Below are 61,102 nucleotides of genomic sequence, written 5' to 3'. Positions count from 1 at the left end.
CTACAGCTCAGAAAAAAATACATCTGTTTATAATGATGGAGAAAGGTGTCATTGGAAACAACTGCATAGATTTTATAGTTTCACAGATATATATACTCAGGGACCAAACTGTCTTCAACTCTTCATCTCTATTTTTCAAAATTAGACCAGTTGTATAACTTTCATTTTGAAAAGGAATTTTTGTTTAGAAAAGCAGTCAAATACAAAATACTTTCCACTTCCAGGACCATCCTTATTTGCAATACAAGTATCATGGGACTAAAAGGAACAAATTGTGTATAATTGTTTCTCCTTTGAAAAGAACCAAAGACATAAGCACATCATGTAACTATTACAAATTTAAAGAGTATTCTCATGATACACTCTAGCCTCTGTTATATAGCTGTTTTACTTGGCAAATCTTCAGCCTTGCTCTGTAAATTTCTAAATAAACCTTCTCTGCTCCAACCTTCTGAAAAAAATCTAAATTGGATAGGTACTGTATTTTGTACAGTTTTTTTAAACAAGACCCTGTACCTAATTTCTTCTTTAGTCCAGAATAATAATATAATACAGATGGCAAGAATTACTCAATTCAGAACACAAGAACAACACAAGAAAACAATTGAAATGTTGTGAGTAAACTTGGAAACCTAAAATCTGTGTACAATATGTATAATGTATATAAATTGAGTCAGAATAATGTTTATTTCTTGTTTTTAATTTGTATCTATACATTTCATATTATAATATTAATATAATGTTCTTGCACACTGAAGGCATGATGATGCATCTGCACTACTGGACCTAGGAGCACTTTCCACTTGCCTGTTTCAGGTGCAAGCCTCAGTGCTACATAGGTTAAATAACAAAAATTACAGCCATTGTTTTTCTTCCAGTCCTCTCTTTTTTTGTTCCAATGCAAATAAACCACTTCTGCGGGCTCTGAAATGGATCAGCACCATACTAATAGATCATTTAGGTACAACCATGAAGAAGGTACTCAAAACAAATCACTGATTCATAGACATTTTACAGCTTCCACTTCAGCTCATGTTAATGATCACGGATCATTAACCCCTTGGAGCCAGTCCTCATTGGCTTTTGTTTGATTATTACTTACAACTGAAGTAATTTCACAATGAAAAATCTGGTTTTTGTTCCTTAAACGTTTCAAATGCTCATAGTGAGAGAAGAAGTATTTTCAGCTTTTTGCCCCCTGTTAAAAGTAGGGAATATCCTCCTAAAGAATTAAAATGGACTGGAAAGGAGATACAGGCCATGAAGAGAACATGGTCTTAAAAAGGGGAAAGGCAGACAGGCAAGCTGGCTTTCTTTAGAAAGCTCTCAAAGTCCTGCCACGGCTACTGAAGTCCACAGGACTCAAGCACCACTTGATGAATGCTACCACGGGCCAGCGCTTCCTCTTGAAAATTGCAACCAAACAACACATGTACTATATCCAAGTGTTTTCACTTTTGCAAGGTAGAAAGAGCTTCCTGGTAACTTCCACCCTTTGATGATGGTTGGGGCACTAGACCCTTCTCTTTCCATGCGGCAGGGCCAGCATCAGGAGGTTTTGCCTCCTGCTAGGCAGCCAGTCCCTGGCTATCGTCCAGGGAAGCAACTTGGCAGATACAAGAGACCAATGGCATTACTTCTTGTGTTGCACCCCATGGGAAATAATACAGATCCCATGGTGAAATTCATTTAGGAATTAACACCCCTTTGCAATCAGCAGAATAATTAACTTTCAGATTTGAGGGGGGAAGGGTGTTTTCAAATGCAAACATGTTACTGCATCAGTTAGGTCACAGTATAAAGCTACTTAGATATGATTAAAAACTTCAATTTACAAACACAAAAGTCTTCTTGTAATCATGAAATTATGATAACTTGGAATACTCCAACTAGTAGTCTTTCCTAATTGTCCCGTTTCAAATGAGTGTGGCAGATCACCTTCCGTTATTAGAAGGCAAAAAACTGGAGCATTTTTCTAGTGAGCTTGTTCATGTAATTTTAAAAATCTTCATTGAATTTTGAGACATGATAAACAATACAAACAGCTGATGTGCATATTTGGAGATTTCATTAACAGCATTAAAAACAGTTATTTTGTAAAGCCCTGCGCAGACTTTCCTGCCTGTCATTGGGTAGGGAACTCTAGACACTGCTTTGCTTTTTTTTTGTTGAGCTCTTGCTGCTGCAGTATGTCCCTACATCATTGTAATCGGAAGCAATTCATGCATTAGTTCCCTTTCTCTGGCATGACTTTACAGATTTACTAACTGCTCATTATAGGTCACCATTAATCCCACACAGTCGCACGACCAGAAATGCTATGTTGTTTTATGAAATAAATGCACTCACAGTTACTGTGACAACACTGTTAAACAATGGAGCTGCTTCCAGTGTGATTAGCAAGAGTGAGTGAGGTGTCTGTAGTGACAGTAACCTCAGCAGACACCTCCCTTCAAGGTAACAGGGTCAGCACCTGGAGCTTCTTTCACATGCAAGCACACTTCCAAACACAGCTCTGCATATCTCATGGTCTTGCTCAAAGGTAATCAAGCTCCAGAGCTACTTGCAGAACGCCACACAATGCAAAGACGGCAAGGCTGAAAATTTCAAAGACCAAGCAGATAATCTGTTCTGCCTTCCCCACCAGCCCAATCTTCATAAGTGATCCACATCTCAATCTTAATCTTAAATCATCCATCAAAGAAATTCATACTGTGCTACCTAATCCATGACTAAAGCCCAGGTAGGACCCTGGCCTTTCTCACCTCAGCAGTGATGATACTGTGGGAGCTGTCAATGAGCAGCATCTTCTGGGACTGTTGCTGGAAAACTTCCCATGCTCAAAGCTTGCAGAACCTAGGTTGTAAAAATATTGGCAGGATGGGATTAATATGTTAGCACATGCAAGGAGACTTCACCTTCTGCCATGAACTTCAGAATACTTTTCGTGCTTGCTTTGAGTTAGTGGTCAGAATCAACAATCCATGTAAATGAACAATGAATCTGAGCTTGGCAATGACTGAAAAATCACTGGTAAGTGTCTGTATAAACAATCACATTGTTTTGAAAAGACTATTTGGAATGCAATGTAAATTAATATATTACTTGAACTTCACTTTGCCTTGTCATTTTTTGAACAGCAGTATTAGCAAGAGAACAGCTCATTTCTAAAACAAGCAAGACTCATTTACTCCTCCAGCACACTGGGCAAATGATAAAGCTTTAAGGTTTAAATACAATCCATAAAATTAATGGGCTTTGTAATTTTATATTTAAATCTTGTTTAAATGTGAAATAAAAGCATATATTTCCCTATGAAAGAAGGCTGGTAGGTATTTGGTATTGGAGTTCCTTGTTAAGACTCCCAGTTTTCATAGGTTTCAGTGGCTCCTGAAGGAAGAAAATCATTCTTGCATAAAGGAATGCACCACTTAAAGCTTTAGGAAGAGCTTTAACAGTCCATACAGCTTAGTGAAATCCATTAGTTTGAGTTAATTTTAACTAAAATGATAAGTAACTCAGTAATAATGATTTGGCGAAAAAATATGTTTTATGTGTGTGTTGTTTTGGGGGTTTTTTTTACAGTTTATTAGGGAAAAAGAGAACAAGAAGGTTGAAACATAAAATACTGAAATAATAATGAATAAAATACTGAAAACTCCCATTTAAATTCCAGATTCGGTTTCAATACATTTACTACCTTTTACTGTGCTCAGATCTGTACTGCAGCATCTTTCAGATTTGCCACCTCTGACACTTGAGTAAATCACTGTAAAAATACTTTGTTTTTTATACTCTTATTGCTGCAGTAATACCTGCATAGGTCACAGTGCCAAGAGCAATTCCTACCACAGATTTGTTCTCTTTGGCTGAGCAAAAGCAGCTTTGTCCAGGGATTTTACTACCTCTAGATGCTGATTACAGATCAGCACTGGCTTCATATATTTACCAAGATATCAGAAGTGTTCTGTTGAACTGAAATTGATGAAAAACATACACAGACATCAGCATGATCTGCACTACACAATTAAGGTTTTTTCTGGATTTTAATTAGCAAGACTATGGTTTCCATTGGAGGTTAGCAAATTCCTGATAATATGCATGTAAAAACGTGAAAGTAATTAAAAAGAGACAAAAATAGCTATATAAAGGCTTCTGGGACTGAAACTGATTATGCAAGCTAAATTTAGAAAAAATATTTTATTATACAATGAATATTACTTAGGGTCAGTGGAAGGATACGTCAGCCTTCTTTGGGTAAGAAAGGAGGAACAGTTAAAATGAAATCTGAGTTAGTCATTATGAATGAGGCCTCTGTCCTGGCTTTGATCAAACAGGTAACTGAATTATTTTAGTCAGGTTTTTCTCCCTCCACTCTCTGAAGATACAAAGCAGCTCCTCAGCTACGGAAGAGAAGTGTCATTGCTGTCTTGGATTTTGGGTCACTTCTATGATGCAGGACACTTTAGACTTGTTGGGTTCACCTGCATCCTATGTCCCCCTTTCATACTCAGGGTCATCCTGCTGTTTTACCGCAACCTTTAAATCCTATTTTCTAATCCAAACCCAGCATTTTTTTACTTCATTTTTTAGAATCTTATTTGAAATAATCCAGTGCCTGTTTGTTACAGTGTCTTACTTTGTATGCCACTTGTAACTACGAAATCCCAGAATCCCAGAATGGGTCAGGTTGGAAGGCACCACAGTTGGTCACCTGGTTCAACCTCCCTACTCAAGCAGGGTCATCCCAGAGCACGGGGCACGGGATTGTGTCCACATGGTTCCTGCATACCTCTGGTGAGGGAGACTCCACAAGCTCTCTGGGCAATCTGTTCCAGTGCCCGGTCACCTGCACACTAAAGAAGTTCTGCCTCATATCCAGGTGGAACTTCCAGTGCATCAGTTTGTGCCATTGCCTCGTGTCCCATTTCCCGGCCCCACTGAGCAGAGCCCGGCTCCATCCCCTGACACCTCCCTTCAGACACGGACGGACATTGCTGAGGTTCCCTCTCAGTCGCGTCTCCCCGAGCCTGAACGGGCCCAGCTCCCTCAGCCTTTCCTCCAAAGAGAGGTGCCCCAGTCCCTCACCCACCATCGCTGACCTCAGCTGGACAATAAAATAATTACACGATCATTTTTGTAAAATAACTACACTTACTGTGTGTTACACAGCAGCTCCCAGGGAGTGGGAACTACTCAGGCCTCGTTTCACTCCCCCCCGCTGGTATCAAAGCTCACTGAGGGACCATGAGCTTATCAGGAGCCAGTGCTTAAGGCCGACGTCAAGTAAGACTCCCGGTGGTGTTGTTTACTTATCCCCGGCTTCCTTCACAGCTGGAGCATTTTGTCCCCTCTCAAGAGGGGCTACAGTCGAGATCCCCCGAGCGCCCTCACACTCGCACCGGAACCAAGGCGCGCGAACCCCGAAAACCGAGTCAGCCGCGTGTGCTACGCAATGGAGAGCGGGCTGGAGCCTCGGGGGAGCCGCCGCACGGCGCCTGCTCCGTGGGCGGCCGCGGGAGCGCAGGGCCGGGACCGCCGTCCCTCCCCCGCGGGACTACAGCTCCCGGCGTGCCTCGCGCCGTTCCCATGGCCACGGGCAGCCGGGCCCGCGCCCCGCACCGCGATGCCCAAGGCCAGGTACCGGGAGCCCTGCCCGGGCTGGAAACCGGGGGTCGCTCCCGCTGCTCTGGGGGAAGGGGCCAGCGGCCGGGGAGGATAGCCAGGAAGAGGGAGGGAGGGAGGGGAGGGTTTAAAACCGGCTGTTCCGGCCTCTGCCCCTAAATCGAGCGGGGCCGAGGTCAGGTGGGGCACTCTTGGCCCTTGTCCGGTTGCTTCCGTAAGGGACCCCACGTAAACGGGGTCTGCAGGTGACCGCGGGCGAACCTGAGCACGGGCAGCCCCCGCAGCAGCTTCCCGGCACACCCAGCGGGGATCCGGAGCTCTCCCGACCCCTCCGAGCCGTGCCCGGCTGCTCCTGTAAGCCTGACACGCCACACGAGCTTTTAAAGGTGTCTCAGTACCGCAATGGGCTTCCCGGCGGATAGGTGGAGTGACCGTCCCGGAGGTGTTCCAAGGAAAGCCTGGACGTGGCACTCGGGCCGGTGGTGCTCGGTTCACAGGTTGGACTAGGTAATCTCAGCGGTCTTTTCCAACCTAATTGATTATGTGATTTTGCGATTAAATGTACTCCAAGCAAAGCCTCCCGCTGCACAGCTGGTACGTGCTCAGTGTGTGCCACAAGTGGCTGCTGGGGTTATTGAGGAATGTCACTTTAGGTGGTTTGGTTAGAAGTATTTCGACAAACAGAGAGCAGGTGATGTGAAATAATAATAACAATAATCTACACCAAAATAACCTTCTTTTAGATGCTTCCAGGAATTAGGGCCTTAGGTGTGTGTTTTCTCTAATTATTCTCTTCTTTGTTTTCTTCCAACTAGTGATACTTTATGGGATCTTGCTATAGCTGAAGTGGAGAAGAGAGAAAATCCTGATGATGATGATGATGATGTCAAGCCAGGGGAAGTTTGGGAAAGATCAGTATTATTTATGGGAAACAAAACTGGGGTAATTGAAATACTGTACAATTCTACACTTTTCAAACATAATTTGTGTCCGGGAAAACATCTTGTATTTTCAGATGTTAAGGTTCACTTAATTAGAAAGACATAATATCTCATGATCTCATTATACAGAGGTCTAATTGATCACTAATGTCTGTTTTAAGTACAGTGTTCCCATTATTATATTTATCATTGTCTATTAGTTTATAATTATAATAATGGTAGCATAACTTGCTTCTTATTGCAAATTGGACTCAAGTTTCCACTCTAAGGCTGCAAACAGTTACATGCAATTGCAGTTTTCTGGTGCTTTATTATTGGAATGTTAAATGAATTTGACTTAGTGGTACGACTTTACACTGTAAGAACAGTACAGTAGAGTTCCTCTTTGTTTTTAATTTCCAGGGAAAGACCACTATCATACTGAGATGCCTTGAAAGGTATGTGTTAAATATTTTAAAGCACTTTTCAGCTGTAGATTAAAAAAAAGGCCTACTGTGTGATAATTCATAACACATGTATGCAGATGTGTTCTATGACTGGTTGATCACTTAGGAATGAACTTATTTCCCTTCATTATAACCCCTCAGGGTGACCCTTTCAGTCTTTCTCCAGTGTTAGCTGAAATGACTCACTTGGGCTGATGTTGCTGCTTCTCCTGTCTTTAGTACCTGACACCTCCTGTCTAAAACTGTCTTCTCTGTACTGCTGCTTCTAAGCCAAATTCTGAACTGACTGATAAATACAATTTAGTAATTGTAGAATTAACTTCCTTTCTTTAGAGGATCTTGACAAAATTCATTACTTTTCCTCTAGGGAAGAGTCTCCAAAGCCAACATTAGCCTTAGAATATACTTTTGGAAGAAGGGCAAGGAGACACAATACAGTGAGTATAAAGTATGATTTACCATATCTTTATATATACACACACACCTAAAAATAACATAAAGAAACTCTTTTGCAGCCTAAAGATGTAGCTCATTTTTGGGAACTAGGTGGTGGAACTTCTTTAGTAGAACTCATCCGCATACCAATCACTAGCCACAACATAAGGTAAGTATAAATATTACAATTCCAGAGTTAATTTGAGCTTTCCTTCAAATATTAGTAATCTCTAGACTTTTTTTTTTTTTTTTTTTTGTGGAAACTTCTTTTGAAGTGTAAGAGCATTTACGGGGTTTTGCTAAGAATCACTGTAATACCATGATGCTTTGCTTTGGTCTTCCTTTTCACACTTCTCTCCTAAATAAACAACTTGTAAGTAATCTCAACAAAACATGGAGTAAGTAGGTTCACCTTAAGGAGATACAACAAGAAATGAAGAAAAAGAGAAGACATAATATCTTCATGCTCAGTGAAGAGCAAAAAAACAGACTTGGGGACATATGAAAAATGAAATCTTGCTCCCTACTTCTGTGCACACATAGATGTTCTTTCTATAACAGAAATTTTAGGGTGAAAAACAAGGCCAAAAAATTCTGACCAAAAAAACCTTTGAATTTTTGGGAAATGACCTTTTAATGAGTAAGTCATTTCCCAACAGAGAGATGACGTTTCCTGGAGGGACTAGAGCTACTGAAATTATTTGAAAATAAAAAGAAGCAGAAATTTTGATCAAATTAAGAGAATGTAGTGAGAAAAATCCCTTAAAGTCATGGATAGCATAAGAAGAAGATATGCATGAAAAGTTGCATGAAGAAATATAAAGGTATTTGGAGGTGCTTTTTATGGCTTTTTTTTGGTTAAGAAAGATGGGAGTTGAAAAGGGAGAAAAGGATCAAAAGATAAGTTTTATATTATGATGTATTGCTTTACTTCACTGATATTGAGCTTTAACTTCTGTGGGGAGGAAAAAGGAGGGATATAATTTTTATCAGGTACATTTGCTCCTGTTTTGACTAATGAAATAATGTCATTTGCTGAGAGACTAAGAGGGAATAAAAGTAAAAGACTTCTGGCATGTGAAGCTCTTTGTCTCTAGAACAGCTTGGGAGAGAAAAAATTAAGTATAATTTTTCAGCCTCTGACTAAATTAAATTAATTGAGCTCTACCTCCATCAGCCTTTCCTTCCTTTTTTTTACTAATAGGGGATTTTCTGATGTGAAGAATCTTAAGATTCTTTGCTGGGATAGCAATGTTCTGTAAGAACAATTCACTTCTGTTCACAAGGCAATATTTTAAGATGCCAGTAAAAATTCTACTGTTTCAACAAATGTTAAGTGCATTTTGCTGGTTTTCTCATTATTGTAGTCAAGCAATTTGGTTATTTAAAAGTTCCATAAACTATATCTAGTTTCATCAAGAGACTCTTCACTGGATTTTTCTTCACCACAGCATTTTAAAATGAAATGGAACACTCAGTTTGTTTCGCCACTTTTGTAATGCCACTCGGTCTGGAATCCTCTTTTTCAAGTCAGGCTGGAAGGGGATAGAATAATGGCATCCATTCAGATTGCTGCATCTGCGATGATCTCTGCAGTTGCACTTAAACGCAGCTGGTGTTTTGGGAGGCAGGGCTTTAGAAAGAGGACTTCAGATGTAAAACATCTCTCATCAACAAATCCACCTTTAAAAGTCTAGTAGTAGCTAAGGATGTCATGAGTACTCTTTCATCTTTCAGAAGACTTCTCTCATGTACCCATTCAAGGTTCCAGCAAACTGTCACAGTCCATGACACTGAATATTGTTGTTAACCAGGTTTTCTTCAATTCACATTAGAAAAAAATAATCCAAGTAGGAAACTTTCCCAGGTGTACAGGGAATACAGGTAATATTTAGTAAAGATCCTAGCCACTGGCTAACACTGCTTGGTCTGGGGTTGTTGTCTTATGAGATGGCAGGGATACATAAGAGCAGAAATCCTCAGTCATACAGGAAGGAGCTACAGGGCTGAGGATATCTGCATATTTTACTGTTTGAAGAGAGTGCCCAAAAACAATGCTTGATTGAAAGTTGCCAAAATAATAGTTCTGAACAAGAGACAAGGGAAGGGTTTCTTCAGAGTACAGAATATCCCTAAAAGCCATCTTGCTTTGCTGTCACATTTAATTCTATCTTAGCAGTTAGATGTTCACATTTGCACTATAGGCGTGGTTTTGTATGAAAATGCTGAATGCCTCGTGCACTAAATATGTGACCAATAATGCCTATTTAATAGGTCATTTGCTGTAGTTCTGGTATTGGATCTCTCCAAACCAAATGAACTCTGGACTACTATGGAGAGCCTTCTGCAGGTCACCAGGAACCACGTGAACAGAATTTTAACCAAACTAGAAAAGACAAACCCTGAAGTAGCTGCTGAAATTAAACAGAGAATGTGGAACAATCTGCAAAGGGATCACCCTGTAAGTTACTTCTAATATTTTCTCCAGATGTCACAGGCCTTTATACAGTTAAAGATAATGCTTTTGAAAATCATAAACAACTCTTTTAGATTTTTATGCATGACTGAAAATCCATTTGATGTAGATGAACCTGTTCACTGGAAAATTATAGCAATTTAATAAAAATTCAATAAGAGCAGAAACAAGGAAAGAAGGTTTCTTATATCTTTTTGTTAGATATCTAATGTGATTGTTATGGCATGTTACACCAATCAAAAGAAATAGTTTTAGAGTAGCAGTTTGCTTTTTTTTCCCCCCTCATCTTTTTAAAATGAGGATGAAAACTAGAATGTACAAAAGTCATCTAGCAAGAGACTAACTGAAGGTACAAATTTAAGCAAAGAATATAGTTATAACAGCCATCAACATGACTATATACTTTGCATTTATTTAAATGTCTATCACAAACTCAATGCCTTTTGATAATCTGACAACTAATTAAATTATAAAGTTTCAGAAATGTTAACATCAGTCCTTTAAACATAATTGCTAACTAAATCTCTGGAAAAGCTAAACTAGATTATGCGCAATAGAAATGAAAAGTCATTGTGCATTAAACCTCTGCAAATGTTGTGTGTATATAATGCATAAATAAGTACTCAATTCAAGGACCTCGTATGTAAATCTAGTTACTGTAACTTCTGTAAAATTCTTCAATACAGCAAGTGCTTGTAGAGCTCAGAAATTTAAAAGTAACTCAAAGTATAGGAGAAAACAACATGTGCAGCACTCTGTAGATTTAGTGTTGGGCGTTTGGTATGGGGATTGTTTTGGTTTTCACTTCTAGAGAAGGTAATTCACAAAAAGATAACATCTACATGCACACTTGGCAGTAAATTATGACCACAGTGTCTAGTTTCATATAGGGGTTTACGTACCAGAAAATTGCAAGCTTATTGCAATCAAAAAAAATGCTATTAATTGTTAAGAAAACTTGTTATTCTTGCACTGTAGGAAACACAATTATACCTTCTGAACTAAAATTTCTGTTTAGCTTCCATTATCAAAGACATCAATAATGCAGATAAAATATTATATTACTGCTTGGTTCTCTTCTTACTTTCATCACTGTTCAAATAAAAATTGTGTCAATTTATTAGAAGAAGATACTATCTTATATAGTAAAATTTAATGCCAGTTTATGGAGATCGTTACATGCCTTTCAATGGCTAAACATATTTTTATCATAAACAGGAATCAATTAAATGCTTATATTTTTAAGGATTAAGATCTACTTCATAGGCCTGGCTAAAGAATTATTTGCTATGATGATAAAACATATCAGTTGCAGACCTTGTTTAAAAAGGCTGGATGCATATAAAGTACTCCATAGTCAAAAATAAATTCTACAGTCCAAACATGAATAGGGTTCAATATGCTAGTTTTAAGGTTTCTGATGTTATCCCAAATTTTCCTCCTAGTTATGAACTGCAAACGGGTTTTTTCAGTTTTATATTCTATATACTCATTCTTAAGTTGTGCTAGTTTTGCTTAAAGCTTTTGCTTTGACAGTGTATGAGTGAAGCCATTATTTCTCCTCTCCAGGTAGAGGATTTTCAGTATGTGCAGCTTCTGTCAACATCCTGTCATTTAACCTGTCTGTGAAGTACCTGGGGTTAGGAGGGAGCAGTTGAACCCACCTCTGCTAGAACACATCTTCCTTGCACTGCTACAGACAAAGCAGCCTGAATAAATAATTGCTTGAACATACAAGAGGATTATCTCTTTTCATATGGACTACAGCAAACCCTTCCAGACCACCTGAGAATTCTTGTAACTCACTTATTAAAATTTTTATCCCACATTAGCTATTTAGCACTTCAGTCTGCAGTCTCAGACCTGTTTTCCTCCATTGATACTGATTCACATTTTCAAGATTGTTGGTTGATGTTTCCTCTTTGTGCTAATATCAAACATTTGAAATTCACATTCAGTATTGTTTAAGTGTGGAAAACATGATGTGAAGAGGACAAATGCATGACACAAGCTGATCATTCCACTTATTTTTCTTGAGATTGTTCTGTATTCTTTTGGATTTTATCCAGGGAAGGTGAATGTGTCAAAAAGCCAGTTCCACTAATCCAGCCTGGCAGGTGTTCTGTGAATACATGAGGTTTTCCCTCTCTTCCTTTCCCATCTAATAATGTAATATATAGTGTAAAAGCCCTTTTATGCTACTAAGTGTTCTGACTGCTCAGAGGGATTATTTCCTGACCCTTTAGGAAGAAATGGTAAAATGGTAGAATATAATATGGATATTGCAATGAAGTTGATTCTTCTACCTTAAGGTTTGGAAAGCCTTGTTTTCTGTGAATTAATTTTCAGTTGCTTTAACAGTTGCAATCTTCTACAGTTTGTTTACAGAGCTTAACTGTCCTACATCTTTTTAACAGGACTATGCATTAGTTGACCCTTTTCCAATACCCTTGGCGATAATTGGAAGCAAATATGATATTTTTAATGTAAGTAAAACTTAAGTACATTTTTAATAATTAAAGTATTCCCAGCAAATATTCTGTATACTAAAACTCACTAATATAATAGTAATCTTTTGCACTAAAGTGTGGACAGCCAATCTTCTACCACAAAAAAAAAAAAAATCTTTCCATACAATGCATTAAGGAAGGCCTACTGTCATTCCTTCACAAAACACCCCCAAATTGATGATTTTTGAGATGTACTTCAAAAATGTTGAGACACAAGTTGCTGCAGACCAAAAAGGGAAGTCAGAAAACACCATGTGGATGATTTCCTTTTATAATGAGAGAAATCCCACTCCACATGTCCCTTGTGACAGCAGCTGTACATTTATAGCAGTGAAAGAGGGGTGTATCTCAAGTCAGCTGATCAGATTTTTTTGGTAGTTGTGGCAGCTTCAGTCTGGAACTTCTTGTACAGTACTTTCTAAGTTTCTAGAGACAAGTGGGTAATTGCATCTTTTATGGAGGGGAGGAAAGAAATGTCATAGTACTTCTGGATTTTCTCCCAGGACATAAAAAACCCAAACAAACACACACTGCATTTGATCACGAGAAATTAGGGCAGTATGTTTGATTTTTAGCAGTCATGCTGGCAGCCTGTGCTTCTCTGGGTGGCTACACAGAGCACTTGATAGCTGGGTGACTCTCTGACTTACTGAATTCTTTATTAATCAGGGACTTGCCTTCTCTCATACTGAAGCTTTATGCTGGGCCATGACCCCCTAAAATGACTCTCATGTAATAAGGGCAAAATGGCAGCATGATTCCTTTAGGGGTCTATGGATTAACTCCTGCAGGCATCACTGGGATTTTTTAAGTTTTCATCCGTTTTATCCAGGGAAGGCCATCTGTATGATCTTAGATTAAACAGACATAGATGGAAAGGTATTTTGATACGCCTTTCAAATCTTGCAGGTTTTAAAACTTAAACAGCATATACCCAAAGATTTACTTAAATATTTTCACAAGAAGAAAAAAAATCCTTATTCTTCCAGTAGGTAGCATTTCTACCGGTAAAAATTTAAAACAGTATCAAATAAATAAATTGAAAATTAAATGTGCATTTTCAATTGAAAAACTTTTCCTGGACTAACATACTGCCAGCTCCATCTATAAAAAAGAAACAAAGAGAAATTGTGACATGTCTTTTCAGAGTAGGCTGTTACTGATTCTGTCTTAAGATATAATTATGCTGACAGCTGAAAGCCTTATATACTGTAGCTTAAGTGCATTGCAGTTTATATAAAAAAATAAAAAGTTCTAACTGTAGTATTTTGGGTTTTGTTTCTTACAACTCTGTTCCACTATCAACTTTTTCAGGAGTTTGACTCTGAAATGAGGAAAATAATAAGCAAGACACTTCGATTTGTTTCACATTATTATGGAGCATCATTAGTGGTGTGTATATTCACTTTCTATTTAAGGATAGAGAAGATGAACAATATTTCTGCGACAAAACAGTATTTTTAAAAATAGTACTGTAGAACTCCTAGAGAAAATGGGATTTCATGGGGTTTACAGTAGACTTCTTCATGAGGTTATCTACTGAAGAAGTCACTGTACTGGCAGTGGATGGATGGACATGCCTTGTGAACAAACAAACTACACAGTTCCCCAGTTGCCACTGTCAGCAAAAATGAAATTAAAATAGTTACCTGTTAGCCAACTTAGTTCCTTCATTGTGTGTACTGCATTTTGGGCGATTTTTTTTTTTTTTTTTGGTACCAGAAAGGAGAATGGGCAAAAGGGATTGCTGTAGATTGATGGAGAACTGGCCCTTTTGGTAGAAGCATGAATTTACATGAAGTGTCTCAGCTTTTGTAGAGTTAAAAACAAGGGCTCATTTTCACAGTAGTTCATGTATATAGTATATATATTATATATACAGTAGATATGTATAGAGATTACTACACTTAGGGTGTTGAAGAAGGACAGGAGCTTCCTTACAGAAGTGGGTGGAAAGATGCCAACCAGAGGACAATGAAGTATTTATTTTAGTTTGTCAGATCATCCTCAGAGTAAAGACAGAAACATGCATGCTGAGAGTCACAGTCCAAAAACACTGCCTCTTGGGCTCACTATGTGTCAGAGGATGGGTCTAATTGTATCAACCATCCGTTACTTAATAAATAATATCTAATAGTAGCTTAGTGATTATCAAAACAACTTATATTTACTTTGAATACTTACAATCCCAGCATGTCCTTTTGCATCCAAGTAAAGCTTTTTCACTGACACATGAATTTGTCTTTTGTTAACTGAGACTACAACTGTTTTGGTTGGGGTTTTTATAGTATTTAAGCATTATTGTAATTAAAAATTAAAATTAGAACATAAAGTTCTTTGTCTGCTAAATCCTGACTGTCATTGAAATGAGAGGGAGAAACTTAATATCCCACAGCAGGCATCTGACTTCTTTCTCAAAGACGTGAATCTCTCAGGATACAAAAGCCCTTAGACACAAAGATGCATGTTGTTTGAGAATATATTCTAAGAACTGCTTTCTGATAAGTCTGTACCATTCTGCCACTTTGAAGCTGTTTTTATGACAATTATATAGTTTATTAATTACATTTCTAAATGTTTATGGTATTCTGGATAATTTTAAATGTAATTCAAAATCTTAACTCATTCGTCTTGGGCAAAAGATTTTTGTCTCACAATCTGCATATTTCAAAAGTTTTGAATCACAATTTTTAAAATTATTCTTTAATCTTTATTGATGCTACTTTTTAATCTTTCTTGATCAATATATTCAGTAACAAATATGTTAATGCTTTTGAAAGGGAATGTGAGATTTTTATTCTTGTCAATTCAGTGAACATATACCAAATTTACTGGGGTCAGGTATTAATTAGCAATTAATTAGCTCTGTCGTCTTTGTAGATGGCAAAATGCAATATATCTATGATGGAAGTTCATAATACATATTTTGTTTTCTGATTCATCTAGTTTACCAGTAAATCTGAGGCTCTCTTGCTGAAAGCCCGTGCTCTTATTAATCACTTGGCATTTGGCTACGATAAAAGGTAACATTATTGTTCAACTATTAAATGTCTTGCTCAGAGCCTAAAGTTACTTAATATTTTAATCATAAAAACTTTTTTTTTTCTTAAATATTATATCTGAAAGATTTTTGTTCATGGACTTGGACTCCTGTGATTCAGCTGCCTATCTGTGCTAAGAACAGCGATTGACTAACTCCTTAGTTTTGATCCTCAAATGGATGAATGAAAAACGTGGTTACCAGTGGAATTGAGTACTATTTTATTTACATGTATTTATATGTAAATCCCACTAAGTTTCTAGTCTTGGCTAGAATAATGTTGTTTTTTGTTGATTGCTAAATGCTCACTTGATACATATTCTTTTGTTCTGTTTAGCAAGTCTGTATCAGTGGATCCCAGCAAACCTCTCTTTATACCAGCAGGCCTGGATTCCATGAGCCAAATAGGTTAGAACATTTCCTGTTCATTGTTTGTTGCTTAATTCTTGAAAACAAGAAAAACATTTTCAGCAAATAGATAAATTACAGCACATCAGTATCAGTTTTAAAAGATTATTGAAGGAAATAGCTTACAGATTTTTAAATCACGATTCTGTATATTAGCAAGAATTATTTGTGCAGGTTTGTTAGGTAGCTTGATAAAGTTTCTGGACTATGTAAAATAGTAAAGTACCAATTATCATAGATCTGAAAGAAAATAAAATATACAAAACCTCTCAGCCCATTTCATGGTAGAAGATCAATGTTTTTTTCAAACTTGTTGCAACTTGTCAGTGTAGAAGGTAAAATACTAAATTAGATGGATCATTATGCAAAATTACTCCGTGATCTATGTTGTTATGACAACACACTTGTCTTATGTGTGTTGTGATTCTCAGGACCACCACCTGCCTCTGACAGTGATCTTGGAAAGATGCATGCCAACACACCTTTGGAACTATGGAAGAAAGTATTTGAGAAAACATTTCCTCCCAAGGTAGGGATGTATATGACATGCACACAGCTGCTTTTCTCGCAGAATAGCAGCAATATCCCTGCTCCTCTTTGTCTTTCAAGTCCACTGACTGGAATTTCAGTCTCACTTAACAGTTCTCTTTAATACATTTTTAAAAGATAAAGACTTGTATGCAGTAGTACTTCTACATCTTCAGTTACCTTCCTACATTTAGAAATTATGAAAGATGCTGTTCTCAGTATAGAATGCCACAAGATGATAAAGACTAAACTTGGAAATTATACAGAAGTATTATTTTTCATGTTAGTTTTCCTCATAGTCTTTAAAAACACAATAAACCAATGTTTCCTCCTGCACGCACCCCTCCAAGTACCCCCTGAACTCCCCCTGAAACAGCTGGAGAAAACACTTCTCATCTTGCAAGCTCCATCGCTGTTCATCAGTGTAGCAGTCTATTTAAAGAATTACACATTTGCCAAATAGATTCACAGTCTTTTGTTTTGGATCCACAGTAGGCTTTAAACTTTGAAGCTATTTTTATGCATTGTAAACTTCTTTTTCCATTGCCTCACCTAAGAAATGGAATTCTGCTTTATTTTATTCCATCACTGGTATTATTGCCTTCTTGCTGCTTTCCATTTGATATGATTAAAGAGAAATGTGCAGGACAATATTTTAAAAAACCCTCCTCATTTTATAGTTTTTCTTAATATCAGTGTATTTGCTTCTTTGGAATTCAAGTTACAGTTCACTCAAGGCTAGGAAATGAAAATTCAGATATTTGCCAAAGATAGCATTCAGATTCTCAGCTATTGAAGTAATGCTTCTGATAACAAGAACTGAATTCTAGTCATGAGTATTAAATAGTGTAGCAAGGGCAACCTCAACTGTGCCCTAACATCATGGACCAGAAACGATATTTTCATTTTGATCCTCAAGAGTAATAACCAACCACCAGATAAGAGTATTTTCTGTCCTTTAGAATCTAGCTGCATTTTCTTCATTTTACTGATAGAATACCTTTTTTTTTTAAACTAATCTGTCCTGTAGTACAAAATTGTTCCATAAATGCAAGTTTTTAGTATGTTTGTATTAAAAGCAAATACTTTCACTTCTATAATGTGGCTTTTTCTTATTAAAAGAAGATAAATTCTATCATGTGGGGTTTTGTCTTTTCTCCTTTTAGAGTTTCTGTGATTTACAAGATACCAAGGACCCTGCACAGGACAGTCAATATGCTGAGTATGAAGTTGATGTCATGAGAGCTCAGAAAAACCAGGTACACCGTAATTCTCCAAATGCTGTTCAGAGTCAGGTATTCCAGAACCACCAGCACTACTGAACTAATAGCATATACTCATACCACCCCTTCTTGCCCTCAAATAATTTCAGCTTTAGAATTCAGTTTAGTAGTTGATTGTGAGTTTTCTTTCCCATTGTTAAGATACTAAGCCAGTAGACCATTGTTGGATCTCAAAGTTTTAGCTCTGAGTTTCTTTAGAAATTAGTAATTAAATTTTGCCTCAAACTGTTCTCTAGAATTAACTCACTAAAACAAACATGTGATGCTTTCTTGACAATAATTTCCTTATTTCTTCTGTACTCTTATTTGAGTGTTGACTAACAGAAAGCATAGGAAGCAGTATCAAGGTTGGTGATGGGGACTGTTGACTTCTCTCTTTCTCCTTCAAAACTTATTTAAACTGGAAAGATACTGAGATGATAACATTTCTGACTTGAATTTGAAGGCTGTGGACACTTTAACAGAGTGAATGGAATTGTTCCACAGAGTGATTATATGTGGCATTACCCCTGAATTCCAGACAAGTCCTTTAATGGGGAAAGGGTCTTCTGTTTTTTCCTGTGAATTTTGAAGTGTTTCTGCTTTTCTCTAGATTAGTGAGGAATTAATTTTATCAAAAAATTGTGTGGCAAACTAGATGAAGGTTAAAGGATTGCCTTACAGCCGGCAGTACATAACATCAGCTGAGTAGCAGCTGTATATAAACTGTATATATGAAAACTGTATATAACAGTTTTCATCAGTATCCTAGGTATGGGTCTGTTAAAATCAAACCAAGATTTTTACAAAGAATAAAGCAATTTCAAAAATCCCCTGCAGCCTTTGAACTTGCACATTACCTGCAATATCCTATTAATGTAGATATCAGTTCTGAATTTCTGTCACATCAAGAACAATCTTAGAAATCATTAAAATTTGAAAAGCACGCTGCTTTTGGAATTTATAATAGAAACATACTCAGTATAGCTACATATCTCAAAATAACTATATAGTGTACTAGGTTTGTTATTTTTACATAATAATGTGTTACAAAAGAAGATACTGGCATGTATTGATTAAATCATACAGGAAATTATTAATTTTCTGGTTTTAAACAAAAGAGACAGGCTTTTAAAATCTTAATCTGTTCAAGGGCATTGAAAACCATTATAGTTTCTTTTTGTTGGACTCCTACAAGTAATTTGAAAATTAAAGAGAAAATTACTTTTGTTATCTGCAGTTATTTCCCAAGTTTCTATCACAAAGTTTAATTTTTACAAGATTATTTGCACATTATTAAAATGTTTTATACCAGGAATTTGAAATACATCAAGCTAGAAAGACACATCTAAAAGTAAAGAACTCTGTAGTTGCCATGTTGCTTGAAGTGTCCTTCTGTTTTCCAGTGGAAAGGAGCACAAAAAATCGTATTTTTAATGCAATTTTTTGAATTCATCATGTGTCAGACATTCTTTATCGAGTCTCATGGTATCTGTTGCGTAAGGAGGACCAGTATATTAAGATGGTCAATATGCAACGTGTTGCTAATGAAATCATGGGACCTAATGCAAAATTAAAAGTATCATGTGATTAATGTTTTCATGTTATCATTTTTCCCGGTTACTTTCGGTTAATTAATGTTACTTTGGACTCCAGGTAATACCCTATTTGCTTATTTATCTAAAGATAAGCTTTAGAAGAAAAATAAGCACAAAACCAGCAAGGGAAGCAAAACACAGTCCCTGTCACTGTATCTGATAGAAGAACCAGCAACTGACTGACTCAGTCTTGGTCAGGACTGCTCGATAATATTGTAATGGATTTAGAGATAACTGTGGCAATACAAAGTTTAAACAAATAATTTCCAACTTTGTAATTTTGATTGAAGGATTTGACTGCATTTTAGCAGAGTAGAAGATTGAATTCTAATTCTTGAGTATAAACTAAAAAAACAGTTAACAAAAAACAACAAAGTCCCTGAACTGACTCTGAGGTACTGTCAGCCAGCATTTATATGAGAAGCTGTTTGGTTGTAGGAGTTTAGAGTCCAGCTCATCAGCATTCTGACATCACTGTTTTCTTTTAGACCAGATTATCCTGCCTCCTTAATATTTTCAGAGTTAACTATAAGATGTACCACTTTCTTTCTAAACATTTTCCTCTGGAAAGCTCTCTAAAGCTGTCTTTTCTTCACTGTGCCTTTCTTCAAAATGGAGCACATTTCTCTTTCTCAACTGTGTCTTTTCAGAATTCTTTCCTTAATTCTTGCCCCACAGACATACACATAGCACAGGTTTATATCAAATAGTGCTGTTGGAATTGTTTACTGCTTTTCATTCATTGTAGTTAAGCTCTGAAAGAGAATACAGCACCAGGGATCCTTTTGAAATTTGTATTTCTAATGTAATTCTTAACTAGCAAATTTTCTCTAGGAATTACTGGGATTTTGTGGTTTCTGCAGGGCTTTCAAGATTAAAAAAAAAAAAATCATTCTGCATAATTATTAGGCCTTAAATGTCCAGGTTTTGGTTAATTCTTCAGACATAAACCACATGGCAAACTTGTCATTCTCTGTCCATTCCCTGTTAGCTTTTTGGCTTTTGATGCCTTCAGATCACCTTCATTTTGATTTTGGTACATACATTACTTTAAAAAAATCTCACTCTTATTCAAGTTGTATTTCTGATTAGAGCTACATATATATATACACCTGCATCTGTGAGCACCTATGGGGAGCATGAAAGTCTAGTTGTTTAGTTCCCTCTAAACGTTTGTGGCAGTGAGAGCCTGGCACACGGGTTCTCTTTCCTTTAGAATGCTCTTGGCCACAGATGCAAGTACTCTAAGGTGACTTTCTGAAGCTTTTTGTTTCCTATTATGCCTTCACTGCTAATATTCAAAATAGGTGCTTGGACCTCTTGATCTGGACATTTGACTGCAGCTTCATTCATTGATGCAATAGATAAAGCTCAACCTTGAGCTCAAAGAACTGGAGAGCCACCAATTCAGGTGCTTCAGAAGTCATACAGTGCCAAAGTTCACAGTGACTGGTCCTTGTCACATAGAGCTATTACTTCAGGGATTGGTGCCAGTTCTAGCTGAAGCCTCATGCCATGATGTAAAGTCAGAAAAGTAGATGCCTGGTGCCATTTGGTGTCAGCTAACAAGTCATGGAAGCAGACCTTAACAGACAAGAGACTGGTAAGACTTTAGAAAGTCATAAACACAAGAAGATTCTACATCTCACAAGGATGAACAGTTGCATTTCACCTAAAATTACAGCAGCCTAATCGACCATGGCACTCACAACCAAATGTCACCTCCATGTCAGATCTGCATCTGACATGGGGATTGTGTTGGCCAACAGACTGAGAGCCATATTTTTTCAGCATACTTTGCTGACGTGAACATATTGCTGAACTTCAGGAGACCATTTCAGTCTCGTTGCACGAAACAGAAGATTTCATCCTGTGCCATGAACCCTTGGTCACACCAGTGTTACTGGGAAGAGAAATGTAACAGGCCCCTACCTTAACCTGCATAACAGAGCAGTACCACCTTTCCTTTTCTCCACAGGAGAACATGTGCTAGTCTTCATAAGGGTAAAAGTTATTTAGGATATTTACTCAGCTGCCAAGAACAAGCTTTCTTGTTTTTCACATGAAAGCACGTCCAAATGGGTAAAAAAGATTGCGTTTTTAAACTAAAATAAAGAGCATTATTGGAGCACTGTTATTTAATTTTCTACTAAAGTTTGTGTGTTTAAGACTTTTAATTAGTGTTTCAGTACGTGGTTGCTTTCACCATGTTCCAGATTGAGGGGCACTTCCCGTAAGAAACTGCATGAAAAGCAAAGTTGAAGCCATATCAGTAACTCAGAACAGAGGAAATGCAACAATTAAAGCTTTTCCTGCAATCTTCATTTTTCCTTCTTGTTTGTAGACATTGTAGTATTGTCTTTAATTACATGATCATATACTATTTTGCTGCTGCCTCAATTCAATTGTTCATTATTTCTTTTCATCATCCTTATTCTTTATGTACCTTATTTTTCAACCTGCCATTCAGACACTTCAATGAACACAAAAGTATTAATTTTTTTTTTTCTCTGAGAGTGTGTGGTAATGTTATCTTATCTGAGTGCCTCACAAACATCAGTTAAGTCTTTCTTCCCAATCCCTTTATGAGATTAGGTATGATCTTCCACATTTGACAGATGAAGAATTTACAGAAACACAGAAGCATTAAGGTTTAAAAAAAAATTTAAGCCCACTTTATGCCAATGTTGAGACATCTGTGATAAGTTGCTAGCACTAATTATGTCTAAAGTATTCAGAGCATGCTGAAAGCACATTTAAATTGCAGTTATTTTTTCTTTGTATATCTGATCTCTGCCCCCTACACTTGCACTCACAAAACAAGTGTAGCATAATGCTAGCATGAAGACTTTGATGTACTTTGAGATATATTCTTTTGTAGGATCTTTTTTCACTTTGGAGAGATGATCTCTCAGCAGTCTATTCTAGAATTCTGCTCATGTTTGCAGTAGAAAACAAACAGCAATGGGCCCTCTTTCAAGAGGGTGTCTGGAGTGATCTGTAAGTAGTGTTTGAAACAATTTTGCATTACATTTCTGAGTTACAGGGATGCATTTTACTTTCTGTTTTGCATAGAATCTAGGTAAGTGTACTTTGCTAACAACATTTTCCCTCCTGAATCACTGACATTTGTTAAAAGATTTTTTTTCCTAAATATCCTCCCATTTAATACATTTTTCTTTTTTTTTTTTTTTTTTGTAATTTCTCACTGTTTAAATGTTAGACTTATTTAGATGCACATCCAAAATAAATACTTATATTTTTTTTTCTGTACCTTCTTTACATAGTGGAGTATCTATACAGCTTTAATATATGCTGCGACTTGACAGTTTATATGTTTGCATTATTTTAAATTGCCTTTACACTGAATTGCCTCCTAGGCTAGCTAAACTTACAGCAAAATTAGTTCTGCTAAATTATCTGCCTCTTTCTTGAAAGAGTTTAGTCACATGATAAATCTCCAAGGGTAATTATTTAGCCAACAACTGTAGACATGACCCCCAAACAGTATTGTCATTATTTGTAAAACCTGGCCATCAAATTTTACCCCTTCCTGAAGCCTTTGAGAAAGTTTTTAAATGAAATTACTTAGCATAAAGCAGGTTCCATGTGCTCCTTAAAATATCAGAGTATTCTTTCTATTCCTAACTGTTGGCAAGTTTCCAACAGTTCAGTAAGTTCCAAGATCATAATTTATATTAATAATGAGGGAGTGAAAATACTGAATAAAGACCAGCTTAGAGATAGTTCAACAGTATTGGAGTTGTAGCTAATAATGCAACTTACTTTAGCCTAGACACAGTATGTTCTGTGTCAGTCACCCATGGAGTTACTTAACCCTACCAGTACACTCCTACAAGCATCAGGAAGAATGTGCAGTAACTAAAAATCTTCTGTCTGCTTATACAGCTGGGATGCTTTCTGAAAACTTTGTGCCTCTGATGAAGTTGTTGAAGCTACTTCCTGAGAGAAAATTCCATTTATTATTTCTATACCATCTTAAAATGATGATTGCTTTGTTGTTCTGCCCTCTGTGCTCTGGACTGATAGTTAATACTTCTGTCAAAATCACTAGGTCTGAACTGATAGTTAATACTTCTGTTAAATTCACCAGGTGTGAATTGTTTTTTTTGTCATGCTGATACTTGCATGCCTTCAGCAAAACCTCTTACTCTCTGAAGTCCTTTCTATTAAAATCAAAGTAACAACTGCAAAACACATGTCCACTTTGGAAGGTCTTTGCTACATTTATCCTAAGCACTCATTTATGTCCACCTCTTTCCTGATCTAAGTAAGATATGGTGAGTATTTTGTCTTGCAAGCAGTACAGGGTTAGGTCTAACAGTACCTCATTGGAGCATTATCTTCCTGTAAATTTGCTTACTCTAAAATAAAGCCTTACTCTAAAATAAATCAAAAGCCATCCTGATGGCTAAATTATTATTAAATCCTAAATTATTAATTTTTGCTGAAATAAATCTTTAGAAATTACTCCTGACAGTACACACCCCTACATAAAATTCAGCAGAGAAAACTGTTGCTTGCAATGGTGCTAGAACCTTCTATTACAGGCTTCAGTGCTCCCAGTTGACTGAGATTAGGTCATTTGTCTACCTTGCTAGCACTCTTACTGATCTAAAGTACGGCAAAATGTAGCTCCCTACATGACAGCAAATGTGCAAAATTCATAGCACTTTCAGGGTAATTTTGTTAAATATTAAAATACATTTTTTCTACAGTGAAAAGTGTTTGTACATACATACATTTGCCAAATAAATATGTGAAGTTTCTGAAGAGTTTTAGTAATGAGAAAATCAGCTTAATATGTATTTATGTTTCTTTTTCAGGAACTTGAACAATACAAAAGAAATGTCTCTAAATCCTGGAAAGAAATGGATTTTGACTCTAACTGATGAACTGCTCCGTCTTCAGTTTAACACCATTTACAAAATTATTTTTATAATTTTTACATTATATTGGCAATTTCATCTGATGCAGTTGAAAATATATAATGCCAAACTATGAACTTAGTATTTATTAAGCATCCCTGTTGTTATTTTTCATAAAAAGAGCTGTTTATTCACTCAGTCCAAATTTATCTTGGAACTGGCAAAGAGTTTTACAAAGTGGGGAGAAAGGAAGATTGCTCTCAGATGGGTTTGTATATGAAGACTGGCATTAGTCCCTTCTACCTATTTTATAAGTTGTAACACATTATTTGATATACTTTTGAACCCTTCTACTCTAAGCATATATTTAAATATAAACGAGTTTTCACACCCAAAATATGAAGTTGTGTACTGTGCTGGGCATCTTCTTGTAGTTCAAAACCAAAGCTTAAGAAATACTTGCATAATTGTTTGATCTATTTGAATAAATAAATAAAACTAAAACTGGCAGAATTATGTGGAGTTAAAACCATCTTTGACCTGAATTCAGAACTGTGCTTCCTCTCTGTCACAGAATTATACAGTTTAATATAGGACTTATTTCTTGCAGTGTCTGATGTCACACAGAGTTTAGAAGATGGAAGTTTCTGTCATATATTCAAATGCTAGGAAGTCAGTCTAATTAGACAGATACTTGGTTAGTGCTGAGAATGTTACTGATTCATGTTCAGCCTAAACTAGGAATGGGTTTTTGTCCATGCATGCCTCACTAGTGTGAGATGTACTGAGTGTTCTGAGAATACACAAAACAATCCAGATTAAAGCCCGAGGTGTCTCCTGAGAGCTCAGACTTGTCAGAGAGTGAATGTCTGAACAGTCACTTGGCAAACCAGATCAACCCTATATGCTCATAAAAATGGGAGAGACAGACTAATCTGGTATCTTTCTAGCTATTTAAAGCTACTTGTTATTTTTAACATATTCATTCACCAGATGTCTTTCTGATAACATTTGTATCTCAGAATATTTTACATAAAGATATTAGAAAAATACACTTAAGTGGAAATACTGTATTATCATGAGGATTGGATTTAAAATTCCTTGTTATGAACTGCCTCATCTCAAAACTATAATATAAAGCTAGTCATATAATTATAGAATTTTAAGATAAAAATATACTTAACCTCCTTGGAGAAATCTATCTCTCTGCAAAAACTAATTTCTTCACAGAACATGAAAATAAGATACAAAATTTAGGAATTCTATGTCTGTTCTATTTTCAATTTTGAAAGGCCCACGAGAATAATTTCCAAAGATGAAAATGGCATTCCTTCTGACAAACAACTGTTATACTTTTTCCCTTGTTAAACTGACATTTTATTAAATAAAACCAAAACATTATTAAACAAAGATATTTCTTCCTTGTAATTCATAAACTGCTTCCAAAACAAGAATAGAACTTGACAGTGAAAAGAAAGAATTGATACAAATAACCTGTTTTCACTGATTTACCATCATTTACAAGGCAAAAACAAGTTGGATAACTTTGGTACTGCTTCAAGATCCTGTACTCATCAGTGGTATAGTGTGTGTAAGATTAGAGTCTTTAGATTCTGTCTTTACAAGCATTTGGTTTGTTTCCTTTCTACATATTCCTCAAATGGTATCAAAACAAGGCATAAGGCTGAAAATACAATTCTAGAAATGAGATTTACTAGCAGTTGGACCCCTCTACTTATTAGTAGTGGTTAAAAACAAAATAGTGGGGAAATAGAGCACCATTGTTACATTGCTAAAAATTGTCAGCGACAGCTGACTAAATCAAATCAGAAAGCCCTTTAAAACATTAAATACTGTTGATTATGGCTGATCTTGAAATCAGCCAGAGAAGAGGGGTGGAGAATACCAATATCAGGACTCATTCATACTCTTAAGAAAACACTGATTTTCAAGATGAAAACAAACATGAGAAGATGAATGTGTTTTCCATATGTAATCACTTACATTCTATCTAAAATCCAACAATATAAGCCTTCGACCATAATATAGATACAAGTCTAGTATTAGAGACTGTTGGAATTGCTACTTTTTCATTGTCTGTCAATAATTCTCTCTCTTAATTTGAAGCTTAGAATTGCAATAATGGCAAGTACTGGTATAAAAGCATACAGTACAAGGAAATTGACTGTGAACCGGGACAATGCCCCGGGGTAGTTTTTTTCAATGAACCGGATGCCTTGGGAGAAAACACACGCAGCATTATTTGCAGTGGAACTGTTGGCTCCACCTGTCAAAAGAAACAAGACAATTTCTTTAGCAGGTAAATCAGTACAACTCAGGCTCCAGTCTCTAGCTCATGCCACTCCCTGACATCACTCCCATGAAGAACCATACCCACAGCAGTATTTCTCATCACTGTGGAATAAAACCAGACAAGCCGTATGTTTCTGCGGTTAATCCATAATCTAATTCTTGAAGGGAAGAACAAAGGGTCACTAGGAGCTCTCTCTTTTGTTTGTGCCAAATAAAGATTTATGGCTTTTCAGACAAATTATCTGCAGTGGCATGAAGAAGCAAGTTGCCCCATGTGGTAGACTTGCAGTGTTCATAGGTGTTGAGGGTTCCAAAATGCAAGAAATGGTGACTGTCTGAAGGGCACGTTAAAAATGAGGTGTTCATTGGTACTAATAGAGTCATGGATTAATTTTCTAACAGCTGTTGATCTTGTAATAGAGAGGTGCAGGAAAGAATAGGTAAAAAATACGCAGCCTTGGAGAGGAGCACAGACACCTGGCTACAACACCCCAAATATCTTAGGGTAGATCCAAAGCTGTAAGTTTTACCCCACTAATGTGTATTAGCTACAAACCCTGCCACCCTGATTGATTCTCTTGTTTTGCAGGTTATCTTGCTCACAAGCAGCAAAGCACAGCCTGACAAACTCAAGCTGCTCAAATAAATACCATGGAAACACATTTAAACTGAAGTCTCTCTACTATCAGAAGAGATACCTGGTCAGCTCTTTGTTACTTCTCAGTACTCCCTCCACTGATGTTGGACCTTGGATTATGCAATTCTCTTGATTCTCTATTTGTGTAACATTGCTCAAAAAAATATTTCCAGCCTGTAATATATTTAGCTTCCAAAATTCCTCCAAAGAGGGGATAAGAGAACAGGTGAAAAAGAGGAAAGATCTTGAAAACTGAGAAATGGTTGGAACAAAACAATCAAATCTGCTCTAGCCTGCTGATGTGGCATTATAGTCTTTACTAAGATCTTTTTAGCAGCTCAAAAATTATATTATCAGGATACATGCACACAGAAGGAAAATAAGCATCAACATCTCATTAAGATTATTGATAATGGACTTCTTTTTGAATACTTACCACATGTGAAGTTTAAGCCATAAAATTCATTGACTACAAGGACTTCACTGCTGTATTTTTGAAACGTAAGAAAACTGAGCAGTTTGAAAGGTGTTGGCATTTCTTCAATGGTCCTTAAAGAAACAGAGAAGTTAAGCTGGCTTTTGCTACATACTAAGAGCTCCCAAATCAAAACAAGCTCTCATTGTTTGTAACCTGTGACAGAAACAGTTCTTGACTCTACCTGTAGGGTTTTTTTCAAACATTAAGTCAAATTTTAGGGCTAAGTGATGAGACAACCATAAAGGCTGTCCCTGACTTTGGTACAGTGTCACAACATTCAGCCCTGACTTGTTTATGGACAGTCACAAAGAATCTACGGTTGTTTTCTGTTCATGTGGCAGTGATAAACTGAAAATGACAAGACCCAATATAAACCTTACTTGCCAAAATGTGTTGCTTTCAAAGTAAGAAACCACCAGCTCTCCCTCCATCTTCAAAACCAAGTAAGACTTAATAGCAATTCATTGCCACAATGATAACAAAGCAAAAATGAAGCAAAAAGAGTGAGAAGAAACTTTCAACAAGACTGGGAAATGTCAGCATCTACAACACTTCAAGACTTATATAAATTCAACAACAAAAAAAATTAACCGGAAAAAAAACCTCAGCAACCCAAGTCTCAATGCTATTTTTAATGTCCTTCGTTGTTATGAAGATTAATCAAAAATACCCATAATATTAATGAGCTGTAAAATAAGGTAGGAAACCACTCTAATGCTTTCAAGTTATCATTAAGGCATTAGACCACGGTGGCAAGAATAAATGTCTTGTCACTATAAACACACATCTTCCTGAAATTAGGCAGGGACCAAATAATTAGACATTAACCTAGCTTTATATCATAAGTGATATAGATCATAAGATGTGATCTATTTTAAAAGAGACAAAGCATCATCAACTTTGTGAAGATTCAGATGGTTTTCTTGAGGACAACACCATCTGTTGTTAGGCTCACTTCATTGTCATTGGGAGGGTATCAGGTAAGCATATCCTACTTACTCAATATCTTAGGAAAACTGCTTTTAACAATCACACATTTATTCTGGTATGTCCCTCAAAAAAAACAGTGATTTCAGTATTGACAAATACAAGGGGAAAACTGTTCAAACTTCATGCAATTAAAACATAAAACAATTTATTTGCACAGTAATAGAGCAAGTGGATCACAATTTTCCCACATATTTACTACACTACTTGATAATTTTTACAGATTTCAATCTGTATGGGTAAAAAGTGACTGAAAAGTTTACTGGCTAAACTGGATGATAATACTAGTAAGATAGTTGAGAGCAATTGCTTTGTTAAACCAGAATTACCAGTGTTTAATGTCTGGTAAGTTCCAGCAGTAACTAAAAGATGTAAGAAGAGGAAATTTTGGTAGGCTCCTTTAATGAGGACAGCATTTCATAATATCATGTCAACATCAGTGAAAGAATTAAGATGATATTAATTGTTCAGTTTTATCTTCAATGTGTTTACAAAAAGTGGGGGAATCATCAATATTTTTGTTGATATCTAAAGATATTAAGTGTCTGTTTTCTGTGTTTAGTACAAGGCCCAACAAAATTAGGTAGTTCTGCCTCTGAAGGAGCACAGCTGCTCTTACTTTTCCATTGCTACCTGTGCTTTACTGGATTTCTGCAATACCAATTGTCCTAGAATGTCTTCCACAGTTGGATGATTTTAAAACAAAAACACTGTTACAAGATTTTTTCCTACCTTACTAGTCCTGTTCCCACTATCACACCAGCTGAATTAAGTAGCACCACGCCACTTTGGACTATATTTGGATCTTGAACCACGCCAAGTATAACAAGTGTTAATAGTTCACCAATCATGTGAGACGCTAGGACAACAGCAAAGAAAATTCCAAATCTGGAAGCATCAGGATACAAGCCTGTAGTCCTGTAAAAAGATAAGCAAAAGCACTGTTTAAAAATCAATTTCTGGGTAGTAAACTTGGAAAGTAGCTTTTAGTTTTGTTTCTATTTATTTTTTTGCAGTTATAGCTCATTAAGTGAAGAGTTTATGCCTTGATCCTTAGTATATTGTTTGGAATCTTAACACAAAGGATATCCATTTACTATCATGATGTGAGTGCAGATAGAGGTTTTCTCCATCTAGGCTGAAGGAGGTTATGCAAAGATGTAATTCTTCTAGAAATGCAGGTTGTTTCAAGACAATCACCATGGCTTTTCAATTCTTTAAACTAACCTGCTGCTTCTTGTACAGTCTTTGCAGTGAGAGCCATTCACATAAGTCACATATTTAAAGAACATCTTTATGCAGGTAATTGACAGGTGTGATTTTGCACTTCTGATAATGTGCAAGCAAACATAAGTATGGATATACTCAATTAAATGATATAATTCATACCAATGCAACTTCCCCCATATGCCTGCATTCTTTAATGTAACATGCTGTTCTCAGTTTTCCCCCAGATAACTCAAGGGAAAGAGTCCTCTCAATTTGTACTCACGACTAAAAAGTTAAGAAAAGCCAGCAACTGCTTGAAAAACTTCATTCAGCCTTACAGTGTTATGTGACAGATGACAAAACCTTTTATTACATTATGACACATTACTCTTTTTTCCAAAATACCTCATAGAAAATTGCCTCACACTAGGTGCACACTGAATGCTTTGCTTAGCTAACAAGCAGCAATTCAACATTTAATTTTCTTTTATTTGTTGCTCAGTGCAAGACCCTGTCTTTTTTTTTTAAATCCACCGTGTTTGAATATGATCTTAAAACAGAAGTATCAATTTTCTCACAGGCCTTCCTGTAGCATTTTTGTAACACCAGAATAATTTACAAATAGATGGATGAACATTGACTCTTCCAGCATTAAACACTCAGCAAGCTAGCAAGTATTTAACAATTTTTAAGTACAGATTGGTGCAAATGAAACTGCTTTCCAAAGTCCTAGCAGAAAACTCTCACCTCTGAGCCACTCTAATACTTTACACAGAGATTTGGAGACACAAGCTAGTAAATCTGGGGTAAGAATAGAACAGAAAAAAACCTAAAAAAAAAAGGAAAAAAAAACCAGCCCAAAGAGAGAATATAACAGCAGTAGAATAACAACATGATGTGAACTGTCAGAACATTTCCCAGAAGTATCTTCAGCTAGGAAAATCTGCACAGACGGGACATTTACTTGATTGCAAAGAGGCTCTCTTTGAGCTTGGCCAGACCTGCCTTGTGTCTGAGCAGGTCAGAGTTTGGGTCTGCCCGACCCAACCGTCTGACCCCACAAACACAAACTCTATGAGAAATGGCTTGTAAGAAAACATGCCAGAGGTTCAAAGCCTCTCAAAAAGTTAGTCCATCCAGGAAAGTTCAGTCCTGCATAACAACTTCTGAAATTTCATCCAGAAAACTGCCTGCCCTGAGAGGTCTAAGAGCATTGTGAAATCACTTTGACACATCCCCGTTGGCTTCCAAACAACCGCAATATTGGAAAGATAATATCTGTAAATATTATCCATTAACTGCAGACTCGCTATTTATTGTTGATTGTGTTAGAGCCAATGAAAGCACAGGGGCAAAGTCTCTGCCCATGTGGATTCCCTGTTTGTTAAGGAGTTGAGTGTGTCATTGAACCTGGAAAGCTGCTTTCCAAACGGCTGTGTTCTTGGCACCAGTCACAAACAGAAGGTCAGCACAGCACTAAGTGGGAAGAAGAGTAATTTCTGTCTGCCTGTCAGTGAAAAAAAGGCTTCTCAGGGAGCCCTGCCTGAAGCAGGCAGCACTGACAGCTTGCAAAAATAAAAGCCCAAATAGCTAAGGGGATAAAGGTGGCTACTTTTCATATCAACACCAAACTACAAAAAAAATGCGCATATATGCAAGTCTTCACACCTGGAAGAGCAGAAATCTTCCTCTCAGGGATCTTCTCTTTTCACTGAGATTTCAAATGGGCAGAATTAAGTAAAGGCTGAGCACTGCCCCTCACTACCTATATAGACCAGAGGGAAGAATAGTCATCCTTTTTTCTTGAGTTTTTCCAGATGGGGGAAAAATGTTACGACAAAATTCCCTGTGCAGAAATTCTGATTCGGAAGTCCAAGCAATTTTGTGCAGTTCTACTTTATCCATTTTCCATCCACCTTACTGGAGAGTAAGAGCATTAACATGCACAGCTACAGCACTATGGCTTCTGCACTTTAGCTCTTTTATGAGGGTGTATCCACTTACATTTTTGAACAGCTCATCAGAGAACATGCACCCACAACCCAGTCTGCTCATTACTTGTACACATTTTACTACAGACTGCCAATTGATTGCAACTGTCCCAGGAAAACTAAAATTAACCTTGGTACACTAGACATCTTTCAACATTAGAAAAGAAAAAAACTGAAGGACAGAAAATTGTGCTTTTCTCTGGAGGGTGTAAGAAAGGGATCCAGATTTCATCATTTCCACATGCTGTAGCTAAACCTCAATGTCCCACGAAATAGAAGTTTTGCTACTGTCATGTACCACCACGCTTTGGGGTTTTTTTGGGTTTTTTAAATTTCCTGTCTTTCTAAATGCAATGTAAAATGACACTTCCTGCTTTCAATATGACACAAGGATGATAACTGTCCCAAGTCCCTTAAAACTTTCCAAGTTACCTAAAGAACTGGTAATTTACTTACTCTGGAAGCGTTTTCAGCTCTGCCTGAAAGAGAAGGGCTAAATTTGCGTCATCTTTCCTTTTGCTTTCTCTGTAATCATTTTGAGAGACAACAGCAGGAAGCCATTCCAGGAGGCCTTTTGCTGACATCCTAACTGACACTGGTAACAAAAAGAAAATGACAATCCAACAGATGGTGCAAATGCTTACCAGTATATGAAGGTGCTGAAAATGGCCACACTGATGACACTGAAGGGCAGGAAATGCACTACATAAGCTACAAGCATTTGCCATTTCTTATACAAGCCATCTTTACTTTCTTGGTCACTGATAGCACGTAGAGGTGGGACTGAAATACACAGATAAGAAATAAATTACTATTAAACAGAGAGAGCAACACTTCCTAGGAAAAACTATCTGAAGCACAGAGACAACTTTGAGACTGTATTGCAAACATTCTGCCTAAACCACTCTGATCACCTTTTCCCTCAGTATAAATGCAAAGGGTGCTCCCTGCGGATTGCAAACATTGGTTAGCTTAATGAAAGAGGCCTAACTTATCAGCATGCAGGACAGCCTTCTCTTTTTGCATATACAAATTAAAGACATGAGAAAACCTCTGTCACTGGCTAGCTTATTGAGGTGCTCTGATTTCAAGCTGATGACAGCAGTGTATGTTCCCTACATAAGCAAAACAGGTTTTAGGGCTGTAAATGGAAACTACTGTTGCTTTAACCTGTAAGAAAAATCCTTTAAAAAAATGTAATCATCACATAACACCCATAAATCCAATAATGCTTAATTACTGACAAAGCTGTTTTGTACTTCCATCCTTTTCACATGTCTGATTTTGAGCTCACTTAGATATTAACTAGACTTTGTCTTGCCTATAAAATGCTACACACAAGCAAATCTCTTGCACAGATTAGAATACAGCCTTCATAGACAGGTCAGCTGTAAAAAAGCAAGACAAAGATCAGGATCAAAGATATTCCGTTAAATTCCACTGAATTTTGTGCTTCTGTATCAACTCTGACATTACCTAGAACATTGAAGATCCTTTAAATTACTATCTTCAAAGCATACTTTCTCTTATTTAAGACAGAGTGGCAGCAACACCTGCTGCTGCACATAAGACAAGACAGAAACTCACACAGGGCCACAGCATTGAGCATCCCTGTGTAGGGGGGGGCACTCATGCACTGGTAGACAAGCCCCACGCGGTCCTGCACAGCTCCCTGGGCCAGGTCACTCCTTAGTCTAAGAAGGAAAAAGGCTATGAACAAGCCAAACAGCAGATTCTGGAGGAGACGCATGATGATGCCTATCTTATCTCTGGAGAGGTTTCTTGTTGCTCTCCTGGTAATGAAACAAAACAACAAGAGGCTTGTTAGCTACAACTGAACACATGCTAGTAGGGTATTAAGCTTTGAACAAAGTTTAGACACACAGTGTCTGCAAAGAGCTAATATAAAAGAAAAATTAAAAAGACAAAGGACACATAAGTGAGATATCAAAACACCAAGGAACAGCATCTATACACAGAGGGGAAACCTGAAAGGTTAGCAGAGAAGACAATTGCTTTAAAAATGATGGGGGGAGGGGGAAGTCTTACCGTAAAAGAATCAATATTTGGTAAAAGCTGCTGGGCGAGTCCTTGTTTTTGAACGGTATTGGTGGCAGCTCCTTCATACACTTTGTTTTTTCAATGGCTGCCAGTACTTTGCTAAAGATCTCCGAGTTTCTATAGGCTGATACAAATTCCTGAACCCTACTGTAGGTTTCGAGTTCATGTTCCTTGCTTCGGGTGTCCACAGATGTCAGATCCACTGTAAAATGAAAAAGTTTTTACTTTATATACACATCCCTTTCCCTTCATATATTTTTTCCCCTTAGAAGCAACTAACTTCTTCTTGTCTCCACTCTAAAATGTGCGAAGATGAAAAGGTCAATTGAAAGTGTTCAAGGCTTCTTTCTCCCTTCTGTTAGATGCAGCATGAATGAATTAACTGTGCAGCCACAAGAAATCTGTGTTTTGTGATCTCTGTAGGACCCTGAAGTTCAGGTCCTGGATCTGGAAATGCAAGGCCTGATGAGCACTGTGCTGGTCAGACCTTTAGCATTCTCCTTGCACAACAAAGATCTGTAGAGAGCAAGAGAAAGCTCAAGTCCTCAGAGGATGAGCAGTTATGAAGAGATGACTTATCTAGTCATGTATTTCTCAGGTTTCCAGGCAAATGCTCAGACATGGCTCCCTTGTCCTTCTGCCCACTCCTCCATAAATACAGAGCTGTATTTTTTGGTTAGTGTGAACTCACATTGTAGAGACACTGCTCTTCTCTATTGAGCTGTTAATGCATTGTTGCATTCAGTTCCACCTACCTCCTCTGCAGACATACTTCTCTTTTAATGTGAAGTCAGAGGATGTTCAGCTGCACAGATTCTCCCAGCAGGCTCAGCCCAAGCTGAAGGAAGTATTACTGACTGCCGTGGAACTCAGGAAAGGTAACTACTTCACAGAGTTAATGCTCCTTTCTAATAAGTCCACCTAAACATACTCCTGGCACCAGCAATTCTTTTGCTGGCAGATGGAAAATTTGTGTGTTCCATTTATACAAGTCAGAGATTCAGTAACAGTGCTATTATAAAGTGCTAAATAGTGCTAAATACCTTAGAAATTTCCTTTTTCCCTATCAGCAATGAATTAGCCAAGGTTTTGAAAACTGGATTGTTGTTCTCAGCAGTATTTGTTCTTACCCAGTTTTACATTACTCTTCTACATCTGGTAAGATGACTTCATCAGTTATTTACTCCTAAGGTTTCTCTCATCCTTAGATTTCAGTTTGCAATGTTCTGTTCAACTTCAAAATACAAATTCAACAAAAGGAGGCCTTGTCCAAGATTCAAATTGGACAAGATTCTCTTGTCTCAAGACCTGAATTAGGCTTATGAATAGTTCCCTGGTGTTTTAAAATTCAGCAGAATTGTCTTTAATGGTAAACATATCCAAAATGAACCCTTCACTTTTACAAACATTAACGTCCCAAATGAAGAAATGCTTTTTAAAATTTGGCCAGTGTGACTTGCTGGAAGTCATACAGGAAATAAATGGCAACCAGGTGTGCTTTAAAAGAACTGTAACTACTACTAACTAGACCAATTAGCTAATGCCTACCATGCATTTACTTTTTATAAACATGTGACAGTTCAGCAATATAATCCACACTCAATATACAGGATCTATTTTCCTCTGATGCTGGTGTAAATGATATCAGAATCTGTCCCCTCATTCACATCAAATCACACAAAAAAAATATAAACTACCAATTTTCAAAAGACTAAATATTCTGATGATTCTTTGCTCTAATCTGTATTTTTTCCCTTTCTTGTCACATTCAAAGGTTGACATTTGAAGAATGCAGTACTCTCTTTACCAAGCTTTTTTAAAAGTGGGTCTAAATCTCAAATCATCTATGCTTTTCAAGACTATTCAAATTCATGAAGGCAAAATTATCCTCACTGTCATACCAGTATTTTCAGCTTTATCCCATTCCAGCTTCATGTCAACAACCATCCTCTCTTCTCACTGAGTTTAGAATGCCATGTAGACAATAGGAAATAGGAACAGGAATAGGAAAACAGTGCCTGCTCTGAATGCAGATTTTTGGATTGGTCAAATTCCCTGGTTAGTGCTCAGCTAGTATTGCCAGAAATTAACCAAACGTGGTGGATTTAAATGGACTTATATACATGGCTGCATATCTGCACATATACAAACACATGCACATTCTCTTCAAACCCATGCCTGTAGGGATCAGGGCCATGGATGTTCTGCAGCAAAACCAAGCCTCGTTTCCAAAGTCTCCTGCTGACCCTTTTTTTTTTTTTTTTTTATCCTGAATTGGTAAAACAATACTTTCTATCTTATGCCAACAGCTTGTTATCATCATCTCCTGAAGCATCCATTCCATTCCTGGTATTAGCAGCTCCCCAAACCTTCAGAAACCTTAAATTCAGAATTCCCATAATTGATTCCTCAAATCATCCCATATTTACTCTACATCCTTCCCTCCACGTAACAAGTCTTTTCAGTTGCTTGGCACTACAGAGTCTGTAAGAGCATGGGACTGTCCACAGTTTTGGAATCAAATTAATTTTCCAACATCCAGTGCACAGCCATAGGGAAACGTCATCAGGAATCCACAGGTTTCATGAAGCTGAGATTCTTTTTTTATTGGTAGTTTACTCCTTTACTACTAATACAGCTCTTCTAGAGAGTCATTAGGAATGACATGGGGCCAGCCCTCTCTCTGAGCTGAAAATAATTAAGAAGTTGGAGCAGAATTCAAACACATTTCTATCTCTGGAAAAAACTTTAACTTGGGGAAGAAAACAAAGTGCTTCACCAGAACAACTCAGACAAACTTACCATAGAAGTCAAAAGGATTTGATTGTTCAGGACAAGAATAGCCACAGTCACTAAAAAATGTGATCATTTCCATAGGGTTCCCACAGAAAACCATTTCTCCAAAGCTCATGATGGCTATTTTATCAAATAACTGTTGGGGAAAAATTAATGTATTAGCAGTATGTACTAAGAATCACAGAACATGCTGACTTGGAAGGCATCAATCAGGAACATCAAGTCCAACTCCTGACCTTGCATAAGATACTCCAAGAATCACACCATGTACCTTAGAGCTTTGTGCAAAAGCTTCTTGAACTCTGTCAGACTTGGTGTTGTGGCCACTTCCCTGGGGAGCCTGTTCCCAACCACCCTCTGTGTAAAAAAACCTTTTTCTAATATCCAGCCTAAACCTTCCCTGTCACACTTCAGGCCATTCCCTCAGGTCCTGTCACTGGTCACAACAGCAATCAGATCAGGAGTGCATTCATTCTTGAGTACAGCTACTGTCTTAGTAATAGAAATGCTTTGATGGGAAAAATAGTTTTGACACTTTCAAACTTCCTTACTGTATTTTCCCAAAAGAAGTTTGTCCTTTCTTTCACTCTTCTCATTGGTGGTTATGCAAAATGACACATCTTTAAGCTCCAGTGGTTCTCAAAACTGTCAATGACAACAGCATGCAGAGGTAATCCACAAAAAGAGATGTGGCCTTATGACTTCCCTTCTAATGCACCTTCACTGACTGACTGACCTCCTGCTTAACAGCCCTAGTCTGTAAAACCCCCCAGATTGCTGGCAAGATTATTCTGAGATGCTTGAGGACTCGAACAGCACTGCTCCTCAGGGCAACATTTGCCAGGGCAAGTCTCCCACCAGCTATGGTCAATCCATGTTCTCAAGACACCAGGGCTGCTTTCATTCCAGAAAAGCACTGTTGCTCCCCTCTGTCTCCACATCCATTTACACTCCATTCAGCCAGCCAGGGAAGAGGAGTTTTGCATTCATGCAGCAGGTGGTGGATAAAAGCAAAGTGAGAAACAGTAATGGGAAGGGAGAAATGCTCTCCCAGCACAAACCCTACAAGGCCAGACTGCCCCACCACAAGACCAAGGCACACCCACATTCCATGTCATGGCTTCTCACAGTGGTTTTGGTTTGGGTAGCTGCATAACACAAGTGTTAGGCACACAGTCAGAGTCCATACTATTTTCACAGGGCAATGTGTGTCCCAAAGTGACTGACATAAGGCCAGAGGTGCAAAATTCAAGAGAAGCCTCTAATTATGCAAAGGAAAAGAGGCAGCTATACCAGATCTTGTACTTCCATCCTGAGAAGATCCTAAGTACTAAAAGGTCTGGTGGAAAAGCCAATAGTGAGTAGACATCATCTACCTTGAAAAGTTCTGAGCGAGGCTGATGGATAGTAAGAATCACAATCCTGTCTCGGTGTGCAAGTTCTGAGAGAAGCAAGACAAGCTGGTTTGCAGTCAGGCAGTCCAGCCCAGTTGTTGGTTCATCAAGTAGCATGACCTCTGTCAAATGACAAGGAATAGCTTTAAAATTCAGGTAAATGAGGAGCAAATGGTTCAAATAGCTTCTGCCCTTAAAGCTAATTCGGCAAATAACATGGAAATGACTTCACAAGTGAAGTTCCACACACAAAAAGGTATGCACAGATATTGCCATGACATGATCTTTCAGTTTTAATTAGTTTCAGTGGTTCAGTTTCAATGACTAGGAATAAGGACATTGAGAAATACTTCAGAGCATAATACTTCTTTTTCTAAATTCATATGAAATCTGAAAATTACCAAAATAGTTTTGATTGGAAGAAGCATACATCTGCTTCCAAGAACAAGAATGATAAATTTCAGCATGTACAAAATTCTAAATATAAGTGACAAAATTAGCTAGGAGTTATATATTCTGAATTAAATGTATATATACACACAGAATTTGTTATGAATAAACCAAGAATTGTTAAAATACAGCAGATGCAATTCCATAGACTGAAACAGATGTTACTGCCTTTTCCTCATTATTTTATTGCATATGAAAGTGAAAAACTTATAATCAAATCCATTATTTTTATAAAGATGAGACATAGCACAGAAAAGAGTAGTCCAACTTTGATCAGGGTATGAGGGGAGGAGAGTTTTCACTACAGGTTTATTTACACAGAATTACTATAATGTTTACTATAAAGTTTAGTAAGGTCCTGAGCAGCAACTATGCCCCAGGAGTGACCAGCAGCAGGGATGTACTTTACTGTGCTATTTGAACTCCTTTCTGCCTAATATGCAGTTGTAGCACACCCACATGGCTACAAGGACCCCAGCATCTAATAAATATGTGCTGTACATTCACTCCATGGGATTCTGGCATCGTCAAGAAACTCTCTCAAAACTGACAAAATTTTCCCATGGATAAGCCTTCCATAGTTACCCAGCTTTGATTTTCTTTCACTGGAATTTTTTTGGCTCTGAAACATACATGGCACTCACACACAGACAGATGAAGGGCAGCTACTCCAGTACAAGGCTCAGTGCTAGCACAGGTATGACTCTAATGTACTCAAAAATGATAAATTAATAGCCCACAACCAGCACTTTGGGAAGTGTGAACCCAGAAAGACTTAAAATTGATAAATCCAAGCCTAATCCTAAATTCAGTCCCTAAGATTTTTTAATTGTCTGCTTTTCAAGATCAACTTTTCAAGATCAATGGCAGACCTCAATTACTGCTTATTCTTTTCTGTTGTCACCAGACTGGCTTCTGCTGAATTAAAGAATGCAAATGCTTCTGTATTTGAAAGTGGTTTATGGAGGCCCGTGGTAGGAGCATGAAGTAACACAGCCTTGTTTTATGCTGAAAATTCATGCAGTGGTACTTACTGGGATCTTGTAAAAGCTGGGCTGCAACTGATACCCGACGCCTCTCACCCCCAGAAATTCCTGCGACATTCCGGCTTCCAATTATTTTGTCAGCAATGTGGCTGAGACTCAGCTCAGCCATAACTGCATCTACCTGAAAAATAATTACAATTTCAAAAGACAGAACACAGTCCAATTCAGATTCCTGTGTGCAATGGTAAAAAAAATAGCGAGAAAAGGATGTGATTTTAAGTACATGCTTTACCAGTATCCTGTCTGCATCCATTCCAGTTGGATGGTATCTGGCCTAATTTCCATTCGATTATTTAATTACATTATTTAATTATTTTTTAATTTTATTTTAATGTATTCTGAAATTAGTAAATTTTAACTTCACTTGACATTAAGAGATGAAGAGTTCAGAGGAGGAACTATAAGTTAAGGTGTGGAGCATAACATGCCGCTCTGGTTTCCAAAATTACGGAGAAGAAAGGCACTTCAACCCTGGGACAATATAAAGTACTGAGTGGAAGACTGGGGAAGAGAGAAGAGAGAAAGCAAGGCCTTCTCTCAGGAATATCCAATTTACTTTCAATACAAAAAGTGCCCTTTGAATAAATTCAAAACACACCGATTTTATCAAGAAAGTAGCTTGTACAGGGCCTGGCAGACCAGTGCTTTTTTGAGGTGTTGTGTTTAGTGAGAGATGTCCTACAGGAGACAGAATGGTATGAAGATCAGTTGTGCTGTCCATGAGACTTGCCAGCACGCATGGCCCCAAATACCCCAAAGAACTGAGGTTTCTCTCTGGGGAAGGGGAACTGGCCTCAATACCAAGACCAGCATCTCCTGCAGCTTCAGCTTTGGGTGGGAGGGATTTGTCCCCAGCATGACTGTGATGCCCTGGGGCACCAGCACAAGGCCCTTGAAGAGGTGGGACCACCAGAGAGCTTGTGTCCTACTCCTCAGCAGGGGGATCTCTCCCCATGTACAGAATGAGGATTACAAAACCTCATAAACATAAAAGTACTGCTGGTGAAAACATTACATGACATCCCACATGACTTTCTGGTGGAAGACTGTAAAATACTGACCTTCTTTTTGATGGAGCTGTTGGAGTAATTCTTAAGAGTTAGCAAAGCTGTGTAGGTCAAAGACTCCTGTATGGTGAGAAAGCTTAACAAAGTGTCATTCTGAAAAAAAAAGTAAAGAGGAAGAAGCAGTCAATCCTGTAGCAATTTAAATTTTGTCCCTCTTCATGCAAGCTTAATCATTCATTCAGCTTATGAACTGATTTGTCCCAAATTTACTAGCAAAATCGCATTCACATTACACTACTCCATTACACTGGCAACTTTTTTTACTCAAAAGGAAGCACAGTACACAAAAAATAAATGTAGAAATCAACCTGTGGCACATAAGAGAAGCAATCTTTGAACTGTTCCCTCTTCAGCTGACGTCCATTCAGATACACTTCACCAAAGAAGTTGTCTTTATGTCCTAGTCTTCCTGATATTGCATCCAGAAGTGTCGTTTTCCCAGATCCTTTTGAACAAAAAAAATTAATCAAGTGCCGAGATGAATTTTATGATTGCAAGAGTGGTAGCCTGACTTGGATGGACACATATGAGAAGAACAAAGTTGGATTTTTTCCTCAATAACTTTAAAATAATAGGCCCTGAAAATGCAGCTAATTAAAGGAAAGTAAATAGGAAAACTAGAATGCAAATTAGCCTTTAATTCATATAAAAATCACATTTTGCAATGAAACATTTGAGTTCTGAAGTAACCTTGTCTGTTATTGAAGCTAAAATTGTTAGACGACAGAAGACTGAGCTCTGAAAACCAAGCACCAGTTTTACAAAGTAGAAGTTAAAATCAGCCACAATTTCATTATTTAAAACACAGACGTCAGCCACATTCAGGTCACTGTGAAAGTCACTAGTATTAACTGTGATCTTATTTCTTTTAAAGCACTGGAACAACTTACCAGAATTTCCTAAAATCCCCATAATCTGGCCACTTTCTATGTGAAAGGAAACATCCTTAAGTATTTGCCGGGTCCATTTTTTACAATATAAAGAGAAGTTCCACCATGGGCCAACACGCTCTCTTGGAAAACAAACATAAATAAAAAATTAGAGGGAGAATATGCAAAAATTTTGCATAAAGCAAGTGAATGGTTCATAGCTAGTTGCACATGGGATAGGAGCTGCAAAGATTTTAAAATACGGAAAAATAAAAGTATTTTCCCCCTTACCCTTTCCCCTCCTAAGGCTTCAACTTTGGCACTACCTGGAAGATAAAACAAGGTCTGACTTTTCAGAATGATTGCTAGGAGGCTTTCGGACTACAACCAAATGGGGCAAACATGAACTGTGGCTTTATTTGCTGCTGATGTTTGCCAACCATTAATTCACCTGTCCCTTTCCTTAGGGCCTCGTGTCATTCTCTGGCAGCACCAAGAAAGGCAGCAGGAGGCTCTCTCCTCTAGAGAAGGAGATGCGGAGAGCCTCCGGAGAGCTCTGCCTGCCCTGAGGCGGAGGGCCCGGCGCCATGAGGGGGCCGTGCTGGGCTGCGGCCGAGCCCGGAGCCCGGACCCCACGGCTCACAGCCCACAGCTCACAGCCCACGGCCTACACAGCTTACAGCCCACAGCCCGGAGCCCTTGGCCCATAGCTTACAGCCCAAAGCCCACGGCCCACAGCCCAGCCCCGCTGGCGCAGCCCCCGGCGCCGGAGCAGGGACCTTCCACACCGCCCTCCCAGCCCTACCTGATGGTGTAGGAGACACCTTGCACGCTGATGCTGTCGGGGAGCTGCCCCATAGCTTTCCCCTCGCCTGTGTGCCCGATGCTGCCGTTCTTCTCCAGGGTGGGAGACGCTCTGCCCGACATCCTCGGGTGCCGGGGCTCCGCGGCCTGGCTGCGTCCCTCAGGCTGCGGGCCGGGTGCCTGGCACTGCCACTGCCGCCGCCACCATTCCCGCCTGGCACCCCGCAGGGGCCGCTCCCGCCACCCTAGGTCACGGCAGGTCGATGCCCCCGGCACTTGCCACCTCAAAGAAAACAGACGCGTTCCCTGTTCTTTCTTTTTCCAGAGAAGAACTGATCAGTGATTAGCTGAACCCGCTATCTGATGTACCTTTAGCCCGAGCTGTTAGCGTCCCAGAGGAGGGGAGTATTTCCCTGTCCACGGAGTCATGCCAGCTGCAGAGACGCAGCGCGCCAGCAGCTATGGTGCGGCGGTGAGGGTGCCTGGAAAGGACCACGTTCCAAACCAAGAAGAGAAGGATTTCCACAGCTTTCACAGACACCATAGTCAAACCACTGCGGGGAGCGAGACCTTCCACCACCACCACCATGAAAGAAACTACTGAAAATGTCTCTCTGGACGATGCCAGCCGGAGCCAGGTGACGTGCGAGAGTTTGGCTGTCTATGAGTGAGAGCCGCGTGGAGTGAGTGGGAAAGAGCGCAGCTATCCCGCAGCCACAGCGCTGCCCAGGAGCCGGGAGAGGCAGGCAGCCATCCTGCCCAGGGCTGGCCCAGGCAGCGAGCCCTGAGCTGATCCGCATCCCCACCGGAGCGCACTGGGCACGAGGCTGGTGCCATGCAAGCCCTGCTCAGGTGCCACCGTGGTGGAGCTGAGAGAGGGCCTCCAAATGTGTGGGTGGAGGAGAAAGCCCCTGAGGATACCCTGGGATTGGCTTTCCCAGGAAATGCCTTCAGACTGGATCCCCACATTTGCTGGGGAGCAGCAGTTTTAAAAAGTTAGGTTCAGCATAAGGTCAGAGTGCTTTGGCAGCAGGGGTAGTTTGGAGCGCTTTCCTGTGGCTTTTCAGGCTGCTTGGTGTGGTGATGTTTCCTGCTGTGTATCTTAGACTGAAAAAATTATTCAGCCTTGTTTGCTGTGAGGGCAGGAGGTGTACGCAAAGATCACGGTCACCCTCTGCCAAAGATACCACAGGCACACATAGGGTCTGGTACACAGGGAACAGGTCCGTTTGCCTTGGCTAGGGTGTGAGTCTGACAAGTAGGAAAGCACAGAGCTGTGGGAGAGATATGGCTGGCTGGAAGGAAAACTGCAGGCATGCACAGAACTAAACCCAAAGCCAGAAAACTGCCTTGGTTAGGGCTTCATAATTGCAGCTGTATACAAAAGGGCCATGTAGACTCTTGTTATTTTAACTGATATCTCAGAACATTAAGTTCCAGCTGATAAATGGTGAATTTAAAAAACAAAAGAGAAGAAAAAGATTGCACTAGTGGCTGCACACCTATTTGTTCATAAAGCCTCCAAGTTTACGAGTCCATGTGGAATTCAATAATGGACATGCAGTGAACCTTCATTTTTAGCTGCCAAAATGCATCCATTACAATAGGCACCATTTTGATTCCGTAGACTAATACTGCTGAAATAGTACATCATTCTTTCTCAAATAAAAAAAAAAAAAAGAGTCTAATCTCTTGGTAGTGACATGACATTTATCTCCCATTTTGAAAGTTTCCCCTTTTAATCTGAAAGCAACTAGAAAAGCACAGCACAGCATGTTTGGCCCTCACGCGTTACACTGATTAGCAGATAACTGATAACTCATTTCCACCCTTCAGACTTTTGTACTACAGTAACTCATCAATAATGCTATTACATTCCATAAATACATTTCCCTTTGTGCTTCATATTTTCTGAACTCAGACTTTAGCAGCACTTTAGTTATTGTAATTAACTGTTGTAATCCACCTAATAACTTTTCCAGACCAAGACCCAGGATACTATTTTTCATGCTGAAGAAGATAACAGTCTTTATTTCACATACAGTGGAAAATCCAATGTTCTGGAGGTCAAAGAACTCAACTACCAGGTAAAATGGTAATTTATGCATCTCCCTTCAGCAAGAAACATATCCAGCAATGCCTGTTTCGGTACCCAGGCCATTTCAAAAGCCAAATTAAGTTGATAAATTTCACACAACTGTTGCACAATTTGTGAGCAGAATCACACTCTTGGCTGCAGCACTGACAGCAGACTAACTCCTGTATTGTAAATACATCCAGTAAAGTTAAGAGATAAGATAGGAAGAGAGATCTGTTTCCAGGCCATGCTTTCTTTCAGTCTTGACCAAAATATTCCTCTGAGGGCTGGAGCAGAGGGACTTTCTGTTCACAGCTAGGGATGAAAGGAGCCCTTGCTGGCAAGAACAAATATGTGGAAGGGGATAAAGAGAAGATGACTAACAAGGAGGATTCCAATGAACCAGTGAAACATTTCATCTCCTCCTCACAGTGGCATCTGAACAAGATTTTACGATTTTCAGTTTCGTGGAATTTCTAATTATATTTAACGTTTGAAAGAAACATTTAAAATTTACAATAGTAATAAATCAACAAAGTAAAAAAGGACAGAGAGAGCTTTAGTGATTAACAGAACAAGAAACAAGGCAATAAAGCATAGATGGCTGCAAAAGAACTTCCTTCTATGTCTTTCTGAAGATGAATAATAATATTTTAATATATGCTTTGCTTGTAACATTGTAACTTTGAAGGTATTTGTTGTTAAATAGTTTACTGCTGAATTTAAGGGACTTGTTTCCTTCTTTTTTAGGTTAACACAGCATCCCAGATTCCCTGGTATGAGAACCTTGCTCAGATGAAAATGCCCTGGACCTGGAAATCAGATCCCCGTTCCAACGTGTCAGTAATCCAAAATCTGAACCTAAAAGTGAGAAGTGGTCAGATGCTTGCAGTTATAGGAAGTACAGGTAAGAGCAGCCACACATTATATGACCAGCTCTTAGATAAAACCTACACAATCAAGAGCAACACTTTGGAGTCTTTATAATGTCAAAATCTAGTTTAGAAAAAATTATTGGATGTGTCACTAAAATACATTCTTTAAGTGACATGATGAACAAGGAAACAAAGAAAGATACTGGGGGGGGCGGGGGGAACTAAAACTAATTTTCAAACCCAATTTTGTAATGCCCTGCACACATTTGCATTCTGTTTCCTGAGGTATAGTGAGGTATTTTTACAAGTGTGGCCTTGCAGCCCCAGATCTGCTGGACACGAATCAGTTTCATGGCTCAGATTCAAAACAGGCCAATTGCAGACCATACTCAGCAAACAAATGAGGCCAGACCCCATAAAAAAGATCAGTGTCAACTTGCATAACCATAAGCAGGAATTCCATTTGAACTGAAACAATTCTAACAGGATAAAATATTGCATTTGCATTGATTAACAGAAACTTACAGAGAAGAAAAGACAGTTCCTCTTCTGTCTGGTGTTACTGCTTTATAACACTGGGGTTTGTTTTTTTCTTCCATTTTCTGGTAGGACTGGGGGGACAAGAAGTAGACACAGGACCTTTAAATGGAAGTAAAAAGTGCCATACTTGGGAGGCAAAAATCCCTATGCTGTCTCCCTGCTAGAGTCTTACATCAGGTTAGCTCAGTGATTCAGTAAAGATGCTCTCTCTCAAAGGCAAGGCATACTTGCCAAAGCAGTTTTAACTTTATTCCTAAAAAATGGGTTTTCTTCCCTATTGCCATGGGGATTTTTCCTTAGCACATATTCTTAATGTAAGTGAAGCTTACCTTAGAGATTCTCCTGATAATAAAAGGAAAAGCTTTGTGAGATGAAATAACATACTGAGTTATAGATATAGCACCTTTGTAAGGCAATATACACTGAGCATAAACCCCTTTCAGCAAACTAGTCAAACTATTTTCAAAAGCTGTTTATCATCTATTTCATCAAATGCCTTAGTAAAATGGATTAAACTGCTGATGTGTTTCACATTGTCAATGGCAATCAATATGTCACTCTTAAACAGAGCAATGCGTGGTTTACAGATGGATGGGTTTCTTTTTTAAGATGTATGTATTAAGAAGCAAGTGTGGAGTTAATCTTTCAACAGGGAGACTAGAAATAAATGACATCTAATCATAAGAGAGTTCTGTGTGTTTACATACAGAATCATACAACAAAAAGGAAAAATTCATTTGCTGTTTAACTCCAAATCAGGTTTTGTTTTCATTGTTTTACTTTTCTTACCTCTGGGTGTGAGCCAGCTTTTCTTAATTATTTAAATGACTTTTTGTCTAATTTAAGTCATAATAATTTTTATTTCAATTGTGATTAATGTTCTTATTGTCTGTATAATCATTCAGTGCCTTAGTCATTCAGCTGATCCAGCTGTTGTTTCTGAATTCACAAATCCCTCCACAAAGAAAGCTCTTGCTGAGCATTTGGGTGCCAACCCTGCAGCCAGGGTGGCACCATCTCTCACCTTTGTTTCAAAAGTGACAGAGTTTACCAAAGAGATAAGAGACACTTCATGTGTTCATGAAGCTGTCCTCAAAGCCCAACTACCCAAATCTGCTGAGAAATTATAAGGCTTCAAACCACATACTCCATTCCAGAGCGGAGAGATTTCCTGAACAGGAGCTTATAGTCAGTATTTTCTCTGAAGATCATCCTGTCTCTGTGACTTCGGGAAAACTTTAGGAGGGGTTAGTGAAGAATTTTTTTTTTTTTCCCCTTAACATCTCTGTCCATAACAAGATCACTTTTCAATATCATCCCTTGGAAATTAATTTTCAATTTTTATTTTTCTAGCTGGTGGAAAGACATCCTTGCTTGACGTGATAACCTGCCGGGATCATGGAGGCAAAATCAAGTCCGGTCAAGTCATGATCAACAACAAACCAATCACCCCCCAGCTTGTTAAGAAATGCATAGCACACGTGAGGCAGGATGACCGACTGCTCCCCCACCTGACTGTCAGAGAAACACTATTGTTCGTCGCCAAACTGCGCCTTCCAAAGTTTTTTTCAGACTCACAAAGGCAAAAAAGGGTAATTAAGCTGTTGGGAAAAAATAAAGTTGTCAAAAATGTGTCTGACAGGAATTATCCAAGAGATCCTGTGTGTTTGGAGTCAGAACAGCTAATCTGGCATTTTTTTATGAAGATTATGATTTATAAACCTTTTTCATCTTTCAAGATAGAAACCAGCAATTGTTCCAAAGCTCATTAAAAGTGACAATCTAGAGAAAGCATTAGAGAGGCTGAAAGACAAACTAAATTTTTGATCGCTGAGTCTTTTTTAATGTTACCTCTAAAACCAAGATTTGTATTCAAGTGTCTCTAGCGTTGAAATATCCAGATGAATTTTACCCATATCAATAATATTTTTAGTTTTATCTGTGCACGAATGTACAAATGAACTCTCGCTTGACGCCTGCCGCCCTTGGATCCCCGCAGGTGGAAGATGTGATCGCAGAGCTCCGCCTGCGGCAATGCGCCAACACCCGGGTGGGGAACGAGTACCTGCGGGGCGTCTCCGGGGGAGAGCGGCGCAGGGTGAGCATCGGCGTGCAGCTGCTCTGGAACCCGGGTGAGCACATCTCACACTTTCCTGGCGCCCACCACTCCACTTGGGCATAGCGGGCCACTGCAGGAAGATGGAAGCTTCCAGGGAAGAGCGACAAACTCAATTGCCCCCAGGGTAGCTGGAGGAGTTCATACTCGGGACGCTTAGCAGGCCTTTCACCACCCTCTGCCAGAGGCTGCCTCTCCACGGCACAGTTAGTGACTGCTGCTGGTCCATTTGCTTCAGTTGCAATCAGTGCTGATCACAGATAATACTGTAATTATCACAGGAATAATTCTGTAAACAGAGCGTTTCAGCAGCTGACAGTTTTGTTTCAGTCACCTTTGCCAGTGGAAAAGTGGAGACAGACCAAGGCAGAGCCTCCAGGAGCCTTCACCCACCACTCTCTAAAACCACCACCACCACAAAGATTACTCAAAGTTCCCTGAAGTTACTCTCACAGCAGCGCTCTGGTTTGTGGATATCTGTATAAGGTTTGGGTTTTATCTGACCATATGCCACAAGTTACTTTGGCTTATTTTGACATGGAGATTGTTTTCCTTTCCTCTGACACAAGCCCCCATTTACATGTGCAGTATTAATAGGAAAAGTAATTTTCTTCACTGTATAGTAAGTCATTTTGGCCTTGTGCAACTCACTGACATGGCTTCATGTTGCAGGTGAACTAGAAACTTCCACTGTCATCAGCTGAAGCAAAACATGAGGCTAAATCCACAGCTGATTCTGCTGGATTGAATCCCCTCTCTGATCTTATATATATCAAAAGCACTACTAACCTTGACCAAGCCTCTCGTTGAACAAGATTCCCCATCAACTTTTTCCCTAGGAAATGGATTTGAAAACTTTTTGTTTGTTTAAAGTTATACTTCTGTAGTTATGGGGAAAGCAGGATTTTGCATTTGTAAGAAATGATGCTCAGGAACAGATGTACCGAATTAAAAAAAAAAATTCTTTAAATTTAAAAATAGTGAGTGAAATTTCATGCACTAGCACCATTTCACTTAGAACATACTTTCCAAACCAAACATGCTGCTTTCCACAGCTGAACTTAATGTCTTTGGCAGGAATACTCATACTTGATGAGCCCACATCTGGACTGGACAGTTTTACTGCACATAACCTTGTCATTACGTTATCCAGACTGGCCAGAGGAAACAGATTGGTTCTTCTTTCACTTCATCAGCCCCGGTCAGATATCTTCCAACTGTTTGATTTGGTTCTTCTGATGACTTCTGGACTCACTGCCTACTGTGGAACAGCTAAAGACATGGTCCAGTATTTCACAGAACTAGGCTATCCCTGCCCAAGGTACAGCAATCCTGCAGACTTCTACGGTCAGTATCAAGAACTGTTAAAAAAAAAAAGGTTACTGGAAATCATTTGCTTTCCTAAGTGGCTAGGTAACGTTGATTTTTATTGACTATTACTGTCAATCGTAGAAATTCCTTGTAACTAACTCAAATCAATATTGCAGCAAGTTCAGTTTTTAATAGAATCCTTATTTGTCAGTACATGAAATACAGCAAAAACAAGAGGTACAGACAAAACTAATTTTAAAAATGCTCCTTCTAACCATACCAGATGCAGTAACTTCTTGACATGTTTAGCATACTTATCCCCATGCCTTAGCTGGTTGAAACTTCTTGTCTGGGAAAGACGCAGATAAACTGATCAACTGCTTTCTGTAGACAGTTCTCTGATTTCTCAATTAAGAAAATGTAGAAGTTTGTTTACCAGAAGCTAGCTTCTAGTCTGAGACAAACCTGGAGCAGGTAATAGGAAAAAGGAGTGCTGCCCTACAGAGCAGACTGGAAGGGAGAAAATTCTAATCCAAATCAGCAATCTTTTTACTGCCTAAAGAAAGTTTATGTGGTTTCAAATCTATCCATCTTCTGATTTTTGCAAGGTGAAAAGGGAATCTGCTGCTGTTAATCTAATGAAAGAAATCTCTTAACAGAGGCTGGTTCAATTCCAGCCCTTAGGTCTTTGCATTCAACTTGGCCACAAAACCTGGTACAGACCTCAGACGACCACAATGCTCTGGAGTAATCTCTCCCTGTGTGGCAGGGAGTGCCAGCTGTGCAGAGATAAACAGAAGTTAACCTTGCTGTCAAGCCCCACAAAACGACCTTTGTCACCACCAGGATTCAGAGCAGTCCTCAGCCAAGGACAGCCCTGGGGAAAGCTTGCAGCACCCCTCTATGGGAATGGAGAACAACAGGCAGTCCTGGGGAAACCTGTAGCTACAGCCTGTGGTTACAGAGACAAACCCCTGTGACATGGAGGTGGGGAAGGCAGAGAGGCAGGTGGAAGATCATTGCACAGGAAAAGAAAAGAAATATGGGCTGCAGGAAGGTGGAAATAGGACAGGATGGCAGAGCATCCACAGTACCAGGGAGCACCTGATGGAAACACACAGATGCCTGTGTGTCTGACAGAGAAACAGGTGACCAGGGCAGAAGGGAAAGCAAAGAATTTCTGATGGACTAATCCTAAGAGTGGCTGAACTGATATGATCAGCCCAGTGCAAGGAGGTAGGAAATGTGCAGTGATAGTTCTCTCAGAAAGCATCTGTAAAATATCAGATATTGTCAATCTACACCAAATATCAGCAGGGGGAAATACTATTGTAAGTTTAGATTTAAAAAAAAAGCTGAGTCAACTATTATTGGTACAACTATGTTGTCCTTAGATAATACTCCTTTTGGACTTTCTCAGCATCAGATAAAGTTTATGGCACCTCTGTAAGATACAATTTAGACAGTAACTATAAATTTGCAGATAAAGAATAAAGGTGATTTAAGTCAAAGTCACATAAAAGACTGTAAATGCCTACATGCCAGGAAGGAAATTCAAACTATTTTTTCTCACCACTGCTCTCATGGTGCTATGAAATGTATAAAAATCTGAAATAGTAGTTAATACTACCATAATAAGCAATTATGTAATCTCTCAGTGATTCATTGAGTGACTAGGTAAGAAACATACACATTAACAATCTGTTAATCTCTAATTACCTAAAATAACTGATAGTTTTAACTGTTGTAAGTTAATGCATGTACATAGGTTGGACTGTTTGCTCCCAATGAAATCCCTGATTCTAAACACATCATAAAGTTATTTCTTCTACAGCACATGGGCTCACATCAACTAATGTCTTGCAGTTGACTTGACCAGTATTGATAAACAGACAGCAGAAAAGGAGATGGAAAGCCGAAAAAGAGCAAATGCTCTTGCCAACTTGTTTGTAGAAAAGGTCAAGCATTTTGATGATTTCTTATGGAAAGCTACTGAAGAGGACAACGCTGAAACCACAGTCATCAAGCAGAGGTAAAGAAAAGAGTGTTGTATAGAAGATCTGGAATAATAGCTACACCTTGTGCTAATTTATTTTTTTTTTCTCTCTTTTTCTTTTGGCCAGGAACTCAGAAGAGGTTATCAATATGCCTCACCATTCAAGTGATCAGTTACCAGGAGCCTTAAAGCAATTCACTATATTATTAAGGTAACCTTATCTTCTGCATGAACAGTTATGTATAGTGCCCATTAGTATTTAAAATCATCAGAAAGAGGCACAGAACGACTCACACCAATTGTCCTCCTTCAGGCTTTCAGCATTTCTGAGCTGAAATACTTGGTGTCTACAGGAGCTTCATAGGTTTGAATAGGTAAAATCTTTTACAGAAACAGGGAGCCCAACTTCTGTCCTAGCCAAAGCCAGCAAGTTCCAAGAACTGATTTTAACACTGTTTGGGGCTATGTGTCTGAATATAATTGGCATTAGTATTATATCTTACGGTCAATATTGCTGTTTTCCTAGTCGTCAGGTCTCCAATGACTTCAGAGATCTTTCAACATTATTAATCCATGGATTTGAAGCCCTTCTTATGTCATTACTAATTGGATTTTTGTACTATGGCCATGAAAAAAATGGACTCTCTATTCGTGACACAACAGCACTGCTGTACATGATAGGTGCCCTAATCCCATTCACAATAATTTTGGATGTTGTTGCCAAATGTAAGTGTCAGTCTTCTTGCGAATGCTATAAGGAATCAAAATATTCTTAAATCTATGAAAAAAACCCAAGCTTATTAATACAACCCAGTGTGTTTGTTCCTACCCTGCAGGTCATTCAGAAAGAGCAATGCTTTATCATGACTTGGAAGGTGGAATGTACTCAGTTAGCCCATACTTCTTTGCTAAGGTAATTGGTTTTGTTGCCAGAAGATACAAACAGCTGTCTTGAACATTAAAAAACACAAGCAAACCAAAGCCTTGTTGTATAAATAATCACATTCATATCAGACTTTGTTCTTTTGTGTCTGCCAGCTAAGGCTATCAGTCTCACTTCCTTAGTATTAATAGATTAAGCCTCACACTAGTTTCAAATTTTGCCATAAATCATGGCTGAGGTCCCACACCAGAAAAGCCAAAGAAGAACTTCTCACTGGGATCTTTGGCCAAAATGTGAAAAATCTCAGATTTCCAGGTTTGGACAATTTTACATACCTGTTTATTTAATTCACTGCAGCATCTCTGAAAGTTTGCTTAATTATCTTGATCTGTAAAACAAAACACTTGTATCAAATGCTAAAGCAGAGGTAAAACAGAAATGCTGTGATATTTCCAGTAGTTGTTTGGGCCTGTATTGGTCTGAGCTAAAAAATGTATTACATGCACAAAGAGCCAAAGATTCTAGAATTAAATTTAGAACTTTTTAAAAACTACATTCTCTTTTTCACAAGGGTTTTGAATAATCCCTCTTTTGTGATGTTAGATGAGTTCTGCCTGCCATGGCATCTGTAATTTAGGTTTCCATTTCTGCACAAGATTTTACATGCTTATTAGTGGTTGCCAGAGAAAAATATTCTTTGCATTGTGTCACAAAGATTGCACATTATTCACAGAGAAATCGATGTAATTTGTTACAACCTTGGTATTAGAGGATAGTAGCAACCCTCTTTGGAAGAACTAATACTCTGTATACCTCTATAGATATTTGAGAAAATCCCAGTTATGCTTTTGCTTTACAATTAATCAGATTGCTAACTGGACTGCCTTTGGGACAAGGTGGTGAAGGGACCAACAATCAAATTTGTCTCAAATTTGATCTCACACTAGTTTCAACCAAATTGGGACAAAATATTCAGTTGCCATGAGTCAGTAACAGTATTACTGTTATCAAGCACACCAGTTCACAGCAAGTGTATTACGTTCTTAGAAGCTCCCTAAACTCTTAACAAAACAATCTGTAACGATTAGTTTTAAGCATTGTCACAACCAGAGAAAAAGTTAGCAAGGATTTGTTTCTCTTGTGGATTGGTTTTACATTTCACTGGCAAGCCCTAACAGGGAGATGACTGCATTCTAAGGGAGTCTTTCCTACAGCTTTTATAAACGTTCCATAAGTACATTAAGACACATCTCATGTATTTTTGTAAAATCATTCACCTTTTTCTCTCTTTTCAATTTTCTTTTTCATCTTCCCAAACAGATTTTGGGGGAGCTCCCAGAACACTGCGTTTTTGTTATCATTTATGGGGTTCCCATCTACTGGCTGGCAAATCTTGTTCCTGAGCCAGAACATTTCCTGCTGAACTTCCTGTTATTGTGGTTGGCTGTTTACAGTGCCCGTGCCATGGCACTTTGGGTGGCAGCTCTGCTGCCGACGTTACAGCTCTCAGCCTTCCTTGGCAATGTCCTCTTCACATCATTCTACCTGAGTGGTGGTTTTGTGATAAGCCTGAACAACCTCTGGACAGGTAAGACAAAGCTCCCACCCTCCCTCCAAACTGAAACATCAATGGCTTTCATCAGTGACAGTGTGTCCTGTTCAGGAAAACACCGCTTTATTCTTATCTTGGTAATTAACTTCTTGGATGGTGACAGTGCAGTCAGGTCATCCATTTTACATCAGTTTCTCCATCTGAAAATGAGGCAACAAGAAGTTTGTCAAAAATGCAATAGTGAAAGGCTAGCTTCTTACATGGTAGCTAAATTCTTCAGTAAAAAGAATTGTATTCAAGAGATGAAGATGGAGCTCCAGAAAGACTTAGTTGACAGGGGGAGTTTGATGGATATGGATATTAGCTAACTCCTGATTTCCCATCTCCATGCAACTATGTAAAGTATATCTGCCATTTTGTCCAATAATAAACTGTCACATGTTTACAGCCTCTGGCTGTCAAGAAGTGAAACAAACCTGCTGTATTTGGCAGCAGCACAGTAGTATGCAAGGCCTCAAGTTTTGTGTGTGTATGTATCAATTTCTGTCATTTTCCTTTTCAGTTCCTTTTTGGGTTTCAAAAATCTCTTTCCTCAGATGGAATTTTCAAGGAATGATGCAAGTTCAATTCACTGATACCACATATGAAATGACTGATCGAAACATTACTTATCAAATACCAGGGAAACTTGTAAGTTGGTAATAAAAAATGTTGCACACATTTGATAGGAAATTGGAATGCTCTTTAAAAGCCTGTCACATTTAAATAGATGGTGTAGGGCTATCACCAAATCAACACACAAAGTTCTATTAGACTTAGTTGTAAATTTGTTCCTGAAGATGGCCCTACAGCAGTCACTCCCTCTATGCCTTTCTTTTAGTTGAAGAGAAAAAAAGAAAATAATAAAGGGCAACCCACACCAGCCCCAAATATGCACTTTGCTGGAATTGTTTGGAAACTGAGCTGTGTTCTTGTGAAATGGGAATAGCATAGCTGCAACCCTCTATCAAACCACCCAAGCTGGAAAACAGTGGAAGGTAGCAGGAGCCAGGGAAGCTTACACATAAAATGCACTTCACAGATCCAGCATGAAAATTTTGTCTTTTCCTAATTTTGTGTTATTGGTCACTACAGGTCACTCAGGCTCTAGACCTGGACTCCCACCCTCTCTACGTGAGCTACCTTGTCCTCACTGGCATCATTTGCAGCTTCCTGCTTTTATACTATTTATCTCTGCGCTTTATCAAGCAGAAATCAACCCAAGACTGGTAAGAGCAGCGGAGGCAGCAGATGACGGTCTCCCCGCAAGGAAGGCAAGGGAAGAAGGCTCCCGGTGTGGGAGCCCTGGCAGCCGCCCGGGAGCGGGGAACGCCGGCAGCCACAGGATGGCAGCAGAACCCCAGGAGTCGGGACGCGGGTGGGAGACTGCCACGGACCGGGGCTGCAGCCTGGGATTAGGGTAGGGGGTGGGCTTGGGGCTTTTTGTTTGCTTCACGTACCGTCTGAACGAGTAACAAGGCGCTTGTGAAATAGTCTGAGCTATGGGCCACCGATATAAAAGGACCCATCACACTCGGTAATAATGTTTTAGTCCATAATGTTTGAACATAAAATGATCACTTAACTCAGAGAGCTGCAAGAGAACAGGATCAAAGCACTTTCTGTGGTATATATAACATTTAATATATTAAGAACAGCACAGAGAAAAGTAACACAGATTTCACAACTGCTTCAGGAGAACATGCAAGGATGGAAAACACAGTTGTTAACTACTCTGTGTTCTAATTGCTTATGTGTTTTAAAGCATTATTTCTGTGTTTTAAAGCTTTGCCTTTGTGTTGCAGTAATATGCTGATGATGCCCAAAACAAATATTTGCTCACTGTATATAGGAGATCTTGTAATAAATAAAATTATCTCACTTTCTTGGATTTATTTTTACAATATAAATGCATACCAACTGATTGTTATTAATGAGATCTTTCTCTGTTGCAATACACAGCACAGCAATTTGCCAAGTTTGCTTCCTAAGGTTCTCAGGTAGAAAACACCAACCTGCCCCTGAGTAATTAAAAATCTAATGATGCAACCTCTTAATGCTTGTCATAGTGCACCTAGTTATGCTCAGAAAATGAGTATCACTAAATAGATGGCCATAATTCACAGTCATGATAAGTGCATGTGCAAATGAGGTGTACAGTTTCTGTGAGCATTTTGTAAGATTAGTGTGCTTGCTTTTAAAAGTTTAGATGCATATCTCTGTTCTTACGTATAGAAACCCAAAGCAGATTGTCTACTTGACTTTCATTTGCATGTTGAACACAGTGGAAAACTCCTAGTGTAATCAGCTGTAATGTCCCAGATACTTGTTATGTAAATTGTGAGGTTTGGTTGGTTTTGGTTTGTTGTTTTTTTGTTTGTTTGGGTTTTTTTGGTTTGCTTTGTTTTTTTAAAGAAATAGGAATGAAAGAAGAACTGTGTCTTATTATTCTATTTAGCATTACTTTCCACAGGTTCCATATGGTAATAAATTCCCAGGAGGACCTTGGTTTGTAGATGTTAAGCTGGTCTGAGAAACTAAGATCTTCAGCCCCAGGCAGCAGTCCAAAGGAATCTAAAACACTCCAAGGTTCTTCTAAGGTCAGTTCTACCATTTCTTTCTCCTTCTGCTGTGTTTGATTTCAAAAAAACCCACTTGATCTGATCTTAGTGCCATTTTGAAATTATCAGATTTTGACTGCCTTTTAGTGGCAAAGCCAATTCTTTCAGTCCAATTCAGCATCATTAAATTGTCAGAATAGCAGCTTCCTGTTTGATTCTTAATTATTCCTTTTTATTATATTTAAGACACTTAATTTTTTTTAAAGTGGTTTACTCTTCTTTGTAATGATCTGTTGTGATTAGAATCTCTTTTATATTACACTGAAGTTTTAAGGTTATATATTGGTACTTCTAGTCTAAACCTCTATTTTCAAGGTATTTAGAGGATTAAATTCTAGGCTGACTCTCTGTTGTGAATTCACTTTGATGTTTAATAAAAAAAAAAAGGAGCGACACAATGGGAGAAATTAAAGACATAAGGGACAGCTCTGAATTTTAGGGGCATATTGTCATGCACAGAAATCTCCAGGCATCTAGATAAGAATATACCACAGCCTTAACTTTGAATTTCCTTCCTTTTGTGAAATTAGTCAGGCTGCTGACATTACTTAAACAGCCTTTTTCCATTTATTATTCCACCCTCTTACCATTATGCAGCAGGACCAAACGGTGTGAGTGTTTCAGAGGTGGTGTTATGACAAGGGTGGATGTATCCATAATGGGGACTTGAGCGGTGAGCCGAGGAACAGCCCGCGTGCGGAGTGTGGGAAGAGCTATCATAGGATGTGGCCAGGCCTCTGTTTACACAGAAAAAGCTCATATTCTATATACTACAATTACATTAGCACACTGCCTATGATCATATCTTGTTTCCTTGATGCCGAGAGATGGGGAATATAGGCTGTGACTATTGTTACAGGCTTTAGCAATAAGAAGGTAGGAGCCTTGAAATACCAGCAATTAGCATTCGTGCCTAACAATAGCATCCGTGGGGCTGTGTACAGAGAAGAGCTCAGGGAAGAGTGGGTGGATGACACACAACCTGCCCCACTCACACTGCTGGCACTTGCAAATAATGCAAGTTTGGGGGAGCGATGCCCCTCTCAGCCAGTGAAGGTCGTGCTGTACGCCTTGGCCTCTGTGCATGCTTCCACAGCAGAGCTGCTGCAAAAAAGCAAATGCCTGGTGAGGCAACAGAAGTCTTCCCACGGGCTCCAACCAAGGCTAGAAGTCATACCTGAATTTCAGCATAGCTTTGCTTCCCAAGTTTGAGAGTAGCCATTCCTTTTCCTTAGACTGTATCCCTGTATCAGCAGCAGCGGCTCACTGTGCCCTCCTGCCTGCACTCCATGTATCAATATAACCAGAGCTGCTGCAGTCCACAACAATGTCAACACTGAGACTAAACAACAAGGAAGACACTGCGCAAAACTCACTGGAATGCCCACTCCGCCCAAAACTCACTGCACTGGCCCCTTCCACAGGGCCAGTACCATGTTAGGGACTTGAGAAATGTGGTAAGGCAGATGTGCCACTCAGCAAAGCACTGCCTGCCAGTCCGACAGTGCCACCATCCCAAAGATTCACCAACTGCTGTCTTTGTTCTCTCTACATCCTCCCTGGCCAGCTTTAGAAGGGATCTCCTCAGCTATAAATCCCAGTCCCTGCTCCTGCAGGCAAGCAAGTCAGTGCAAAACTGGTTTTGAACTGGCACCACATTTAATTGGTTACAGGGGTTCCAGGCTGTTTTGTCCAACTACTGCTTGAACTGTGCACAACCCAGCTGCATCAGTCTATGGGGCTGCAGTGTGCAGATGTGTCCAACCTGGGAATGGGATTATCAAATACGAGCAACAGTGACATTTGTAAGGAAAATTCACCAAATTTAGAACCACAAGAATAGTTGTTGGTAACATGGATACTGATCTAGTAAGAAGAAAATTTTAAAATGTTAAGATGAAAAATTTCCCTTTATTAGTTTGGTATTTAATATGGCAAGAGGTGGGAAGTTCTTCCCCAATTTCCACTCCAAGTTTATGCAGTCTCTCCACTACGCCAACAGGACAAACTCTTTCAGCACTGGAAAATGGGATTACAGAAACATTGCCCTGTATACTGGCTCAAAGGTAGTGTTAGACCTCCAAAATACTTTTAACTTCTCTGTGAGGAAGGACTAGCTTTCACTATGGCTAGCCTAAATTAACAAGTAGTTGCCAAAAGTTTCATTTCATATTTGTTCATTCCAAAAATACCTTCAGAAATGCTAGGTAACTGATAGCCATTCCTTTTAATAAAAAAAAAAAATCCATTGAATTGCTTTTAAAAAAAAAACAAAACCCAGACAATACACTATACATGGAGATTCTCTGGGTAAGAAATTGCAGGTGTTGGTGTGTCCACTTGTACCAGAAATAACAAACCTTTCAGGTTATAGCCACAATGATTAATTTTAATGGCAGTAGACAAGAAACAGTGTACACAGAGCTCTGTGACATGCTGCTTTTTTCAACATACTCTGAGAGCCAAGACAAGCCCTTCATGTGTTAGCAGCTATTAATTAAGGCAACAATGTTTAAGCAGTGGGTTGAGGTAATTTTAAAACTGCTTAACCCTTTTCAGAACTGCTGAGCTTTAGAAAGCACATATATATGTGTACTCACATTAATATGTAGAGGTATCTGCATGGATTACATACATATGTATATACACACATAACTAATACCTATGATTGCTCTTTTTTTTGTAGAGAGTATTTAAAAAGCAGTTCAAATCCATAATTTACGGAAGTGCTGTTGCCAATTTATATAATTAATTATAAGACTGTTTGTTGACATTTATTTTGTCATTAAATCAAACTTAAAGGTTATTTTGAATTGCAAATTTTGTTGGTATTATTTTGCTTTCATGGTCACAATTAGATACTTATAATTCTCCAGTGCTAAAAACCCTGCAACTTCAAACCCTCAACATTCACACCACAGCTTCAGAATCAACATTTCCCATCAACAACACATTCTTATGTTTTGCTCCTCTTTAAGCATCTGATCAGATTTTGGTATGTTTCCTACTGCAACTCAGCACCATTTCTGCCCCACGGTAGTTCTTCATGTTGAACAAGTGGGTTTAGTGGCCTAAGTGTTAAAGTCCTGGCCAGTGAGTAAACATAAAGTATCCTCACTGGCTTGGTGAGTAAACAATGCCTCAAAAATAATTTGTATTTTTTACACAAGCAAATTAGCCTGAATATTCAAGCAAATGCAGAGGAATTGGAAATCTATGAAGGTTCACAAGTAATCAAAACCATAATGCACACAATGTAATTTTCAATAAACTCCCAGTGCCTTGCAATAACATACAACCACACCAGAACACAGGTAACATCATCAGTTTTCAAGACAGTACCTTTGCTCACTTCCACTTACTGAGGGATGGGGGAAGTGTTTAGAAAACAACAGAAACTTTCCTAAAACAGAAAACCTTCACCTTTCACTAAGAAAATCAGAAGGAAGAAAACCAAAAATTGCAGCAGCATTGCTATGCCTGTCTGGCCTCCACCAGCAGTTCCTCCCTGACACAAGTAAACATCTTCCTTCTCACAATTCAATGCTGTGAAGATTGCCCTAAAAGAACAGAGTATTATCTTAATAATTGCTCTTCAAACACACACCCGAATCTTCTATGACTCAGTTAAAAATAGCCAATTGCCTTGTGGTACTGCTTCATTTGACTTTGGAAAGGCATGAAGCCAAAAAATGGGAGCCCCAAACCAGGCAGCAGAAAAATGTGCTACACAAAACGAAAACTTTGAAGAACAAGATGTGTAGAGCTCTTATTAGCTGCCACCAGGAATTGGATGTTATGTTACACAAGGCAGTCACTGGATTTCCAAGTGGGAAAGCTGGAGGTCAAACCTGTGGTGGCCATCAGCCCAAGAGACTGATCTCAGCTGAGCAAGGTAGAACACCAACAACTTCTTTGCTCTTTTAGCATCCCCTTGATAGAATAATTAATCAACTCTTTGGTTTGTAGTTCTTAGCAATAGGAGCATGAGCTGCCACCCCCCCAGAGCCACGGGGCATTTCAGGGCAGTGGACACAGTCCGAAAACTGTCACGGTCCCACCAGCCCAACTGTGATTCTGCATACAGCACTCCAGGCTGCTCACACCAAAAACTCTGCTTCCCCAATTCCCCCCAAAACTCCTACAAAAAATCATAAATAAAAAGGCATTTTGGCCAAGTATTATTGTTACCAAGAAAGGCACACTTGTCTGGTTACAGCAGAGCTCAGCATGCCGAACGCTTTTCCACACACTTGCTCCAGCTTCATACCTTCCAAAAGCAAGACAAAAGGAAGGTGAATGAGTATTTTTAGCTTTATGTACTTTACAGGGAATTGCTCAGTGCCTCTGTATTAGAAAAATGCCTTGCAGCTCCGTAGTATGTTCAGTGACAGGCACGTGATAAATTTCCACTGGAAAAAAAAAAACTCTTGAACATGACTGACAATAGTAAAGCCACAAATTACCGTAATTTTATGCCCCCTGCAGCTAGTGGTGTAAAACATAGTTTTCAACCTTGTTTTTACTTGCTGAATTTAGACAAATTTATAATGTTATTGATGACAGAGAGTAAGACACTCAAATGCAGAAATTGTATTCCTTGGTACAAACACAACTGGAGCACAATGTTTTACATATACTATAGGGGATGAAAAATATGGTTGTCTTTAAATACATATATATAAAAGGATGGAAAACTAGAGGATTCAAAATAATTTCACATTAATTTCACATTATATATGTATTTATTTTCAGCTTTCACACACTTGATGAGGGATTCTTTTCCTCCTCCTTAGAATGCTGAACTGTTAACCAGCTGCAGCACATGATAT

At 38.7% G+C, this 61,102-nt stretch overlaps 3 protein-coding genes across 5 annotated transcripts; 2 read left to right on the top strand and 1 right to left on the bottom strand.

Annotated features, from left to right (window-relative positions):
- The first annotated feature begins 5,626 nt into the window (after positions 1–5,626).
- DYNC2LI1 (dynein cytoplasmic 2 light intermediate chain 1) lies at positions 5,627–24,182 on the top strand. The gene is made up of 13 exons (XM_062489252.1): positions 5,627–5,640; positions 6,441–6,567; positions 6,969–7,003; positions 7,380–7,449; positions 7,528–7,616; positions 9,722–9,908; positions 12,341–12,409; positions 13,748–13,825; positions 15,380–15,456; positions 15,811–15,881; positions 16,313–16,410; positions 17,576–17,704; positions 24,117–24,182. Exons 1-13 carry the CDS (start codon positions 5,627–5,629, stop codon positions 24,180–24,182), a joined length of 1,110 nt encoding a protein of 369 aa, XP_062345236.1.
- A 2,066-nt stretch (positions 24,183–26,248) lies between these two features.
- Positions 26,249–42,383, bottom strand: ABCG5 (ATP binding cassette subfamily G member 5). 2 transcript variants are annotated; one of them, XM_062489250.1, is made up of 13 exons: positions 42,262–42,383; positions 41,478–41,599; positions 40,896–41,032; positions 40,582–40,680; positions 39,509–39,641; positions 38,007–38,146; positions 36,637–36,766; positions 33,823–34,036; positions 33,361–33,566; positions 32,418–32,556; positions 29,306–29,491; positions 27,545–27,657; positions 26,249–26,445 (listed from the first exon to the last, which is right to left on the bottom strand). In XM_062489250.1, exons 1-13 carry the CDS (start codon positions 42,381–42,383, stop codon positions 26,249–26,251), a joined length of 1,938 nt encoding a protein of 645 aa, XP_062345234.1. The 2 variants fall into 2 exon arrangements, with proteins under 2 accessions (XP_062345234.1, XP_062345235.1); XM_062489251.1 differs by lacking the exon at positions 42,262–42,383 and adding an exon at positions 41,908–41,936.
- A 464-nt stretch (positions 42,384–42,847) lies between these two features.
- On the top strand, positions 42,848–54,882 carry ABCG8 (ATP binding cassette subfamily G member 8). 2 transcript variants are annotated; one of them, XM_062489249.1, is made up of 13 exons: positions 42,848–42,898; positions 44,243–44,347; positions 45,088–45,244; positions 47,106–47,344; positions 47,752–47,884; positions 48,946–49,215; positions 51,046–51,211; positions 51,303–51,386; positions 51,702–51,901; positions 52,012–52,088; positions 53,379–53,646; positions 54,173–54,300; positions 54,745–54,882. In XM_062489249.1, exons 1-13 carry the CDS (start codon positions 42,848–42,850, stop codon positions 54,880–54,882), a joined length of 2,016 nt encoding a protein of 671 aa, XP_062345233.1. The 2 variants fall into 2 exon arrangements, with proteins under 2 accessions (XP_062345233.1, XP_062345232.1); XM_062489248.1 differs by having other exon boundaries at positions 42,848–42,919; positions 44,249–44,347.
- The last annotated feature ends 6,220 nt before the right edge of the window (positions 54,883–61,102 follow it).

Source organism: Cinclus cinclus, chromosome 3 (genome assembly GCF_963662255.1).
Source record: "Cinclus cinclus chromosome 3, bCinCin1.1, whole genome shotgun sequence".
NCBI lineage: Eukaryota > Metazoa > Chordata > Aves > Passeriformes > Cinclidae > Cinclus > Cinclus cinclus.
The sequence above is the reverse complement of the archived record's forward strand: the minus strand, read 5'-3'. Positions and strand labels throughout refer to the sequence as shown.

Excerpts from the sequence above, each read along its gene's own strand:
- DYNC2LI1 (XM_062489252.1), top strand. Across the intron at positions 7,617-9,721 it reads ATCACTAGCCACAACATAAG|GTCATTTGCTGTAGTTCTGG; the intron begins GTAAGTATAAAT and ends CCTATTTAATAG. Across the intron at positions 17,705-24,116 it reads CAAATGCTGTTCAGAGTCAG|GAACTTGAACAATACAAAAG; the intron begins GTATTCCAGAAC and ends TTTCTTTTTCAG.
- ABCG5 (XM_062489250.1), bottom strand. The coding sequence starts at position 42,383 with ATGTCGGGCAGAGCGTCTCCCACCCTGGAGAAGAACGGCAGCATCGGG. Across the intron at positions 41,600-42,261 it reads GGTGTCTCCTACACCATCAG|AGAGCGTGTTGGCCCATGGT; the intron begins GTAGGGCTGGGA and ends TTGTTTTCCAAG. Across the intron at positions 34,037-36,636 it reads AAATCCTTTTGACTTCTATG|TGGATCTGACATCTGTGGAC; the intron begins GTAAGTTTGTCT and ends TTCATTTTACAG.
- ABCG8 (XM_062489248.1), top strand. The coding sequence starts at position 42,848 with ATGAAAGAAACTACTGAAAATGTCTCTCTGGACGATGCCAGCCGGAGC. Across the intron at positions 47,885-48,945 it reads GCAGCTGCTCTGGAACCCGG|GAATACTCATACTTGATGAG; the intron begins GTGAGCACATCT and ends TGTCTTTGGCAG. Across the intron at positions 49,216-51,045 it reads CAATCCTGCAGACTTCTACG|TTGACTTGACCAGTATTGAT; the intron begins GTCAGTATCAAG and ends AATGTCTTGCAG.